The 67,529-nt window shown below is 61.0% G+C and overlaps 3 protein-coding genes across 6 annotated transcripts; 1 reads left to right on the top strand and 2 right to left on the bottom strand.

The window, feature by feature from the left end:
• The first annotated feature begins 14,883 nt into the window (after positions 1-14,883).
• On the top strand, positions 14,884-22,556 carry SLC2A6 (solute carrier family 2 member 6). Of its 3 annotated transcripts, none has more exons than XM_040225591.1 (10): positions 14,916-15,074; positions 15,612-15,774; positions 16,808-17,014; positions 17,633-17,732; positions 18,658-18,869; positions 19,282-19,434; positions 20,017-20,125; positions 20,423-20,608; positions 20,783-20,928; positions 21,808-22,556. In XM_040225591.1, the coding sequence occupies exons 1-10, from the start codon at positions 14,983-14,985 to the stop codon at positions 21,961-21,963; spliced, it is 1,524 nt and encodes a 507-aa protein (XP_040081525.1). In that variant the 5' UTR covers positions 14,916-14,982; the 3' UTR covers positions 21,964-22,556. The 3 variants fall into 3 exon arrangements, with proteins under 3 accessions (XP_040081528.1, XP_040081525.1, XP_040081527.1); XM_040225593.1 differs by having other exon boundaries at positions 14,923-15,074; positions 19,405-19,434; XM_040225594.1 differs by lacking the exon at positions 19,282-19,434 and having other exon boundaries at positions 14,884-15,074.
• A 292-nt stretch (positions 22,557-22,848) lies between these two features.
• On the bottom strand, positions 22,849-31,878 carry CACFD1 (calcium channel flower domain containing 1). Of its 2 annotated transcripts, XM_040225623.1 has the most exons (5): positions 31,694-31,878; positions 28,521-28,593; positions 27,857-27,982; positions 24,997-25,104; positions 22,849-24,443 (listed from the first exon to the last, which is right to left on the bottom strand). In XM_040225623.1, the coding sequence occupies exons 1-5, from the start codon at positions 31,812-31,814 to the stop codon at positions 24,353-24,355; spliced, it is 519 nt and encodes a 172-aa protein (XP_040081557.1). In that variant the 5' UTR covers positions 31,815-31,878; the 3' UTR covers positions 22,849-24,352. The 2 variants fall into 2 exon arrangements, with proteins under 2 accessions (XP_040081557.1, XP_040081558.1); XM_040225624.1 differs by lacking the exon at positions 27,857-27,982 and having other exon boundaries at positions 31,694-31,872.
• A 752-nt stretch (positions 31,879-32,630) lies between these two features.
• On the bottom strand, positions 32,631-63,706 carry ADAMTS13 (ADAM metallopeptidase with thrombospondin type 1 motif 13). Its single transcript, XM_040225742.1, has 31 exons — positions 63,323-63,706; positions 62,936-63,051; positions 62,230-62,357; positions 61,750-61,863; positions 60,098-60,273; positions 57,752-57,835; positions 57,119-57,243; positions 56,863-57,009; positions 54,631-54,777; positions 54,180-54,342; positions 53,289-53,393; positions 52,307-52,458; positions 52,158-52,221; positions 49,718-49,847; positions 49,112-49,260; positions 48,662-48,782; positions 48,142-48,222; positions 47,142-47,323; positions 45,068-45,203; positions 44,855-44,984; positions 44,135-44,317; positions 43,046-43,235; positions 42,325-42,445; positions 40,887-41,016; positions 39,657-39,839; positions 37,431-37,635; positions 36,389-36,695; positions 35,758-35,904; positions 35,249-35,425; positions 33,655-33,839; positions 32,631-33,048 (listed from the first exon to the last, which is right to left on the bottom strand). Exons 1-31 carry the CDS (start codon positions 63,704-63,706, stop codon positions 32,884-32,886), a joined length of 4,827 nt encoding a protein of 1,608 aa, XP_040081676.1. The 3' UTR covers positions 32,631-32,883.
• Between the last annotated feature and the right edge of the window lie 3,823 nt (positions 63,707-67,529).

Genomic DNA, 67,529 nt, shown 5'->3' with positions numbered 1-67,529 from the left:
TGGCCTCAGTGGCTCCCTGGGGCCCACCCTCACCCCCAGAGCACTTTGTGCCTCCATCGGGAAGTGGGGGGAGGGGAGTAGATGTTCGTGTGTAGTTGTGATGTGTGTTGGGGGAAGGGGTGAGGGATGGGCAGCAAGGTAAGTGGGTGGGGGGGTGAATGGGGGGCGGGGGTGAGTGGGGGTGAGTGGGGTGAGTGGGGGTGAGTGGGGTGAGGGGTGGGGTGAGAGGGTGAGTGGGTAAGGGTGAGTAGGGGTGAGTGGGGTGAGTAGGGGGTGGGGGTGAGTGGGGGCTGAGAGGGTGAGTAGGTGGGGGTGAGTGGGGGAGTGAGGGGGTTGGACGTCATCTTCCCAGCACCTGGCCACCCCCTGTGCTCCTCTGCACGCCCCCCACCTGCTCTCATCCTGCCTGCCTCTCCGCTGAAGGCCTCCCAAACCGCGCCTTCTCCCTCTCTCGGCCCTGCCCCCGCCGCTCGCCCCTCCGTTGCTAAAGCAGCTACAGGTGTGCATCACCCCCTGAGACCCCTACACCCCCACTGACCTGGCCTGCCCTCAGCTCCCAGCCCTGCAAGCAGCTGCCGCCCATCAGCCTGCGATAGAGGAGAGCTTCCTGGTGTTTTCATTCATTTTCACTTCACTTTTTTTTTTTTTTTTTTAAATCACAAGCAATACATAGGTAGGCACAGGTTTAGTCAAAGCAGCCATTTAACTCTCTTACAAAATGGGAATTCCCTGGCGGTCCAGTGGTTAGGACTCTGCACTTTCACCCAGGCCCAGGATCACTTCCTGGTCGGAGAGCTAAGATTTCGCAAGACCTGAGGCCAAAAAAATATAAATAAAGAATAACTCCAGTCATTGTAGAAAAATTCAAACGTGGTGAACAAAAAGACAGTCCAAAGCACCTGAGGTCGAGGGCACGTCTCTCTGCAAATGGGCGGCTAGCGAGGTGCCGAGGCGCCAGCCGGAGAGCTCACTCCATCCCCAGACGACCCTGAGAGAGGGGCCGCTCTCCTCACCACTTACAGTGAGGGGACAGAAGCGCGATGTCAAAGGTCAAGGGCGCCGATGGCTGGGAACCCCTGGGAACACCACCAGCTGTCTCTCCTGTGACCACGCCCCCATCTCTCCGACCACGCCCCATCCCTCTGACCACGCCCCGTCCCTCTCACCGCGCTGCGTCCCTCTGTCCTCATCCCCATCCTTCTAGGTCGGCTGCTGAGTCCTTTCTCAAGTCTGTCACCTCACGGGGTGGACAGACGCTCTGGGTGGGGGCGCTCTGTGGGGACGGCCCGGCCCCGGGACCCCTTCTCCGAGGCCAGGCCGGCTACTACCACCCCTGGCTGAGGCTAGAAGTCCAGCTCCTGACAGAGGAGAGGCCAAGTCCACTCAGTGCAGTCTCCCAGAGGCAAGGGGCTGGTTCCAGGTCTCTGAGGCTGCAGTCCAGGTCCGCCAGCATCGGGGGAGCAATGGAGGGGTCTGCCCGGCAAGGACGCTGCCCCGACCTCAGGCTGAGACGTAGGGCGTAGGTGAGCTGGACTTCCCACTCGGCAAGTCCCGTCCAGTGGACAGTGTAAGCATCACGAGACTGTTGCCCCAGCAGAGTCCAGGGGACCGGTGCGCTCAGCACACACAGAGAAAGCCAGGGCCATGTCCTGCCACCAAGCCACGTCTGGACCCTGAAGAGCACCACGTCTGCAGGCAGAGAGGGGGCCACGGGGCGACAGGCGGAGGACGCACCTGGACCATGTCAGTCTCCAGCCTCGGTGGGCGAGCTGCTCCGGGGCCATCCTGCTGTTAACACACTCATGCGGGGAGCACATTGCTTCTGCTGATGGCGTGCTCACACGGACCTCATTCCCAGGAGACGATCACCACGGCCCCTGGCGAGCTGAACTGGAGGAAGGCCAGTCAGCCACGCACGTAGGCCGCCCACCTGGTGGATGCTGGGGAGCCCCGGGCCTGGCCAGGATCCCGGGCCATCCAGCCCACTCTCAGCCCCTCCCACAGCCAGGCCTGCTCCTGGGGAATGTTCCAGAGAGAGTGGGAATCCAACCCCAACAACCAGCGGCCCCCTCCTCCTCTGCCACCACCTGACTCCAGACCTTCCACTGCAAGCAAGCCCGTGGCGCAGTCCCTTTAAGGACGACAGGGACCCAGGCTCTATCCTTCAGGCCTTAGAAAGCAAACCCAGCTCCTCACCTGTGAGCCAGAGCCGGGCTTCTCCAAGACCCCTCTCCTGGGGCGGCTACTCTGTCAGCCCCGAGACCTCAGTCTTGCCACGCCGGACAACCCCTGGGACCCTGGCCTCCGCCAGGCTCCCGGCTCACAGACCCGCCAGGGGCTGCATCTCCCCAGACGGAGCCTCCAAAGGCCGGGGGCGGCGGAGGGCAGGCCCCCCGGCTGCTTCTTTCCCTGAGATCGCAGCCACGATTCCAAACACACGAGGCCGTCCAGGCCGACAGAGCAGCTGGGAGCCAGGCCTCAGCTGGGGAGACAGGAGACATAAAACACACATGCGGCCCCACGAGGCCACCCCACTCCTGGCTCAGCCCCGATGTCCAAGGCTGCCCCTCAACAGCCCACTCGGCCTCAGGCTCCAGACGCCCGGATCCCACCCTGGGGCCTCACGAGCACCGGGCCTGTCCCCGCAAGCCAGAACCCAGCCCCCTACACGGGCGTTTACAGAGCTCAGGCACCCTCAGTCGAAGGCAGGTGCGGGTGGTCCCTATCCAGGCCAGCTCCCGGGCGCCTTCCCGCGTGCCCTCTTGCCGAGCTTCTGTCTCCCCCAGCAGAGCCCGAGCCCCCGCATGGCAGGGCCGGTCCAACCCACTGCTCGGCTGGGAGCCGGGCACGAGCAGCCCCAGAGGAGGGTTGGCCGGTGTCCCAAAGCCCAGGGCCCCCAGCCAGCCTGTCCCACAGAAGGTGGGAGCACACGCGTGTCCAGCCACCCGTGCGTGTGCAGTGGGCCTGGCCTCCTGGCTCCCTCACCCGGGGGGCAGCAAGCATTCTGGGCCCCCTGAGAAGAAGAGCCAGTGGGAAAACAGGGTCAGCCACCAGCTCGAGCAGGGAGGACCCCTGCCCCAGGGGTGCCACCCATGGCGGGCACGTGGCCCCCGGTCCCTGGACGTTGGGGTGCTCAGCCTCCAGAGCCTGCTCAGCTCCCACCCCAGCTCCTCCCCCCGGAGACTCCCAGCCCTCCTGGAAACTCGCTGGGGTGGTGCTGAGGCTGGTAGACAGGTCGGGGTCAGAAGCTCGCCCGAGCCCAGGCGGTGCGCCCGCCCACCGGGTCAGGGCCGCCGGGCTCCCAGCTCCAGGGCTGCAGCCTTCCTCCATCTCTCTGCCCATGACCGGTGGATGTTCCTGAGGGCTGGTCAGGGGGCAGAGGGCAGCCTGGGCCCGGGATGAAGCCCACCAGGTGGAATCCAGCCTCCCACAACCCCGAGGTCCTCCCTGGGACAGCGTGGTGTTCCTGGTGGAGACACTGGCTCGCGGGGCTGGGCTGCAGACCCACAGCCACACAATGGAGCCCCTCAGAGAAGATGGCCCGGCCTGGCCTGCTCTTGCGGCCTCTGGTCCGTGGCACCGAGCGCAGCCTGGGGGAAGGGGGAGACCCCTGGGGGCAGATCCCACCTGTTATTTGGAGCCCCCAAGCCCTGCTACTGCAGATCGGGGTAAGCCCACCTCCCACAAACGGGGAGCAGAGCCCAGGCACAGAGCCCTGCAGCCACCTCCCAGCACGGGGACGTCAGCTGGTCGCAGGGCAGCTCAGCCTCGGAAGACAGACTGCCCCCACCCTCGCGTTACCAGGAGCAGGTTCTCAGTGTCTGCACACAGACTAGCGCTCCAGGGCGCCGATGGACAGCAGCTGGGAGGGACAGCCCTCGCTGACCCCTCCTCCTCCTCTGCCTCGCCAGAGACCCCAGCAGTCCAGTCCTGGGGCCCCCCATGGGGCGCCCAAGCCCCCTCCCCTCCCCCAATCTCGAGGTGCCCTCGGGTCTCCCGGGTGGAACATTGTTGACATACTCTAAGCCATCAGAAAAACAAGATGAGAATTCAGTAATTGCTTTTGGCAGGGAGTCCCTGGGCCAGCACAGGGGCCAAAAATAACCAAGGAGAGGGTTCCCGGGCCACCTGCGGCCTCAGTGCGGGCTCCATCTGAGCACTGGAAAGGGGCCCTGCCGTGGGGAAGGGTGGGCGCAGGGTGGGCTGGAGGGACACGGGAGCGGCGGGGACAGAGCAAGGCTGTCGCTTCCAACATTGCAAAGCAGGGAGGGTCCGGCCGTCCAAAAATACGTAATGTCATATTCGAGCAGGAGGAGCAGCTGCTGGGCGACTCGGCGGCCCACACATAGTTGGCCGCGTCCCGGGAGAGGGTGTTGGCTGAGGCCGTGAAAAGGCGGAAAAAAACGCCAGGCTGGCCGGCCACGCTCGGCCCCAGCCCCGCCCTCCCCAGGCCCAGCCAGTGCTGGCCACAGGGGAGGGGCGTGAACCCCAGGATGGTGGGAACTGGGGTCACGGTGCACCTGGCCAGGGTGGAGGGCGGGGTGGGGGGGCCCTGGGTCTGACCCTTCTCAGCGCAAAGTCCAGAGTAGGAAGGAACACGCTTCACCGGTCAGGCCTGACCCAAGTCCACGTCACAGGACCAAGCAGGGGCAGGCAGCCAGCACGGAGACCGGCCAGCCTTGCCCCGGCCTTTGCTGTTGCCCCTTCGTGCCCCAAGCAAGACACACCTGCCCATGAGGCGTGCCTGGCCAGAACCCCGAGAACGTCCCCGGGGCTGTCTGGCCGGCTCTGTGGTGAGACCAGAGGGGTCCAGCCATGGTCGGACTCTGGGGACTGGCCACCCCGCACCATGGAGAAAGCTGGTTGTCCCCTCTGCCCACCCACCCACCTGCCTCTGGTGCCAGCCCCTCAGCCCCCGCCCCTTGAGGGGAGGGGGTTTCCAGCATCACCTCCCTCCTGCCTCCTTAACTCTCACCTTGCCAAGGACGCAGGGCAGGAGCAGGTCTCAGACACGGGCCCTGGAGGCCCCCGCTCCCTGTGGCAGACCAGGCCAGCTGTCTGGGTCCCCCCATCCTTCTCCCCTCAAGAGATGCCTGAAGGCCTCTGAGGACCATTCCCCAGTGCCCCGGTGCCCGGGGCCTCAGCACAGAGGGAAGAGGGGGCCCGGGTCTGGAGCACACCCACAAGCCCACCCCTTCAGTCTCCAGGCCACTTCCACAGGGAAGGAGTTGATGGTCCGTAGCAGTCAGCAGTGCTTGAGGCTGCGACACCTAGAAACCCAGCTCACACAAGGTGCCCAGCCTCCACATCCCCAAAGAACCAGCTCCTGCTTCATCCCTGCTCATCATCCTAGCCTGGGCTCCCACCTCCTGCTTGCAAGAGGGCTGCAGCACCGCCAGGCAACACGACTGAATTCCAGGCAGGAAGAAGGGGATAGGACCCGAAGTCTTGCTAATCAGGAAGGCGGCCCTCCCTGGACACTCCAGACTAACCACACCCCTGGCCAGAAGGGACTCACATGGCCACCCAGCTGCAGGGCGGCTGGAGGACCTGTGAGTTGAGTAGGCACGCTGCCACCCCAGACACCATCAGGGCCCTCTTGGGAAGGAGGCAGAATGGAGTAGAGGGGCAGTGTGGTCCCACTGACCTGCGGACTGATGAGGAAAGGAGACTCAGTCTGGGGCTCGCCCACAGCCACAGAGCTGGAGAGAGCCTGGCGGAGAGGAAGCCATGGAAAAGTCTCTCCCCCAGGGCGGGGCCTCCAGGCCCTGGGGGCCGTTTGAACCCTGTCTGGCAAACACCCACAAGCTCACACCCAGGCTACAAGGAAAGAGGCCAGCTCCATGCCATCCCCAGGCTCCTGTAGCAGGGGCAGACAGAGCAAACACACACACACGTGTGCGTGCACACACGCCTGCTTGTATACACACAAGTACGTGCGTGCATGCATACTAAGTTGCTTCAGTCGTGTCTGATTCTTTGCAACCCTAGGGACTGTCACCCACCAGGCTCCTCCATCCATGGGGATTCTCCAGGCAAGAACACTAGAGTGGGTTGCCAGGCCCTTCTCCAGGGGATCTTCCCGACCTGGGGATCAAACCTGGATCTTCCGCATCGCAGGCAGTTTTTTTTTTTTACCGCTGAGCCACCAGGAAAGCCCACACAAGTACATGCATGCATGCAAACACAGACATTCATGGTGCATATCTATTCGCATACATACATGGGTGTACATTCACGCACGCATGCAGGCACGCACACATGAGCATGTGTGCGGAGACAGGAGTCCATAGGTTCACGTGTGTGATGTGCGTGTAGATGTGCGGTGCACACGTCTGCAGCCCGTGGGCACAGATGTATACACGCAGACACACATGTACACACACATAGTCACACACAAGCTGCCAGCTCCCAGATCCTTCTCTGCCAAAGGGTTCGTTCCAGGAGCAGGCCTCCAGCCCCAGCCCGGCCCTTCCTGTCACCCTTGGCAACGTCCAGCCCGCCAAAAGCCCAGACTTCCCCAATTTCAGGCATCTGGCTGCCCCAGCACCATTGGAGAGAGGGAGACGGGGCAGCAAAAACCCCAAAGGGAACCAGTGTTTATGAAATGGGTCACTGAATCACACAGAGCAATGCTTCCCTCACAGGTGCAGTTCCTTTCTGGACCAGCTTCGGACAGACTCCATGCCAGCCTCGGGTTGGGGGCTGGGAGTGCAGAGGGGGCTCCGTGGCCTGCAAAAACCACAGGGGCGGGCCGGAGGCCATGCTGCAGCCGCTGACACCCCAGTAAAGCCACGTGGCGTTTTCTGGGGCCTTTTCTGGGTCGCTGGACAGAAATGCAAACAGGAGGCTGCTCACAATCTGCCCTCACCCTGCATGGTGCAGCGGGCAAAGCTGAGGCCTCGGGCAAGGTCCGGAGAGGCCACTTCTCCCTGGAGAATGGAGGATTCTGCCTCAGGAGGGGTCCTGACAAGTGCTTGCTCAGTGAGAGTCGGGAGGGTCCCAGGGCCTCCAGCCCCGACCTGAAGGTCTCCACGGCCCACCCATCCCCAGAAATGCATATCTTCCCCACCAAGGCCCAAGGAGGACCTCTGTGGGGCAGAAAGGCCCCGCGACCCTGGGCAGACGCCCCCTTCCCGCCCCTCCCACCCGCCGCCACCAGACCTTACACTCAGTTCTTCCCCACCCCCTCTGCCTCCTTCCCGATGCTGTTTCAGATCATAGATACGGAAACAGGAAAATAATGCAAATAGAAAATCGCAAAAGAGGTTCCCTCTGGGTAACGAGATGTATGTATGCTTGTCCACAGTCTCAAATTTTTTAAAATAAAACACCTTCACTTCCCCGGGCCCTGATGGAAACCCCGGAGGGCTCTCAAAGCAAATGGCGTGATTCTCAACTTCAGCCACCAGGTGGCGGCCAAGACCAGCGCACCCCGCCTTGGACCGGCTTCAGCGCCGGGGAGGGCGTGGGGCTTCCTCCTGGGGTTCTCTGGGTCCCAGGAGGTAGAAGAGGGCGACACCCGGAGGGAGACTGTCAGCTGCGGAGGGCCACAGAATACACAGAATACCTCCCTCCCGGCGGGCTCTCCCGACAGTGCCCAGGGGCAGGGACTGCCACCCTCACTGGATGACTGGGGAGCTGAGGTTTGGGCTGGGGCAGCGCGTTGTCCACCCTCAAACGGGCCAGCGTGGACAGAGCCTGAGCTGCAACTCTCATCTCCCAGCTCGATCTAACCCACTCCACAGACACCCAAGGGTCGCCTGGCTTCACTTGCTGCACTCAGGATGCAGGGCCAGGGTGCGCATCCAGCCGTGGCCTGCAACAAGCCAGGACGAGCCGGTTTTGAGCCCATTCTGCCTGAGCACGCGCAGCCGCCCCGGACCTTGTAGTCCATCTTCCGCAGCCATCCCCAAGGGTGAGGCTCCAGCAGTGGCTTTCTGCAGCCGAGTCCAGGACTCATCGGAGTTCCTGCGCTCCGGTGTTCCAGTAGCGGGGGAGCCCTTGGGGGTCTCCTGGGGTCCCACAGGGGTTGCCACAGGCCAGGGCTGAGCCACTGGGTGCAGGGTTTGGCCCAAGGCACAGCTGGGAGGCTGTGCCATGCCCGGCCCAGGGATACCCTGACCCTGGCTCAGGAACCCATGTCAGCGGGAGTCTCAGGGGGGCTGGTCCCATACCAGCCAGACGGAGAGCAGGAGGAACAAGAGGACCAGGGCTGCAGCCAGGGTCAGAGAGGGCACCAGGTCCGAGTCCTCGGGGCCGGGAATGACGTCAGCCAGGGCATGGTGGGGGGCAGCCAGGGCACCAGACAGCTGGGTGTCAGAGACCTTCTCCCCGGGGGGCCCGGGCTGGCCCATCTGTGAGGAGGAGATGAGAGACAGGACTTCCTCTGGGAGGGGCCCACTTCACCCCCACCGCCCCTCCCATCCGTCCCCCATCACAGCAGGAGCCAGGGGCCAAGAGGTGCCACCGGGCAGTGACTCCTTGAGCCTCGCTGTTTTCCTCTGTAAAATGGGGATGCAGAGGACCATGGAGGGAGGGCAAGGACCAGATGCGACAGCCCCGGGGCCACCGTTGGCCCCGCCAAGCTTCCCACCTTCCCCCTCGTGATGACGGGGCCAGAGGTCAGGTTCAGCCCCACTGCTCCCTTCCTCGAAGACCTTTCCCCCTGTGCCAGGGAGTCTGGAATGCAGCTCGGTTAGTTTCCTGGGCAACTGGAAGCCAGCAGACTCGTCTGGAAGGCCCTCCTCACACTGCAGAAGGATTCGCAACAAGACTACCAGCTGCTCTCCGCCCGCACGGCAGTGAAGGACGGGAGCACCAGCCTATGTCCATCTGACAGATGAGAAAAATGAGGCTCGCTCAAGGAAGTGCCCCCTGGAGCAGGATTCCCAAGAAGCCCGAGTCTGGCAGAGGGTCGTGGTGGCCTGAGACGCTACCCTCAGTCTCCCGCATGGGGAGGACTCGGTTTGGACTAGGTTGGTCGCTTGTTAAGCTCCAGGCCTGCGATCAGCCAGCAAGGTCCAGGAGACACGGAGTGTCTCTGCCCAGCGTCTCTGCCAAGCCCCTCCCAGACCCCCAGCCCTACTGTTCTGCAGGACAGTTACCTTCCAGCCGTTGGGGCTCTCGCGTCCTGGGAGAAGCCCACCCCAGAGCTCCCGTGTTCCCCAGGGACAGGGGCCAGTGTGTGGCGGCCTGAATGATCACCTCAGCGGCCTCCTCTCCTCTGAGGAAACCACCCCCTCTGGGGCTTCCCCCAGGGCGTGGCTAGAGCTGGAGGCGGGTGTGAGCCCCCCCACCGCCAGGTGGGTGTGTCCAGGGCCCTCCCAGGCCCTGTGGAGCCAGGCGCCTCTGTCCCCAGACAGCACTTTCTGCTTCCGCTCAGCTGAGGCTTCCCTGTGGGGGCTGAGGGAAGAGGAGATCCTTCCGACTCTGCGACCCGGTGGACTGTAGCCCGCCAGGCTCCTCCATCCATGGGATGCTCCAGGCAGGAGTACTGGAGTGGGTAACCACTACCTCCTCCAAGGAGAAGGGGCAGACTCAATTCCAGTCGGCAAGGGGCTTCTAGGCACTGGCTGTGTGCCCATGCTGTGCCAGGCAGGCGGGGAGGGGGGGTGCGTAGAAGAGGGGAGATAGGCCCACCCCAGCACCAGGGCCAGATTCTGGAGCAGCCCATCTGGGGCAGACCCAAGTGGGAGGGTTCAGAGGCCGGAGGACCACAGAAGTGATCTTTGCTGAAGGAAGTTATCCCTTATCGGCAAAGGTGTTCATCCCGTTGCTCATTTTAAAAGCAGAAAAAGGTAAGGACTTGCCTGGTGGTCCAGTAGCTAAGACTCCATTTTCCCAGGGCAGGGGGCCTGGGTTTGAACCCGGGTCAGGGACCTAGCTCCCACCTGCCAGAACTAAGATCCAGTGCATTCAAATAAATATTTTTATAAACATATTAGTTTAGGGGGAAAAAGAAAGCAAAAAGGTGTGAAATAACCTTCAGTTCAGTTCAGTTCAGTTCAGTCGCTCAGTCGTGTCTGACTCTTTGCGACCCCAAGAATCGCAGCACGCCAGGCCTCCCTGTCCATCACCAACTCCCAGAGTTCACTCAGACTCATGTCCATCGAGTCCGTGATGCCATCCAGCCATCTCATCCTCTGTCGTCTCCTTCTCCTCCTGCCCCCAATCCCTCCCAGCATCAGAGTCTTTTCCAATGAGTCAACTCTTCGTGTGAGGTGGCCAAAGTACTGGAGCTTCAGCTTTAGCATCATTCCTTCCAAAGAAATCCCAGGGCTGATCTCCTTTAGAATGGACTGGTTGGATCTCCTTGCAGTCCAAGGGACTCTCAAGAGTCTTCTCCAACACCACAGTTCAAAAGCATCAATTCTTCGGCTCTCAGCCTTCTTCACAGTCCAACTCTCACAGCCATACATGACCACAGGAAAAACCATAGCCTTGACTAGACGGACCTTAGTCAGCAAAGTAATGTCTCTGCTTTTTAATATGCTATCTAGGTTGGCCATAACTTTTCTTCCAAGGAGTAAGCGTCTTTTAATTTCATGGCTGCAGTCACCATCTGCAGTGATTTTGGAGCCCAAAAAAATAAAGTCTGACACTGTTTCCACTGTTTTCCCATCTATTTCCCATGAAGTGATGGGACCGGATGCCATGATCTTCGTTTTCTGAATGTTAAGCTTTAGGCCAACTTTTTCACTCTCCACTTTCACTTTCATCAAGAGGCTTTTTAGTTCCTCTTCACTTTCTGCCATAAGGGTGGTGTCATCTGCATATCTGAGGTTATTGATATTTCTCCTGGCAATCTTGATTCCAGCTTGTGTTTCTTCCAGTCCAGCGTTTCTCATGATGTACTCTGCATAGAAGTTAAATAAGCAGGGTGACAATATACAGCCTTGACGTACTCCTTTTCCTATTTGGAACCAGTCTGTTGTTCCATGTCCAGTTCTAACTGCTGCTTCCTGACCTGCATACAGATTTCTGAATGCCCACGAAAAAAGATTCATGAGCAATTCCAGCTTCATCCACTTAATAACCTTAAAAACCCCATAAGAAGGGTCTGTGAACAAGGAGAGTCATGCAAGATTTATCCTTTAGCCCCAAACTGAAAATGGCCTGTCCAGGAGGGGAACCTCTCCCCCTGCCCTTCTTCGTTATTTCAGCTGGTCTGATACTTAAATGGACAAAAGACAGATCAGGAGGAAAACCAAACGAGTTGAATTTCATACATTCAGTGCTCTCATAGATATAGAACCCAAAGAAATGAGCGAAGGCAGGAAGCCTTTATGTTATTTAGACAAAAAACAACAAATCTGTCGAGAACTGGCAAGACAAAGACACTTAGGCTTGGGTACTAGTTAGTGAAGAAACTGGGCGGATCTGTTACCAGTCTTATTGCCCTGATTTCCCCATCTCTGGGGATGAGCCTGACTCTCTGCCTCCTGGTGCAGGAAGGCTAGCTTCCACACAGGAAATTCATTCCCTTCTTTCACGGGGACAGACAGTAGGGGCAGGGCCTCCTTCGGCATCCACTGCTTTCCTCAAGTAGCTTAAATTCAGACTAATCAGCCGGCCACTTTGCATATTTTAGGGTGACTTGCCCTGAGCCCCATGAAACCCAACCACCCATAAAAGAATGGCACACACACACAGCAACAAAAAGAGAGTCAGCCTCTAGAGAACACAGCACAGATGAGTCTCACAGACGCACCGCATAAAGGAAGCCAGAAAGGAAGCACTTACTCTCCAGGTCTCTATGAAACTCTAGGAAAGATGAATGTAATCGACAGTCAGAGATGGACGATCAGTTGCTTAGGGGTGGGGGAGGCATACTGACGGGGAAGGGGGATTCTGGAGGGTGGTTCTCTGTCTTGATTGGGGGGCCAGGGGGTGATACATTTGTCAACACTCGTCGACCTGCACACTTAAAGTGAGTTCATTTTCCTGTGTGTGTAGATTGTCCCTCAATAAAGCTGACTTTAAAAGAAAAAAAAAAACCTGGAGACTTCCTGGTGGTCCACTGGTTAAGAATCCACCTGCCAATGCAGGAAACATGGGTTCAATCGCTGATCTGGGAAAATCCCACATAGAAAAAAAATTTTTAATGGGAAAATACTGGGGGGGTGGGGAAGAGCCAAAAACAAGAGGAGGAGTCCATTCAAGAGGTTCAAGAGTAAGGAAATCTAATCCACGAGGAAGGTAGTCAGTGATGGGACCTCAGGAGGGCCCACATGCCTGGAAAGAGGTGCTTGGGGCTCTCTGGAGGTGATCAGAAGCTTCTTTTTTAATATGTATTTATTCGGCTGGGCCGGGTCTTAGTTGCCGCATGCAGGATCTTCAGTCTTTGTTGAAGCATGTGGGATCTAGTCCCCCAACCAGGGATCGAACCCGGGGCTCCTGCATTAGGAGCTCAGAGTCTCAGCCACTGAACCACCAAGGAGGTCCCAAAAGCCTCTTTCGTGATCTGAGCTGCAATTCCTGGGGGGCACACAGAAGTTTATTCATTGTGCCGTACGTCTGACATGTTGCTACTGGGCTTAGATTTGGCTGCTTGAAGCTTGCAATCCAATACTCAAGGAACAAGTATTGGTAGGAAAGGAAAGCTTGCTTTGTATAGGAGGGCAGCAACCTGGGGGAGAAGGCCAACTCGGGTCCAAAAGCCAACTCTGCTCGCCACTCGGGGGATTTCGGGAGTTTGAACAGATGACGGAGGGCTTCCCAAGGGCTGGGCCGTGTTGTGGTTAGTCACTCAGTCCTATCCGATTCTTTGTGGCCCAAAGGACCGCAGCCCACCAGGCTCCTCTGTCCATGGGGCTCCTCCAGGCAAGAATACTGGAGTGCGTTGCCATGCCCTCCTCCAGGGGATCTTCCCAACCAGGGATCAAACTCAGGTCTCCTGAACTGCAAGTGGATTCTGTACCATCTGAGCTACCGGGGAAGCCCAGGTGGTAAAGAACTGGCCTGCCGATGAAGGAGGCATACGAGACACAGGTCTGATGCACATGTCACCACTCCAGTGTTCTTGCCTGGAGAATCCAATGGACAGAGAAGCCTGGCAGGTGACAGTCCATAAGGTCACAAAGATTCGGACACAACTGAGGTGACTTAGGTGGAGGGAGGGGGCCACATCCCGAAACAGCACAGTCAGGTCCAACAATCATCTTGGAATCGGTCACACAGTGGTCTCATCAGCGTCATCTTAAGTACAGTTAATTTTCAGTTCTGTGGTTGGCTTGGGTCCATTTCTTTGAGGCCTGCAGCGCCTCATGTCATGGCTATGGTCTGGTCATCAAGGAGTTAACTCCTTCCACCTGATGGGGGTTTCAGAATCAGCCAACAGCTCACAAGAGATGACTCAGAGTATTATCTATAGCCTTTGAGGAGGAACTAAGAGGTCCTTGACTTTGTTTAACGACTAAACTTTATTATTTTTCCTGTTTGCTTTTCTTTGCTTCTGCATTTTTTTTCCCCTTTCTCTGAATAAGTTCATTCTATGGCTAACGTTTTTCTATAGACAAAAGGCAGGTGGAGGACATCAGGGTGGTGTTCTGTCCTGGGAAAGCCCCATCGGGTCTCGCTCAGGGTCAATGTCTTCTATCTCAATTTTCAAACTACAGTCATGAGGACCATGCAGCATTGTAGCGGGAGTCACCACTTATTGGATGTGCTGAGTCAAAAGACTATGTCCCTGATAGCAAGAAGAAAGTGCTTAAAAGACAGCGTGAAATGCCACACGATCTGATGCACACCCAGTGTGCAAATATGCAAACAGGTACGTGGAGAAAAGAGGGGAAGGTGAGGCTGTGGGCAGAGCGCGTGCTTTTCCCACATCTCTGTTCTGTCTATTCTAATATATATGGTTATACTTCGATGAGTATAAAAGAGAATTGTAACAACTTTTTAAAACTCTTTGCTATTTTGACAGATAAAATCTGGAAATAATCCAAATGCTCAACAACGAAGGATCGGTTTTAAAATATACGTGGACGTGCATTCAGTACGATAGGGTCTGATTCATCTTCCTCTCTCCTCTCTGAAAAAGTCCAAAGGGAGAGTTGACACTAGTAACTCAAGATTTTCTCTCATTGTTGTGTGGTGTGTGTGTTGGTGTGTGGGTTGGGTTGGGTTTTTTATTTGGTTGGTTGGGGAGTTTTTTCAGGTTGGACTTCCAGGGAATTTTCAGTTTCTGCTTTTCCTATTTGTAAATTGTATCTTAGTACCTGGATGATTTGCTACAAGCCCAGGTTACTCCCCCAGTCAGAAATGGGAAAATATACAAGTCTCGCCCACGGGAACCGCCACCCCCTCCTCCTTCTGTCTTCACGCCACACACCCTGGCTGAGGGGGCCCTGGATCTGGCGAGCCCAGCGTTAGGGGACTGCGGTGACTCCAGACGCATTGTGGCAGGGAGAGGGAGTGAAGCGCAAGGCGGAGCCCACCTCCTTCGAAGGGGCACAAATATCCCCTGGGTGACCCTGACGCCTTGCGGCCCCTCTCTGGGTTTCAGCTTCCCCCCGCTTATACCAGCTGGGCCCCGGGTGGGAAGGAGGGATGCGGTCTACGCCCCCAGGGCTGGTACCCAGCCTGCACCAGGCCCCGCACGACTTCCAAGCGTCTCCCCCACCGTGAAGGGCTCCTATCCGCCTAGCGAGCCCTGCTGCCTCCGGAGGCGCACGAGGGGCCTGCGGCGTCCAGGGAAAACCCTGCCTCCCGGTTCCGGTTATTCCGGCCGGGAAGCGAGTCGGCTCCCGGGGAAAGCCCGGCCGCCCCACCCAGCTCCGCGCCGGCATCCTCAGCATCCCCACCACTCGCGGCCGCCCCATTGGCCGACGTCCGCTCTGCAGGGCCGCCCCGCAGCCAATCGCGGCCGGGGGGCGGAGCTCCGGGCTCCGCTGATGCTTCCATCCGCTGCGGCCCGACGCGCCTCTGGACAGAGCCGCCCCGGCCACTCGCGGCGCGCCCGGGCGGGAGGAGCCGGTCATGCAGGAGCCGCTGCTGGGAGCCGAAGGCCGGGACTATGACACCTTCCCCGAGAAGCCGCCCCCGTCACCAGGGGAGAGGACGCGGGTCGGGTGAGAGTCGTTGGGCCTAGGGTCTGCGGGTGGAGGATGCGGATGGCCTGGTAACCTCCAGTGGGCACCTGGCTCCCCGACCTTGGGCCTCCACTGACTGTCTGGGAGTGGCCACCAAGGGACCGCCTCGTTCAGACACACTAGTCCGGGTCCCCGCCCCCGCCCCGAGTACTAGGCCCAGCCCCCAGCTGGCAGAGACAGGGCCATGGATGCCCAGAGAAGGTGAGGGGTTTGCCTAAAGTCAAGCAGCAAGCCTTCTTGCGTGGCAAAGCTGGGGGCAGACGCCAGGGCTCCTATTCTGGGAACGGCGCCCTGCACCCGTGTCCCAGCCCCAGCGATGGGCTGTCCTCATGCCCCGGGGGCTTCCCCAGGAAGCTGGTGCTCAGGCCCGGGAGGTGCCAGTCTGACCAGCTCTTGCCCCAGCTGTCCCCAGCACTGCCCTCTGAGCGGGCAGCCATTGTGCTCAGGCCAGGCAGCAGTTAGAGGTGGGGGGGCTCAAAGATCCTGACAGCTCTGCACCGCCCCCACACACACCAGGGTCCTGCAGAACAAGAGAGTGTTCCTGGCTGCCTTCGCTGCTGTGCTGGGCAATTTCAGCTTCGGGTACGCCCTGGTCTACACGTCCCCCGTCATCCCCGCCCTGGAGCAGTCCTTGGATCCAAACCTGAATCTGACCAAAGCCCAGGCATCCTGGTTCGGGGTAAGAGCCATGCTCTGAGCTAAGGGACAGGGCAGAGGGACCGGGGACCCATGAGCTCTGTCCCCAGCTAGGAGACCAGCCCCCTTCCCCAAGCAAAGCCACAGGACCTGCTCCAGGGCCCTGATCTGCCCCTCCCCCATCCACCCCAGGTCGGCAGAAGGGGTGGGGGGTAGTGAGGCCAGACAGTGGCTCCGAAATGAAAGCGGGAAGTGAAAGCTGATGGAGAAGGCGTGGGAAGGAGCAGGTGGGGAGATGTCCCTTAAGATCTCTACCCAGCGGGGCTGAGGGTTCCCCAGACTGCCCCCCACAACAGAGCAGGCACCTCCCTGGGCAAGGGGAGGCAGGACACTCTGGTACTGATGGAAAGAGCACTGCTGGGCCACCAGGGCACCAGGAGAGATGGTGGGCGTGTGGGCAGGGAGAGCATGGGTCCTCGGAGTCCCAAGTGTCTAGAACTGCTCTTAGTAGCCTTGGATTTGCAACCTCAGCATATTAGCTAAGATAGTAACACCCAGCACGCGCTCTGCACCTAGCTGTGCTGGGCCCCTGCTTGGCACTTCCCATGAGAGCTTGTTCACTCCGGGGCCAACCCTATGAGGTGGGCGCCACTGCTCTCCCCATGATGTAGCTGCAGAAACTGAGGCTCAGGCTCAGCAGGATGCCCAGTTGCTAACTGGGTCCAACTCCCTGTGTGCTCAGCAGGGAGTCTGAGAACCCCAAACCTTAGAATCCCAAGGGCTTCAAGTCACAGAACCCTCCTCTCTGCTATATGACAGTACTAGGCGTTTAAACATCCGGCTGGATAGAACCACAGCAGACACCTGTTGTGGCTTCCCTCACAAACAGCTGTCTGTGTGCTGCTTGTACCCCTCTGGGGACAGGAGGCTCACTACCATCCAGAGCCCCAGTCCTGCAGCCCAGGCTCCCAGGTCAGCCTGGGAGAGCAGCTGTCTCTAGGCTCTGATGGGGTCGGGGTGGGGGTGCTGGGTGCCCAGAGCGCCCAGACATGCCTGCTCCGCACCCTCCTCTGCAGTCCGTGTTCACCCTCGGTGCGGCCGCCGGGGGACTCAGTGCCATGGTCCTCAATGACCTCCTGGGCCGGAAGCTCAGCATCATGTTCTCAGCTGTGCCCTCGGCAGCCGGCTATGCGCTGATGGCGGGCGCCCACGGCCTCTGGATGCTGCTTCTGGGAAGGATGCTGACGGGCTTCGCAGGGGGGCTCACAGCTGCCTGCATCCCGGTAAGGCCAGGACTGCCCAGCCTGGTCCCTTCACTGCCTCAGTATTTGCACTGACCACCATGAGCTGAGGGCTCCTGGCTTCGGGCCCCCCCCCCCACAATCCATGGGGATATGCTTGCCAGGGAGCCTCAGCTCAGCACCCCCAGGGCAGCTAACTTGGGGGAAATGTGACGCCATGCCCCAAGTTGCCCCCAGTCTGGACTCCCCAAACTTCCTGTCTTGAGGCCTGGCAGACTCGTTGCTCAACCAGAGAAAATCCACATTGAGCAACATAACAAGGAGGAAAAGGAAGTCCCTGCCCTGCACCCCTCCTGGGACCCAGCATGTTACCCATCGATCCCACGTCGGGGCTGGGCAGGCCCAGCTGGGCACGAAGCCCTAGGTCAGGGGAGCGGAGGCCAGAGTCTGGGTGCCCTCGGGCCTCCACCCCGTCAGGGCTGAGTGGTTCTGCCCACTTGACTGTTCAGGCAGCTGAGGTCCTGCTGAGATCACGACCAGGGCGAGAACCCACGGAAGTCCCCACTCCCTTGCTTCCCAGGGCTCACTGGGCCACCCTGCTCATCCCAGCCGGGCCCGGCACGTGTGCTCAGCAGAGGCCGGATGGGCTGTGTCTTGCAGGTGTACGTGTCTGAGATTGCTCCCCCCAGCGTTCGAGGGGCCCTGGGCGCCACGCCCCAGCTCATGGCGGTGTTCGGGTCACTGTCCCTCTACGCCCTTGGCAAGTATCACCCAGAGGCACACAAAACACCTCCTGCGTGCAGGCTGGGGGGTGGGGGGACGGGGCCGCTGAGCAGCAGGGGCCGGAAGGCACAAGCCAAAGCGTGAGTCACTCAACCGGGTCCCACTCTTTGGGACCTCGTGGACTGTAGCCCACTGGGCTCCTCTGTCCATGGGATTCTCCAGGCAAGAATATTGGGGTGGGTTGCCATTCCCTTCTCCAGGGAATCTTCCAGACCCAGGGATCAAACCCAGGTCTCCTGCATTGTAGGTAGACTTTTTTACTGTCTGAGCCACCCGGGGAAGCCCGACCCGAGAGAGGAAGGGACAAACCTGCCCACGAATGAACCCGCTGCTGGGAGGCCAGGGGTGGTGGCTGCCATTGTGCTGCACGCCTCCAGGCAGTTCCCTGCCCCTCTGGTCACGAGGCCCCACCCCTAACTGGGCCGTGAGGGTTCTCTCAGTCTTGTAAACTGTCTTAATAGCAGAATGATTTCTGGCAAATAGTCCTAGGTGGGAAGTCCATAGATAAAAGGGATCAGGTCTATGGCCATACCACCCAGAATGCGCCCGATCTTGTCAGATTTCAGAAGCTAAGCAGGGTCGGGCCTGGTCTGTATTTGGATGGGTGAAAAGTGATCGGAGTGCAGCTGGTTTGCGGGGGGTGGTCAGTGTTTGCTGGTAGAGGCCCCCAGGGCCTTGCTGCTCAGGCTACTCCTCCATCACCCTGCTGTGACCCTTGGGGCCCTCCAAGGACCTGGGCCCTGTGATCAGAGTGCAGCCCAGCTTGGAGCAACCAGGGTAGGCTTCCTGTAGGAGGCAGCCCTGGGTCTAACCCTTGAAGCCGAGTGAGGCTGCTCAGAGGCCCCCCGATGGGAGGGGTTGTGTCCAGCCCCGCCCCAGCCCCTCACAGCTCCTGTCCGCAGGCCTGCTGCTGCCCTGGCGCTGGCTGGCCGTGGCCGGGGAGGGGCCAGTGCTCGTCATGGTCCTGCTGCTCAGCTGTATGCCCAACTCCCCTCGCTTCCTGCTCTCCAAGGGCAGGGACACAGAGGCGCTACAGGCGCTGGCCTGGCTGCGAGGGGCCGATGCCGACACCCGCTGGGAGTTCGAGCAGATCCAGGACACTGTCCGGAGACAGGTGTGTGCAGGGTGGGTGTCCTGCAGCGCGTGGGACACGGGCCTTTCATGCCGGTGGCATGAGCCTCGGTTGCTTTTCCTGGGAAGCGGGGATGAGAGCAGTTCCCACCTCTAGGAGCAGGGGGTGGGGGCAGGACGTCTCGCGGTCTGGCCCAGGGTGTGTATGCGCCGCAACATGGATGCCCGGGTACCCGGCCATGTTCTCAAGCAGGGGGTCTGCCTCAGCCCACCCACTGACCCGGGAGCCTGGGTCCCTTGGGGGTCCCCACAGCTAGGGCTGCCCCAGTGACAGGGACCTTTCCTGGAAGAGGGAAGAAGGGAGCCTCCTACCTAGCCCCGGGCAGCCCAAGCCAGGGTGGCTCCAGCCGGAGGGGCCGGCACAGCCCCCCGCAGCGGCAGCCTCGTGTCTGCAGAGCAGCCACCTGTCGTGGGCCGAGGCCCGGGACCCCCACATGTACCGTCCCATCGTCATCGCCTTGCTGATGCGCTTCCTGCAGCAGCTGACGGGCATCACGCCCATCCTTGTCTACCTGCAGTCCATCTTCGACAGCACCGCAGTCCTGCTGGTGAGAGTGCGCCCCCGCCCCTCTGCCCCCGGGCCCAAGGAGGCCGTGCCCGCCAAGCGCCTGCCCTGCCCGGGGCCTCGGGCGCACCCACGTCTCGTAACTATTTCTGTGCGCCTGCCTGTCCTCAGTAATGTTTGTAAGGCTTCCACGTTGTAAGCAAGATACTCGGAATTACGAGGGAGACCAAACTTCTAGAAGAACTGACCCCCTGAGAGCCACAGATCCCAGGTCCCGGCATCTGTCACTTGCTCAGGAAGTCAGTCTCCCCTGGCCCCCTGCCAAAACCTCAGCTTCCTCCTCTGCCAACTGGAGATAATAGCCAGCAGGCCTTCACCCGCCTGTCCTGGGCTCAGAGATGAGATGAGATGTGAAGATTAGCGGCAGTGGTGCCAGGATCCAGTGCCAGCCCTGGGCTTATTGGTGGGCATGACGGTTGTGCCCCCTGCCAGCGAGGCCCCGTGGGCTGGGCTGGGTGACTGGCAGAAAGCCGCTGAGCCCGGGGCCTGACCCTGCGGAGCCTCGCGGGTGGGGGAGAGGCCCAGCAGGCTAGGGTCGCTCGGCGTCAGGGCCCCCTCCTCGCAGCCCCCCCAGGATGACGCCGCCATCGTGGGCGCCGTGAGGCTCCTGTCCGTGCTGATCGCCGCCCTCACCATGGACTTGGCCGGCCGCAAGGCCCTGCTCTTTGTCTCGGGTGAGTGCGGGCGGCCGCCCGCGCGTCCTCCCCTCGCTCCTTCACCTGCGGCACTCGCAGGCCTGGGTCACAGCTGCCCTGCCGGTGGACTCGGTCTGCCCGGCACCTGGCGCAGGGCTGGACATCCAGAAAGGCTGGCTGGGGCTCGCGGGAGTGAACACGCAAGCTGGGTGTGGCAGCCCAGACGCCGGCGGGGTGGGAGCGGCCTGGTGGGAGCGGGCGGCATGGGGCGCAGGGTGCAGAGGGGCTCGGGCTCACGGGGTCCCGGCCCCCCGAGGGCCGCCGATCTGCCCACAGCCGCCGGCATGTTCGCTGCCAACCTGACCCTGGGGCTGTACGTGCATTTCGGTCCGAAGTCTCTGGCCCCCAACAGCACCGTGGGCCTGGAGCGCGCGGCCCTGGCAGGCACGGAGCAGCCCCTGGCCACGCCCACCAGCTACCTCACCCTGGTGCCCCTGCTGGCCACCATGCTCTTCATCATGGGTAGGGGTGCCTGTGGAAGGGTGGGGGGCGGGCCGGCGTCACGTTCGGATGGGCTGGGGCGCTGCTGTTTCGGTGGTTGGAGAGGGTCTCCCAGCAGCTCCAGGGAGACACCGAGGCCTCCCCCGACCCCCGGACGGGGTCTGAGCGCACCCTTTTGCCCCTCACCTCCGGCAGGCTATGCCATGGGCTGGGGCCCCATCACCTGGCTCCTCATGTCGGAGATCCTGCCCCTGCGGGCCCGTGGCGTGGCCTCAGGGCTCTGCGTGCTGGTCAGCTGGCTCACCGCCTTTGCCCTCACCAAGTCCTTCCTGCTGGTGACGGTGAGTGCTCGGCCCGCAGGGCCCTCGGGCCGGTGCCGGGGGCCCATGCGAAGAAATCTCCGTGTGTCCCCTCAGCCTCAGCACACGCTCCCTTCACACCAGGCCAGGGTCTGTCAAGTGACAGCGTGACGAAGGCTCTCAGTTCAGCAAACACTCGGCTCAGGGAACTGTTGGGAGGAGTCAGGCAACTGACCCCCAGACCGAGGTGAAACCACAAAGGCAGGCCTGCCCGCCCTGCCGCACCCTCCCGGGCAGTGAGCGCGGTCCTCTCTCTGGTGGGCAGCTTGGGTCCCTCAGCCGAGCACTTCCCCATCCTAACTTGACTCTTGGTTCCGATTCCCAGCAGGCCTCGAAGCCAACCAGAGTCCCCAGTCCCTGGGCGGGAGGATCTGACGTGGACAGCTTGGGCAGGGCCTGTCCTGGTGCAGTCAGTGCATCAGGGCAGGGTGGGGGCACCCACAGCTGGTGCCAGGAGGAGGCAGGGCGATGGTGGAGAGTGGGGTGTTATGGGCAGAGTAAGAGCGTGTCCCAGGCCACGCTGTGGTGGTGAGCCTGCTGCATGCAGGCGCGTGGGAAGGCTGAGAGTTAAGGTGGACGTTGGAACCAGGGAGAGAGAGGCTGGTGTCTGGGGCCAGGGTGGGCTCCAGCTCAGCAGAGGTGGTCAGTCCCAGGGCCCAGCACCAGAGGAGGGCTGCCTGCAGCCCTGGGGGGCCTCGAACGCCCTGCTAAAGTGGCTGGATTTCCTGCCGATGGTGGGGAGCCCCGGGGTATCTGACAGGGTGATGCGATGGAGCTCTGCCCCCGCCCCTGGCTGGCTGGCACGAGCCGGGCCAGAAGCTAGCGCTGGGCTCCCCGTGACCCGTGCACTCTTCCCCCTAGAACGCCTTCGGCCTGCAGGCCCCCTTCTTCTTCTTCGCCGCCGTGTGTTTGGTGAACCTGGCCTTCACTGGCTGCTGTGTGCCCGAGACCAAGGGCCGGTCGCTGGAGCAGATCGAGTCCTTCTTCCGCACCGGGAGGAGGTCCTTCCTGCGCTAGGGAGCGGCCCCGCCGGAGAGGGCGGTGGAGCTGGGATCTGGCCCCGAAGCTGCACCCTGCATCCAGGAGGCAGCAGCAACCCACCACCGACAGCCCAGGCACAGGAGGGCAGCCCAGAGGCCTGACAGCCCCCGGAACACGTGCCAGCCCTGGGCAGGCAGCACCGCCGTCGAGCGGTGTCACACACTCATCTGCCGGACCTGCCAGCAGAGGCGGCCGTCACATGGCCTTGGGCCAGGGACAAGGCCTCGCTGGTAGACCTCGTGCTGAGGATAAACGGGGCCAGTGCTGGTAGACTGGCTCTGCACAGGGACGCCGCCGCCCCCGTCCGGCTGCTCCCATCACCTGGTGGCCGCGTGGGGACCGGGACAGGAAGCTGCACCTGTGAGGCCTGTGGACACCACGGGACGTGCTGGACGCCCACCGGCCAGGGCACAGGACCCAGCATGGACCCTGCCTCCTACACCCGCCCCGCTTCTGGGAACAGGAAGCGCTTGAGGGCGAGCTGTGTTCACCCTATTTATACCAATAAATGAGAGGAGAGAGTGGAGAGTACTCCTGGTGGGGTTCCCCCCCCCAGCAGCCAAGCCAGACCCAAGACTCAGCCGAGGTCACCAGAGCCTGCTGCCCCAGGCCACCCCAGTCTGCCCGCAGTGAGGCAGAAGGAAGGGGCGAGCGCTGGGCCTCCCCAGCTGTGAGGTTCCAGCTCCTCCCAGCTGCGCGCTCAGAAGAGCCACCTGCGCCATCTGAGATGCTGGGAGCAGGCTGCACGGCACCCCGATGACACGGTGGGCTCCCCTGGGGCCGGGGGCCCCTGTTCGGCTGCTCTGGGGTCGGGGTGTCCCTTCTGGACCAGAGGGAAAAGGTAACGAGCAGAGCACGGGAGCAAGAGTACAGACCGCCACCAGGCTTTATTGCTCAAAACACAAGCCAGACACGGAGAGTCGACAAGGAGCACGGGAGGAGAGCCCAGACCCCCAGGGTGGGCAAGTCCTGGCTACCTCGGTGGGTGACCTGCCCACTCTAGCCTGTGACCCAGGGGCTGGAGGGCCTGCCTAACACCCGCCCAGCTTCCTCACAGGCCAGAGCCACAACCCTGCTCCACACACAGCCAGCTCTTCCCTCCTGCAGCAAGGAGATCCCCATCAGCAGGAAAAACCCCATCAGCAGGGAGACCCCCATCAGCAGGGAGACCCAGCAGAAGCAGGAAGGACCCCAGAGCCCCACTTCCTGGGGAAGGATGAGCCAGGAGGCGGGCAGGGCCCTCGCTACTCCAGGGAGGTAGACAGTCTGATCCACGGCACACACAGGAGACACACACACACGCACACACACACCCTGCCGGCCTGGAGAGGCCTACAGCCCACAGCCCTTTGGCCCCGGCGCTGGCCTAAGAAGATGGTCCCAGAGGACCCCTGAAGGCACGTGTCACGCCGGGCTGGCCGCACGGTAGACCCTGCCGCCCCGGAGCTCAGCCCAGCTGAGGGCTGGGGGCATGCTGCTATCCCCGGGACAGGGCCTGCCTCCCAGCCGCCAACCCTAGTAACCCCCAGAGATGAAGGTCCATCTGGAAGCAAAGACTGGGTGCAGCCCTGGGGCTGGCTCCAGAAGGCGGGAGCAGCCCCCCAGGCTCCTGGGAGGAGCAGGGGCAGAGCCCCAGAGCCGTGCACGGCTGGCCCAGGCCGGCCAGGCCCAGGGGAGAGGCCTGCTTCTGCGCTCGTCCACGGTGCCGGGACCAGAGGCCGGAGCACGCCCCAGCCAGCAGTCAGGCTGCCAGGGCTGCCGGTGGGGGCACTGGAGGGGCATCTGGGGGCTCCCATGGAGGAGACTGGCGGGGCCTGGGCGGTGGTGGGAGGCCAGACAGAAGCGGCCCAGGCAGCTCAGCTCACGGGGTACGCTCCTGCCTGGGAGGCCGGGAGGCCCGAGCGGATGTGCCCCCCCACGGAGATGGGACCCACATCCCCAGGAGCAGCTCCTCCCAGGCCTCCAGCTGGTCGCAGTGGTCACAGTCCCGCCAGCCACTCGAAGTCTCGAAATCCACCCCGTGGCCTGTGGCCGGCCAAGCCAGGCCAGCTGGGAACAGTGGGGCCAGGAGGGCGTCTGTGGAGCCCTGCAGCTGGCCACCCCGAGGTGCCCTCTGCTTGCCCCGCTGCTGCTGGTGAGGCCCTCCGAGCCCTCACCCTGCCCCTTGGCACTTGGCTCAGGGTGATGCCAAGGGCGGGGCGTGGGGTGGGGGGCAGAGAGAGGAGGACTCCGGGCGTGGGGACAGGTGAGCGGGACTGAGAGAACCAGACGTGGGCTCCTCCCCAGACCCCTCGGGGTCCACGCTCCTCGGCACAAGCTCACTCAGACCAGGAGGCGAGCGGGGGCAGCAGGGCCCCCAACTCCCTCACAGCTCCCCCTCCAGGGCGTCCGTGAGCTTCTCCTCGTCCACCTGCTGCCTCTGCTGCTGGATCCTGGCGTAGGAGATTGCGTCGCCCCTGGGGAGACAGGGCAGTCAGAGCCACATGGGGGACAGACCCCAGGCACGCAGCCGCCCGGCCTCTGCCCCGTTCCTGGCTCGGGGCCCTAGGGGGGGGGGCCCTGCCTAGCGCCTGCCACGCCCCCTGGCTTCCCCAGATGAGACCCTGTCACTGAGGATGGCAAAGACCCATCCTGTCGCCTCTGAGACTGGCCTGGACTGCTGGGGATGTGAGTTGAGGAGGACTGGGGCCCTCGGGCTGTGCTCTGCGGGACTGGGGGGGCCATCGGAACACCAGGCCGGGAGCCGGCATCGGAACACCGAGCCGGGAGCGGGCCCGATGGGCAGAGGCTCGCCAGGAGCTGTGCCCCTGCACCCCTGCCAACTCTGCGCCCCAGGGGTCCCGTGAGTTCTCCCGCCTCCACCCCTTAGAGCTCAGACGCCCAGGAGGCGCTGATGAGGGTCACTGACGCTGATAAACGGCCGCTCCCAGACCTGCGTCCCCAAGAGGCTCCAAAAGGGAGAGACCACCCCCACTCCCCTCGCAGCCGGGCCGGGACCAGCAGACGCACTTTTTGCCCAGCGCAGACAGCCCATACAGCACCCCGGTGGCGAAGGCGATGGCGTTGCCCAGCAGTGTGGTCAGGGTCAGGCTGATGACGACAGGAACGACCGCCATCCTGCGGGAGGAGCAGAGGTCACGGGGGAGGCCCGCCCACCCATGGCCACGACACCACTTCCTGCTGCCCAGGCTCACCCAGCCGCTGCCCAGCCAGCGGGCACAGGAAGGGACCCCCGGCATCAGCTGGGACACAGGCTCCGAATCCAGCTGCACAGAGTCCTCAAACACCCGTGAGCCTGTCAGCAGAATTCTGTGCACTGGGGAGAGAACCCGAGGCTTTCATCGGATTTTGGGGAGACCTCCCTGGTGGCTCAGTGGTAAAGATCCCCCCTGCCAATTCTGCAGACACGGGTTTGATCCCTAATCCAAGAAGGTCCCCTATGCCACTGAGCAATGAAACCCATGGGCCACAGCTACTGAGGTCTCGCTCCATAGAGCCCGTGCTCTGCAGCAAGAGAAGCCTGCACACCGTGACTGAAGCGCAGCCCCCCCTGGCTGCAGCTAGAGAAGGCCTAGACAAAGCAACAAGGGGCTGGCACAACCGAAACACAAGTAAAATTATTTAAAAAAAAATTTTTTTTGAAAGGGTCCATGATCCAAAAAGGTGGAAACAGCGCTGAGATGGTCCAAGCCCTCAGTGTGCACAGAGACAGAGAGAGGAGACAATTCCGGTGTCCGTTCAGGCCCCTGCTGGCCTTGTGACTCAGGGCAAGTTATTCAACTGAGGCTCAATCTCACTACGGTGGGGTGGGATCAAATCTCAGAGGTTTTGAGATGGATCAGGTAAGGCGTGTTGACTGCCTAGCACGATGCCCGGAACAGCATAAACAGTAAATAAACTAAGGCTCCGACTGGCGCAATGAAACCAGCCACATCTCAACAAGGAAGATTCCAAAGGTTAAGCTGCCCGGGGCTTTCCTGTGGCAAGGCGCACGCGGAGCACATCTCTGGTGAGGCAGCCCCCGCTCTGTCTGATCCCACTGGCACCACCTGGAGGAAGGCGGCCGCTCTGGCTTACGTGTCCACAGGGTCAGTGGCTGGTCCTGGTTGGGATGTCCAGACCAGTGGCAGCGATCTGGGCTAACACACACACACACCCGGTACTCAATGAAGACAAGACTGTATACCCTCTTCTTGGGCGCGACCAACTGAATTCTACCTGCGTGTCCATTCCGGCAGGATGTGTGATCGTGAGGTTTTACTGGAGTTATAAAATTTCCCAGTAATAAAATAATAATAGGAACTGTGAAGGGAAAAAGAGACCGTGGGAAAAAAATCTTCTGTCAAAACAAAATTAAAGGCAAACAGCAGGCTGGAAATATATTTACAGGGAACACAATAAAAGATGATGGAATCTTTAATACAGAAAACACCTGCAGCTTACTAAGTAAGACATTATGATGTCAACAGGTAAAAAGAAAACTAGACCATTGATTACCAAAAGAAGAAAATGCAATTAGTAAAAGCATAGAGAAAAAGGCTTCACCTCTTAGCTAACAGATACAAATAAAATGGCACACGGCCCAGGGCCAGGGACAAGGAGGGAGAAACCCAGGGAACCTCTTCACATTGTGGAAAACAATTTAGCCACACACTGGAACCATTTAAATGACCATAGTCTTTGACCTAGTAACCCCACATCTGGAAACAGAGCCTAAGGAAATCATCAGAAACACAGAAAGTTTAGCACCAAGATGCTCATCGCAGCCTGACCTGTACTCCAGTTGGCAAACCGAGAAAAGCGTGGCACAGCCAGTGGGGTCAGCATTTCTGTCATTAACAGTCATCCTATGAAGCCTTTGTGGTAAAACTGAAAACCTCTGTACCGTGATGTTTTAAGGGGGAAAAACCAGGACACAAATTTACTTGCAATGGTTAAAACTGGGTGAGAAACGGGTTTTTTAAAATGCCTGCAGACAGACTGAAAGAACACTTATCAAAATGTAACAGGTAGTGGGGCTTTGAGTAACAACTTTCTCTTCTCCAGCTTATCTTTAACAAACATACGTTACTGTTAGCATTTTAAAACACATTTAAAAAATAAAGGTCAAGGCAAAGGACATGCCGACAGGCATTTCATTCCTCTGTGATCAGACATGGGGGAGGTGGTCTAGAACTGCACACACATCTTGTGCTCAGACTGTCACACCACTGGCCTCCAGGAAGGGAGGAAACCTTTGAAATAAAAACCTCCGCGTTGACGCCTAAGGATAATCCAGATAACCACTCCTCCTGCGGTTGCCTGGAGCTCTTAACAGCCTCCCAGACACCAGGCGCTATTCCAGAAGCTGCATTAGACACATCCTGAAGTTAGTTCAACCTGGGGGGTCAGACGCAAGGACTCAGATGCAGAACTCGTTGCTCAAGTGGGAAAATCCGAGAAAAACATATTTGGAGGCCCTATTTCCTGTGCTTCCCCCTTCCGTGTCAGGACACCTTGGTCGGCCACTGTCCTGGAAGGCTTTCCAGAGGGACACAAGAATCTACCAGAATCCGCCCAACAACTCCCAACGGATGGGCCAACAGCCCAGGCGAGCCTCCCTTCCCTTATCCCCCTCGGTGCTGCAAGGCACACGGGCCTCGCAGCCGGAGCTGCGGGCGGCGGCAGAGCCCTGGACGCAGAGCCACTGGGTCACGTCGTACAGCTGGTCCACCGCGCGACTCGGCACAAAGGCCGTCCCCGTTTAAACCTCCCCGGGGAGTACGCTGGGGTGGGCCGCCGACCCCTCCCCACTCCCGGCCAACGCCGCCGCGTGGGGCAGAGGCAGGGTCTTGGGGAGCCGAGTCGCGCCCCGCCCGCGGCCCCTCACCCGCAGTAGAAGACGGCCTTCTGCCAGGAGCGCAGCCGGTCTGCCTTGGCTGCCACAACATTCGCAAACTCCATGAACTGGCAGCAGAAGGGCGCCTCGCACAGCAGCAGGACAGAGGCGTTCATGCTGGAGGGCCGGGGAGAGGAGCAGGCTGACACCGGGCCGGGCTGGTGGGTCCCGGCGCCTGTGTCCCCGGGACGCCACCCCTCCCGCTGCTGCCTCGGGCAATACCCCCTCCATGCTGCTCACCCCACCAGGCTCCGAGACGAGCCAGAACAGGGTGGCTGGAGCAGGGCTCCCAGGGCAGAGCTGAGGCTGGGGGCTGCCACGGCCGCCCTCGAGGGGCTCCCACAGAGGAGCCCAGATCCCAGTCACAGTGACCAGACCCTGGGCCCTTCCAGCGGGCCGGGCCCTTCCATCCCCCCAAGCCTGGAGGGAAAGAACCCCTGTTTGCCCCAAGAACCCCCCAAGCCCCAGAACAGGAACTGTTCTGCACAACTCACACCCCCCAGGTCCCCGAGTCCCCCGCACACCACCAGCATCCAGCAGGTCTCATGGACCAGTGCTCCCAACTCCACCCCCGTGGGCTCCCCCAGCCCTCCTGGGAGGTGAGGCTCTACACACACCCCCAACCCCCAGGCAGGACCATTGCCCGCTTACTCACACCATCCACACGCCGGCCGCGATGTTCAGAGGGTGGATGGTGATGCAGTTGAAGAGGCCCGAGATCGCACAAGCTGGAGAGAGAGACACACGAGCAGGAGTTAGCCGGGCGAGGCCACCCAGGGAGACGGCTCAAGACAGCGCGAGAAGCCCTTTCAACTCAGCCCCAGGCTCTCCTCAAAGCACCCAGACACCTGCCCTCGGACAGCTGGCCCCAGCGAGGCCAGCACACGGCTCCACGGACCGTGAGGACAGCTCAGGCAGGTGGAGCACTTGCGCAGACCCCACGGCCAGAGCGCAGCGGGATCCCGGAGCTGGCTTGCTCGAGGGTTCAGCGAGGGCATCCTGCCCTCTCTCCGTTCCGGGCCTGGGGGAGCCTGCCCTCCCAGCCCCAGCTGTCCTGACACCCACCTCGCAAGGTGGGCAGCATCAAAGAGAGACCATCTCTCAAGGGCTCGGGGCAGGGCAGGCGGCACCACGCACGGCGTGGGCCACAAGAGAAGCCCTCTGGGTGTAGGTGCACACAGGAATGGCCCTCTTGGAACAGAAATCGGGATCAGGTCAGCCTGGGTCACAGTCCCCGCTCTGACCACAACCCAGCCCAGTGACTCTGGGTACGGTCTTTTCACCTTTCCAGGCCCATTTCCTCTCCTGCAGCCCAGCCCACCCACCTGGAAACACCCAGGGCCTGTGGCAGGGAGGGGGCATCCTCTGCTACCCAGGAAAGCGGCTTCCCTGGGGCCCCAAACGCGGAGCCGGCTCACGCCTCCCAAGGCAGGGTCTATGCACTTGCCTCCCTCCGTCCCCAGGGCCCCAGCCCGCTTCGCCAAGAATTCCGGGAGCCTGCCAGGCAGGGCCAGGAAGCCAGTTGCTGGGCAGGAAGCTGCCCCCCCGCCCTGAGGCAGCAATGAGCAACCAGTTCATTAAATTTGCAGCAGCTCCCTCCGTACCTGATCCCTGAGAAGGCCTGGAGCCCTCCTGGTGTGTTCCCGTGTAACCCTACGCAGAGAACAAGCGGTGGAAGACGAAACCACGTGAAGCGAAGGAGACTGCCCCGTGTGACCCCCAAGGACTCCTGCAGCGACAGACGTGCTCCAGCCTACTAAAGGCGGCACTGTCCTGGACCGACCATCACACTCATTCGGGCAGCGGGCTCCCCAGGGCCACAGGTACGAGTGCCCCAGACATGACGCTGCCTCTGCCCGACGGTCCGCTGGGCCCGGTCTTGCCTGACAGAGGCCCGTAGGTCCTGCCTTCCACCTCCACCCGTGTCTACTGCCACCAGCCAACCTTCCGGGAGGACCAGGTTTCAACCCAGACAAAGAGGCTCCAGCCAGGAGCCCTTTAACCATCAAGTGCTGGAAGATGTCCCCTCGGGGGCCTCTGATGCTCGTCCCAAGTGAGGGAGGTGTCCAGGGCCAGCCTGTCTCCTCCAGATGACAGTCAAGACCCCGAGGAAATGCCTCTCCAAGGCCCCCTACCTGAGGAAGGTGGTGCTCCCACACAGCGACCAGAGAGAAGCAGGAGCTCTACCTGAACTCTAGTCTCATCTCTAAAACTCCTGTGTGCTTTGCAATTGACCCTGTGTTATATGCTATTGGGAATCCACATGACAATCACGTTCCCAAATCTGCAGGTGAAAGTGACATTTCAGGGTGAAGCCACAGGTCTCTCTTCATCTTCACGGGTCAGTACCCCAACACCATGAACCCCTGGTGCGGCCCAGGTATCCTGCTTCAAAAGCACAAGCTGGATGGGATGCCAGAGTCAACAAGGGACTCAGCCTCATGGCTCAGCTGGTAAAGCATCTGCCTGCGATGCAGGAGACCCAGGTTCGATTCCTGGGTCGGAAAGATCCCCTGGAGAAGGAAATGGCAACCCACTCCAGTATTCTTGCCTGGAGAATCCCATGGACAGAGGAGCCTGGCGGGTTACAGTCCACAGTCCATAGGGTCGCAAGAGTCGGACAAGACTTAGTGGCTAAACCACCACCACCGGCAGAGCTGAGGACCCCAAGACAGAGGGAGGAGGGTGATGGCCCACAGGACACAGTCAGGCCCTCCACTGCCCACCCCATGCCTCATCAATGTCAGTCCCACAGCACCTCACTTTCATCTGCCAGGGAAACAGCTACCCAGACTCTGAAGGATCATACCGAGTCTCTCCTACAAAGTCAAAAGCATGCTTCCTCTGAATAGCAGTGACAGGGACTCAGAGGCCCTTTGGTGACTGGCAGAGGGCCCGCCCCACTCTGGCCTCTGGACAGGGGCACACCCTGCCTCCACCCGCCTGGGAGGGCCATGAGACTGGAAGGGGACCCTAAAGAGGTGCTCCTTCTGGCATATCTGATCAGGGTCCGCCTGGCCCCGGCCCTCTGTGCCAATCCTGAGAATGCCTGGACAAACAGACACTCCCTTTCTAAGGCCCCGGGCTGTGCCCGCCCCGGTCCAGTAATTCACAAGGTTGTGGGTAGCAGCCATTCAGCTAGACTGGCGCTCGCCTCAGAAGACCCGCCACGAGATCCTTCTTTCACTGAGTAACAGGTCCACCTTCCTACATCTGCTCTTTTGAGGGTGGTTGTACTAAAAGAGCCTGGCTTCCCGGAAAACTTGAGGTTGGGGGTGTGTCCAGGACAAGCCTGCATCCCGGGAACATGAGGATGCGTGGCACTGCTGCAGCTGAGTTGACAGCCGGAGGCAGAGCTGACATCAGAGGAAGCGCACCGTCTCCAAGTGGACAGCGAGGACCCAGAGGAGGGGTCACCTCCCTTCCTCGGGGATCACCTGCTCCCTGACACCACCCGCCCCTTGGGAAACCTGGCCAGACCTGCACCCGCCCCACGTGTAAACAACCTTTGCCGGAAGGATAAGGCGGCCGCTGTCCGCACGCGCAGCAGAGTCAGCAGGCGGGGCTGCCCTCCGGCCAGGCGCGTCGTGGGAAGGGGGGTGGTGCGGCGGTGAGGCCACGTCGGGCCCGCGGCTCCCCGGGCGGTCACGCTCCACCTCCCCCCTGCCGGAACGCGCGCCCTGAGTCCGGGCCGCCAGCCGGTAACCATGGCAACCACAGAAGCGCCAGCTTCCCGCGAGCCCCGCGCAACCAGCAGACTGCATCTCGAGCGGGTCCCTTCCAGGAGGCACGCAGGGTGGGGGGCGCGGGGCTGGGCCGAGTACTCACAGACTGCCCCTAACACCCCCGACAGGCGACACAGCCAGCGGTACCACCACGTCATGCCCTCCTCCTGCGCGGGCTGCGCCGAGCTCGCGGGCGCCACCGCCGCTCCGCCCGCGCCGCTCATGGTGCCGCCGTCAGGCGCTGCCCGCCGCGCGCACAAAGAGCCGCGGAGCCGGCCGCGTAGTCCCGGCGCGCGGCCTTGTGGGAGAGGCGGCCGCTTATTAGCATAGGGGGCGGGGCTGGCGGGGCCGGGCGGAGGGAGGGCGCCCGAGAGGCCCGGGCTTATTAGCATAGGGGCGGGGCGTCGTGTCTTTAGCATGGGGGCGTGGCCCTCGGGAACCTGGACGGACAGCGCCCGGGGGCCTCGCGCTTATTAGCATAGAGGCGGGGCTTCGTGCTATTAGCATAGGGGGCGGGGTCCGCTGGCTCGCCCGGGTTGGGGGGCCTCGCGCTTATTAGCGTAGGGGGCGGGGCCGCGGCAAGGTGCGCCCGAGAGGCCCGGGCTTATTAACATAGAGACGGGGGCGTCGTGGCTGGGCTGGGGGGAACGCCCGAAGCTATTGTTCATTAGCATATGGGCGGGGCGTCTTATTCGCATAGGGGCGTGGCCCGCGGGGACAAGGACTGAGCGCGCCCCGCCCCCTTGCGCTTACTAGCACAGGTCCCGGCCCTGCCCCGCGGGACTCTCCGAGGGTCTGCCTCCCCACTCAGACTAGCAGAGGGGCGGGGCGTCGCAGGGAAGCGACAGGAGCGCGGGCATCAGGGCCTCGGGACTCCAGCCTCCCTCCCTGGATAGACGGACGACCGCTGGCGGTGGCCAGGGGCTTCCTGGAATCGGGTGTGGATGTGGAGCCCGACTGCGGCCAGGGAATCCCCGTTGTGCGGTGGGCTGGGTTTTCAAGCCGTGTTCGGGCACTTTGGGTAAATAAAACGCTACTCAGACGGAACGCTCAGTTTATTGGTACCCGAGGGGCTGGAAGAGTCCCGCCTCCCACACCCTAGTGTTCTGTCTGTTGGAGGAGGCCCTCAGACACCAGAGTCAGCTCACCAGGGCTGGACGGACACCTGCCAGGTGTTCATAAATGTCAGGCACCTTCCTTTCCCTACTGGTACTGGGAGGAGGCATTCCACTGTGTCCACTGAGCAACTTAGGGATGCGCTTGGAGAGGAAGCTGAGGCAGGGGATCGGCTGGCTAAGGAGCTCTCGTGTGGAGGGTCCAGTACTGGCCCCGAAGGCTGGCATGTGCTTCCAGGAAGCCCTGGCTAAACTCCATCTCTGCCTGGCTGCCCTCTGACACCCAGTAGAGCGTCTGCTGCCCACGAAATGCCGTTGTCCTCAGGCTGTGGATGTCCCGGATCTGGGGGAAAAGAGGCAGCCCGAAGGACCGACCGCAAATAATAATTAGCATGAGCACTTGATGTGTACAGTATCGTACACCCAGGTCACACAGCAGCCCATCACCAAGACGCTGTTGTTCTACCTGAGCAACTGTGAGGCTCAGAGAAGTTGTACTCCTTCCTCAGGGACACACAGCCAGAATGCCAGAGCTGGGATCTGAGCCCAGCTTTGTACAGAGGCCAGACAGCCTCCTGCAGGGAGCTGATACCTTACAGAGGCCAGTTCTCCCAGAACACACGAAAGCTCATCGAGGGAGGGCTTGGCCTACTCTTCTAGTAAAATTATCTGATGCACTAAAATTATGCTTCAGTCCTGGGTGAACCGGCTGTCTACATCAGCCAGTTCCTGTATTTCATTCTGTAGGGAGCTCAAGAAACATTTGCTGGGAAATAAGTGGAGGAAACTTATCTCCCATTCATTCATTGATTTTGAGGATTTTGGTCTGAAGTAGACTCAGTGGGCCCAGCAACCCTCCAGTCCAGTCTCTGCCCCCTGTCCCCAGGGACGGCTGTCGAGAATGATAGCAGAAGTCAGCCCCTTCCTGTCCCCATCCCAGCAGCCTCACCAAGATGTAACTGGCATCAGTTCCCTCAGCTCTGGTGCCGCTGTCCACGGTCAGGGCATGGATGACGATCCGGGCCCGCGGGGCCACGTCGATGAAGATGCGACAGCCCCCCACGTTCCTCCCACCCGGAATCATCGATGGGCTCAAGATTTCACCCCGGGGTCCGAAGAGCTGCGTGTCACATCCTGCAGGGCAGAGTAGGTGGACAAACTGGGTATGGGCCATCTCACACACAGAGGATGCCCCAGGAATGGCTGCTTCTGGCAGAGGCCAGGGCAGCTCACAGCCGGGCAGCAGTGGAGATCAGTGCGGCACCACGGTCAGGATCAGGGGCCCCGGCAGAAGTCCCCACTGAACCCCACCTCTACCACTTCCTGGCTGGGTGACCCTAATGAAGGCTTTAAATGCTCCGGGCTTCAGTTTCTTCCGCAAAGTGAAGGGAACAGGAGCACACACTGGGCAGGACAGACTTTAAGAGATCTCAGCGAAGTCACACGTGCAAGAGAGCTTTACACCGACCCGGCCCAGGGGCAGCCCTCCTGAGTCTCCCCCAAGGCAGGTGCCTGTACGTGGGGAGCCTGGGAAGTGAGGAGCGAGGACCAGGCCGGCAGCCAGGGCCTATGCTCCATGCTGAGGGGCCAAGGAAGAAGGGTCCCAGGGTCCCACTTCCCACCTGAGGTCTGGGGGGCCCAGAAGTGCCTGGAACCCCGAGGGAAGCCACCTTCCAGCACCTTGGGCTGCAGGAAGAGGGCAAGACCCCTAAAGCAAGCAGAGGGCTATCCATGGATGCGCTGGGGCCCCAGGCTTGCAGGACTCCCGGCCACTGTCTCGCATACGAGGTGTGCGTGCACACACACCCTGCTCTGCAGAGGATGAGCCAAGAGGACAGTGCACTCAGTGGGGCTGGGCAAGGCAGCTTGCAGAAGGCCCTTAAAGGATCCTGAAGGACCCGAGTGCCAGGCCAGGGTGTCGGGTGTCGGGGGTCCAGGAAGACACTGCATTTCATTCGCAGTCAGCTCATTACTTTACCGACAAAGGTCCGTCTGGTCAAAGCTACGGTTTTTCCAGTAATCATGTACGGATGTGAGAGTTGGACCATAAAGAAAGCTGAGTGCCGAAGAATTGATGCTTTTGAACTGTGGTGCTGGAGAAGACTCTTGAGAGTCCCTTGGACTGCAAGGAGATCAAACCAGTGAATCCTAAAGGAAATCAACCCTGAATATTCATTGGAAGGACTGATGCTGAAGCTGAAGCTCCAATACTCTGGCCTCCTGATGCAAAGAGCAGACTCATGAGAAAAGACCCTGATGCTGGGAAAGATTGAGGGCAGGAGGAGGAGGGGGCAACAGAGGATGAGATGGTTGGATGGCATCACTGACGCGATGGACAGGAGTTTTGAGCAAACTCAGGGAAATAGTGAAGGACAGGAAAGCCTGGCGTGCCGCAGTCCGTGGGGTCTCAGAGAGTGGGACACACGGAGAAACTGAACAACGACAGCAGCTCAATCCTCTGACTGCCTCGCCCACCAGCCCATCAGGACTGGCCCCGCCAGCAGGTTCTGGGCTGGTGGGGAGGCTCCGTTGCCTCGCCGTACCTCGGTGGAAGGCTCCTGGGGCAGGCTGGCTTGAATACCGCAGCAGCACTCCGCCTCCGGGCCGCACAAGACGCTGCCTCACCAGCAGCGTGTTGGCTTGGGAGCTGAAAGCCACGCCGGCCGGCTTCCCGCACATCTTCCTCCACACGAGCCTGCCCCAAAGCAGCAGCATCTCCCCTGGGGAAGGGGCAGTGCAGTGAGGACCCAGCACCCCAAGTCCAGCAGCAGCCCAGTGGCCTGGCGCAGACTCAGCTGAGTTCAGGTCCCGACACGTCCACTTACTGGCCAAGCAACACTAAGGAACTCCATGTGAAACTTAATCTCTTCTAACCTCGGTTTCCTCATCTGTGAAATGGGGACAACCACACCCCAGTCCTCAGCTGGCTGTAGCGATTACACATGGGGAGGCACTTGGAGCATGCTCCCAGGCATGGGGCACCCTCGAGTGACCCTCACGGGCACCCCCAGACCCGCCACTGGCAGCAGCTGCTCCTGTGGTCCAGACATACCAGCACTGCAGTTGAGAGAACCCTCCAGGACCCGGAGGGTCACCACTTCACCCAGGGGCCGCCCGATGGCCACCGCACAGTCTGGCCACGTCATGCCTCGCATGTCGATGATTCCTGTTGGCTCAAGATGCTGCCGGCCACAGACACCTAGCCAGCGAGCAGCAGGAGGGCAGGTGAGCAGCGCTCCCAGGCAGGGTGTCCGCCGCAGGGCAGGGCCAGGGGAGGAGCCTGGAAGCTGGGGTGGCTCGTGTCCTCCCAGGCCCCACCGGAAGCCTTCTCGGGTGGGAAGGGGGCTGCGTGGGCCAGCGCATCATCACCCCAGGCACAGAGCCATGCCTGCTGCGCCAGTGGGTCACACGGGCAGGGCTTCTGACTCTTCTCAACCTTCGGGTCCCTCTCCCCGATGATAGTAAAAGTGAGCTTGCGCTTTCCCAGTGAGGCAGAGGGCCCAGCCTCCCAAGCCCACCCCTCCAGTTCAGCCGCGCTCAGCCCAGCGTCCAGAGTCCTGCAGTCACAGGTCCACCCCCCTGAGAGGTCCCCATGAGGAGCGCAGTCTGACTCTCCCCGGTGAAGATGTCTTTGCCCCCCATTCCTGCAGCACCCCCACACAGAAAGAAGGAATGAAACTAACTGGTCTCCACTGGGCTTTCCTGGGGCCCGGGCAGGCGTCCTTGAGCTGGGGAGAGGAGGCGGGCGTGAGGCTGGGGCCACTCCGGGGACGCAGCTGTGGCAGCTGTGGTCTGGCCTGGAGCAGTGGCTTCCTCGTGGGGCGCCGGGCTGGCCGTCCCATGCCCCGCGCAGGGCCCAGCCTGGCAGCCCCGCACGGTCACCGGCTTGGGCAGGTGCTGGCAGAAGTCAGCGGGCACAGGCACCCGGGCCCGGGGCCCTAGGCAGGCGTCGTGCCGAAGCTGGATGCCCTCCCCACAGGAGACGGAGCACTGCCAGGGAAGAGGGACAGAGTGAGGCTGACCCTGCCGGGGCGAGACAGTGGTTGACCAGAGGCCAGGCAGGATCAGATATAATCTCTGCCCAACGCAGGAGGCGAGCATATGTGCCCATTCTCCAGATGAGAAGACAGGCTCAGAGAAGTCACCCTGCAAGGGTCGCAGAGAGAGGAGGAGCATGGATTCAAACCCGACTCTCTCCCTGTCGTCCTCCAGGCCTCACTGCCTCCAGGCCCCAGAGTGGGGACCCATGGGCTCCTCCTCCTGCCCTCCATCACTCACTGCAGCGCAGCGTCCGCCCTGCCTGCCCGCCCCGCGCCGCCTCTTCCAACTGATCATCTCTCCACCCTGGATGCCCAGGCTCCTCCCGACCCTGGCGGCCGTTGTGCTCCGCCTCTTCTCCCCTCTGCACTGTGAGCGAGCCCCTCCAGGGGGAGGGACCCAGCCCTGTCTACCTTCGTCTCTCCAGGGCTTTGCAAGGTGCTGGGCGCAGGATGGCAGCTGCTCTCCTTCCGGAGTTATCAGCCCTTCATCTTCCAACGTCTCCAGACCTCGGGGCCTCTGAAGGCCTACCTGTCCCCTGATACCTCTAGGTCTTCCATCCCTCGTTGCACTAACAGGCCTGGCTCTCCCCCTCCTTTCAGGGGATCCCGAGCCCCTGCCCAAGGTCCCCATGCGTGAGGACCCTCGGCTGACACGCTGGCCGGCCAGCCCAGCTGCAGCGCTCACCTGTGTCCAGGCGCTGACATGCCACCGGTAGGCGCAGGCGGCGACACTGCAAGGGATGCTGGCCTGTGGCCGCACGAGGCCCGTGCAGGCTGCCCTGTCCACCTCCGTGTCCTGGCCGCGGTCCAGCCGCACACAGGCCACCGAGCGAGTGGCCGTGCCGAGCCCACAGCTGGCCGAGCACGGGCTGAGGGACGTGACTTTCCACCTACAGCAAGAGAAGACCCCAGGGAGAGGTTCGGCACCCCCAGGGGTGGCACTGCCCGGGGTGGGCTTCTCAGACGGCCAGCCAGGACCAGTTCCGAGGCTCCTGGGGGGTCCAGCAGCGCAGTCCCTGGGCCCCTCCTGGCTGATCACCAGGCTGAGTGGCACGGGGGAAGCTCTGCAGGAAAGAGAGCTCTGTTTCCTTAAGAAGGTCACAGAACACCCGTGGCACCAGCTGCTGGCCGGGTCAAGAACAGGGACAGGGCAGCCGTGCCCTGGGATGATGGACAGCTGATCTCCGTCCCCATCATTCACTCCTGCACATGGTGATTTATCATCTTTCAGCAAATGATGACGACTGGTACATTCAGAGCCAGGGCTGAAGCCAGGCAGGCTGCCCTGGGGCCTGGAGTCCTAATCACTACACTAGGCTGCCCCAGCCCCGGGACCCGAGATGCCCCCTCCCAATCGCGTGCCTTCTGCGGGCTTGGCGCTGTTCTAGGTGCCGAGATACGGCGGGGAACCAGACCAAGTCCTCCCCACCCGCCTCGGAGCACACACAGGTCTCCACCTCGTGACGTCTGGGGCCGGATGGGTCTTTGTCGCGGGGCCATCTGAACAGTGAAGGGTGTGTTTAGGGGCACCCCTGGCCTCCACCCACTAGATGCCAGCAGCAGGTCGCCCCACCCCCACCCGCGTTGTGACAGTGTCTCGGGGGGACCCCCTGCCTCCCTGTGATGGCACTTCGAGCAGAGCCTGGGAAGAGATTTCTGAGGAGACACATACAAGAGCAGCGGGAAGGCAGGTGCACGAGCATCGCCTGGAATGTTCCAGAACATCAAGGAGGCCAGGGTGGCCACAGGGACATTCCAGGGGCGAGCGGAGCTCCTGTGTGCATGAAATTCCCATTTAAAAAATCCCAGATCATCTCAAATATGATGCGCAAAAATAAACGGAGTGCACGTTTTAGCGTGAGCAAGGAAATCAAGGGACACAGGTATGGACAGCAAACGGATCGTAAAGTTACAGTGACTAAAACAATTTGACTTGGGGGTGGCGGTAGGTGGGGTATAAACCAACAGAGTCTGGTAGGAAGCCTCACACAGATCCGACACACAGGAGAAGTCAGGTGCAATAAAGGAGGCATCTCGCAGGGGCAGGGGGGATGCAGCCAATGCTGCCGCTAGCTGGTGATTCGGAAAATCATTTTGCTCCCCTACTTTGCACGCGTGCTAAGTTGCTTCAGTCGTATCCGGCTCTTTGTGACCCTATAGACTGTGGCCCTCCAAGTTCCTCTGTCCATGGGATTCTCCAGGTAAGAATACTGGAATGGGTTGCCATGCCCTCCTCCAAGACATCTTCCCAGCCCCGGGATCGAGCCTGAGTCTCATGTCTTCTGCGTTGGCAGGCGGGCTCTTTACCACTAGCACCACCTGGGAAGCCCCCTACTTTGCAACAGACCCCAAATAAATCATAGATGAGTTTAAAGGTTTCAGTGTAAGTGAAATCGCCCTGTGGTGGCATACTTCTTTAAAACCATGGAGACAGACAGAGGAAACAGATACGGAAGCGTCTATGAAACCTGGTGGTAGGACGCGGGTGACTCACATTCTTTCTGGGTGTTTCTGAGTGACACAGAGGAGCACTGCATTATTTAACGTGCGAAATCACCAAGAAGAAGCCGCGGGGGCACCGGCAGCGTCCCCACCAGGCTCCCACCCGTCTCCGGACCCCTCGGCGGGACCTGCGCTGTCCCCGTGGCTTCGAGCGGTGCTGAGCCCCGGGTGGACAGCCCTCGGGCTCTGCTCAGATGCTGCCGCCTCTGCCGGGAAGCCCCCAGCCACCCCCATTAGAACCGACAGCGACTGAGTTTGCTGGAATGACGCCGGATGCAGCCTGCCAGGAGGGGGGTGGGGGTCCTATTTCCAGCACCCCTGAGACGCCCCGTAACCCCCACAGGCCCAGCCCCACGTCGGCACTCGCCAGGCGCTCAGGCTGCCTACTGCCCACGCTGGGGCTGCTGACCTGGGCGGACAGGGCTCCGGGCTGCAGGCCTCCTGCTGCTCTGGGCGGGGCAGCCCCTGGCACTGGGTGTCCGGCAGGATCTCCTCGTCCGTGTCCTCCCCGTGGGCCCGGGCACAGTACAGGATCCTCTGCGCCACTCCTCCCCCACAGCTCAGGCTGCAGGCCGCCAGCTTGTACCGCCACCTGGGGCAAACAGGAGTCAGGGGGCGCCCCGGGGGAGCCCGGCTTCCCCTCACGTCCACCCCAGACCGGAAAGGGCCTGGAAAAGGTTCTCTCTCAGGGGTGTCACTTTTACGTCTCCACCGGGAGGTGCAGTGCAGGGGACAGAGAACATTCAGAAGACCCCGCTTTGCAGAAGGGGAAGTTGAGGGTAGATGCTTCCAGAAAAGCAATGGGTAAGGGGCCGGCCACCCAAGGGGCCCTGCAGAGACATCGGTCTCCAACAGGAATCCCAGCCCCACCATCACCCGGACCCGTCCCCGCTGAGACTCCCAACCTTCTTCCCCACTGTGTTTCCACAGCACACCATGTCATCCGTCAAATTATACGTATACACACACACATATATATATATATATCTTCCCATCAATCTTCTTAGTCATCCGTCCCCCGCTCCCAGCCCCCAGCATCTGCTCCATGAACACGGGGCTGCCTGACTGTCTTGTTAGCGGTGGTGTCCCCTTGTGACAGCGCAGCAGCTGGGCATAGTAGGTGCCCAGTAAAGAGCAAGTGATGAAAACCGAGCCACCAACCACATGTGCCCACAGCATTCCAAACCCTGTGTGATAAACCCCCCATCCCCCAGTCTTCTGTGCACCAGTGTGACCCCCTCCTGCGGGTGAGGACGCCAAGGCTTAGGAGCTAATGGGAGGTGATGATGCCACCCTGCAAGGGTGCTCGCCTAGGACTACCTGCCTCCTTAAGGATGGGCCCACCTGGCAGGGCAGGGCTCCGGGCTGCAGTCCTCCAGGGGCCTAGGCCGGGGCATGGGCCAGCACTTGGAGTGAGGCAGGGAGACGAGGCGGCCTTGGTCCATCCTCACACAGCGAACAGCCAGTGGCACCTGCCCGCCTCCACAGGTCACTGGGCACGGTGCCAAGGCTCGGGTCTCCCACCTGCAGGGAGGGAAGGCCAGCGCTCCGTAGGGAGCCGCAGCCAGGGTGGAGCTCCTTCCTCCCGGGGGCACCCAGACTGCTGCCCCTCTGCACGGCCTCCCTCCCTCGGACTCACCTGGCCGGGCACGGGGCAGCCTGGCAGGCCTCCCGCCGGCTCCCAGGCTTGCTTGCCAGGTCACACAGCTCTTCCCGGACGGGTGTCCTGAGGACAGGGTCCAGGCACACGAAACGCAGCTCCGCCAGGCCTGTGGGGAGGAAGGAGGAACCCCGTGCCCCGAGAAGGGGGTCAGCGAGGACTGTGGGAGCCCCAGTCTCTGGACAGCTCTAGCAGATGAGGCCTCCCTGGATTTGAGTCCCGGCTTCCCTCAGAGCTCAGTTGGTAAAGAATCCGCCTGCGATGCGGGAAACCTGGGTTCGATTCCTGGGTTGGGAAGATCCTCTGGAGAAGGGAATAGCTGCCCACTCCAGTATTCTGCCCGGAGAATTCCATGGACTGTATAGTCCACGGGGTCGCAAAGAGTCGGACACGACTGAGCGACTTTCACTTTCTGCCACCTACCAGCTGTGTGACCTTGGACAAGTGACTTAACCTCTCTGAACCTCAGTTTTTTCATCTAATGGTGCCTGACTTGGAGGGATATTTATCAAGATTTTTCCAGGAGACTAGACAGTGCTTGATGGGCTTCCCAGGTGGCTCAGTGGTAAAGAATCTGCCTGCCAGTGCAGGAGTCACAAGAGACACAGGTTCGTTCCCTGGGTCAGGAAGGTCCCAGGGAGAAGGAGATGGCAACCCACTCCAGGATTCTTAACCTGGGAAATTCCATGGACAGCGGAGCCTGGTGGGCTACAGTCCATGGGGTCACAAAGGTTGGACATGACGGAGCGACTGAGCATGCACGCACACACAGAACGTGCCTGGCACATAGTAGGCACTCAAAAATGGTGGCTGCTCTTTTTTATTGAGGGGCATTATAAGAGTTGCTACATTAAAACCTCTTACCGTGTCTACCGCCAAGATGTTATTAGGGCCGTGTCCTTGAATCTCTCCTTTAGGAGTATCCACAAAAGAAATCTCTGGCCTCAATTCTAAACATGCTGGGGTTTAGCTGAGCAAGTGATTAGGGTTTTAGGTTAGTAGTTAGTTATTTATTTTCAGCCTTGCTTCGCAGCTTGCAGGATCTTAGTTCCCTGACCAGGGATTGAACTCGGGCCACGGCAGTGAGTCCTACCCACTGGCCCACCAGGGAATTTCCAGGGTTTTTAGTTTAAAACACTCTGTATCTTAACATTAATTTTTGCTTCTCTGGATTGGCTGCCAGAAAGCTCAGACCTAAGCTTGGGGCCCGCCTTAGACCTTAAGAATACGCTCTTGGGTCCCAGCATGGCTGGGTTTTATGATCACTTCCTACCTTCCAGCCAATCAACGGGCATGTTCACGTGGTTGCTGTGCTTGGCTGGCCCCAGTCTCCTTGCTTATAAGGTCATGTCCTTGTGTATGCCACCTCAAACGCTATTCTCGAGTTAGCCGACCCTCAGGAGTACCAGGGCCTCACCTTTACCGCAGGAGGCAGAGCAAGGCCCCGCCAGGGGTGTCCACACGTGTGCGGTGAGTGCCTCCAGCTTGGGGCCGCCCGTTGGGGACGCAGCCTCCCGCCCCGGGGACCGGACGTCCAGCTGCAGGGGCCAGGCACCAAGTGGGTGGGTCTGGGCCTCCCACCTCCAGACCCCCGGGCACCTGGCCCTCCACTCCCACCCAGCGCACCCCTTCAGGAGAGAACAGAAGTGGTCACCAGCACCCAAAGGCCACCCACCCCGGCTGCTTTCCCAAGAAGCTGGCTTCCTAGCCCCGGGGGTGACTTCATGCCCCACCCTGGCCTCTACACCAGCCTGAGCAGTCACTGTGGGGCAGGCAGAGCTGGGCCTTGGGAGCCAGATTAGCAGGCACACCTGGCCCTGAAGTCCCCTCCCCACCACCGCAACCCAAGGAAGTTGGGGGCATTGGCCGGCACGCTTGTCTGAAAGCAGCGCCTCCCAGCTTGAGCCCATGGATGCCGGCGGGAGTCTGGCAGCAAAGTGCCACCATCCTATCAGGCTCTGGATGCTTCAGGCTGCTCGCCAGTGAGGAGGGGGCGTCCCAGCACCCTGAGCTCTGCGTCGAAGTCTGCCCCCTGCCCAGGTGCCTCCCGGGGACAGCAGCCCTGCATGGGGGCAGTCTTCCAGCTCTGGCCAGGAAGCCAGCATAACCAGAGTTCCCCCTTCTCCCAGGACGCTCACTTGGTCCCAGCCAGGAGGACATGCCGCCTCGACACAGGGCTCCAGGGCCGGAGGCTTCTCGTCTGTAGAGCAGGGCCCAGTAGTTGCCAACAGCCCCGTGCCATCTGCCCCCGGCATACACGTCGTGTTCTGCACGGCTGGGTCTGCTCCACAGGCCAACGAGCACGCGTCTGTCTCCCTGAGGATGGGACTCGACAGCCGTCAGGCCCTGCCTCTGCCTTTGGGCGGTCATGCAAGCCAGTTCCTGGCGCAGAGAGGCAGTGAACCTGCTCCCCAGTCTCCAAGAGCCCAGAAAGGGGCCCTCACAAAGAGGCAAGGCCAGGGGCCTTTCCCTGAAGCCTGGCTGAACGGCTGTGGGCCTCTGCTTGGCACCCAGGGTGCAGAGACCAGCCCTGACCCTCCCACTTTCCAGAGGCAAAGGTGGGTCCCCAACCAGAAAAGAGCGTGGCTCTGCGCGACCTAGACCCAGCGGTGCTGGGAGGCACGTGCCAGATGCAGGCGGCTCGCCGGCTCAGGGACAGCAAACGCGTCTCCTGCGCCGGCCCTGAGAGCTGGAGGCGTTCTGGAGCGCCGTGTAGAGAGGATCCCAGGGCAGGCTCAGCCCTCAGCAGGAGAGAGCAGTGACTGCTGTGTCCACCACGGTCACACTGCGTGCGGGGGCGGGGGAGAGGGAGGGTGCCCAGAGCCACCTGCAGACCACCAGTGACCTAGGCCCCACCCCGGCTGCCCAGGTGATAAATCTGGGACCCAGAGACGGAGGGGACGGGCTCGGGTCCCCCAGACGGCTAGCGGCAAATCAGACTAAGTCTCCGTCAGCTGCAATGCTACGGGGTGGACAACGGCAATAACAAAGTGACGTCTGTGGCTGGACATCTGTGGGTTTGCTCGGTCCTCACGAGTTCGAAAAAGAGTTCAAAGAGAGGGGACTGGCCAGTCCAGGGCCTCCTGGGTGGGAGGGTGGAGGGGCCCGGCCAGAGGCCTTGGGAAGGGGGGACACCCCGAAAGGGAAGGGCTCAGTGCAGGGACAAGCCCCGCTGGGAGGTTCTGCCTGGATCTGGCCTTGGCGGGCCCTGCCCACCCCGTGCTCACCTCTGTGGGCAGGGCTGGGAATTGCAGGTGTCCACGGCCGCCGGCTGCGGGGCCAGCGCTCTGCACCGGGAGCGGGCAGCGGTCCTCAGCAGGCCGCCCTGAGCCTCCACGCAGCGCACCTCCCGCTCCCGCAGGCCACCCCCACACGAGGCGCTGCAGGGGCCGAAGTCTCCAGCCACCCAGCTGAGGAGAGGAGCAGGGCATCGGGCAGATCCATCTGTGACCCCTTAGATCACTTCCCTGGCTGGGGCGGGGCCCAGGGTCCCTTCAGGGACCTAGACACCGTGTGGGGGCCGCCGGCCCAGCCCTCCAGCTCTCCAGGTGTCCCCGAGCCGCACCTGAGACTGAGGACGTCTGTTTGAACGCGCCAGCGGCTGGCTGCCCCCGCCCCACACCCAACATGGACCGCCTGGTCCCTAGCATCGTGCTCCCACCGGGCTGTGGTCCCTCCCCAAGCCAACACCACAACCCTCGCAGGCAGGGCGGTCTTCTCCCTGTGTGGTGGACGCCTGAGCTCAGAGAGGGAGCGAGCTGCCCATAGACGGGGGCAGCAGGTCACACCAGGCTGACCAGCCACTCGGGTCTGCCCAAGTCTCGGTGTCCGCACCTGCCACCTGGGGACACTGCCAGGGCCAACCAAGGACTTGCCCAGACCCTGCCGGCTGTGCTAAGAGGGCCCCCGAGCCACCCCCACCCCAGGGGGCCATAGCCAGCACTCACTGCGGGGGGCAGGGCTCGGGGGTGCAGGCCTCTGACCACGCCGCTGGGGGCCGGCTCCCCGCACAGCGGGCAGCCTCCACCCACTCACTCCTGGACTGGTCCCAACAGCTGTAGGTCACCTGGCGCAGCCCTGGAGGGAACAGAGGGGCTGGGCCATCTCCACGGGGCGGGCGGCACGCTGGGCTTCCAGGCGAGCCCCACCCCGGGCCCCACCTGCCCCGCAGCTCACGGAGCAGGGCCCCCGCACTGGGGCCCACGCCCAGGCCTGCCACTGCTTGGGCTGGAAGTAGGTGAAGGTGATGTCGGGGCGGGCGGGGCTGCCGTACTCCTCACCGTAGCGCCTGTAAACCTGCTGGGAGAGCGGGGGCTGTCACGGCCGCCTCCTTCAGGAAGCCTTCCGCCCTGCCTTCCTCCCGCTATGTTCTTTCACTCAGCCGCCACTGATGCTGAGCCCACCCCGCATGTAGTGGCCAGGACACTGCCCCCGGCTCCGGGAGCTCATGGTGGCTGGGGGAGGGTGGGCTGCAGGCAGGTTCAGCGACGGGTGTGCACAGGGGGCCAGGGAGCACACAGAAGGGCCCCGAGGAGGCTGAGCAGGGTGGACAGCTGGAGGAGGCCACGGAAGGGGTGAGAAGCCCACAGCTCTAGCTTCTGCAGCACAAGTGAGGCCCCGGGAAGGGCAGGAACGGGCTGTATGTGGGGCTCTGGAGGAGGCCTGGCAGTCTGGGCTTGGCCCTGAGGACACAGTGGGGTTAAGGAAGAGGGTCCAGCAGGGAGGCTAGGCTTGTCTGTACTGCAGAAAGGTCCCTGGGTCTTGGGAGGGGCCAGCCTGGAGGGCAGAGGTCCCAGCCTCTGCCCCCACCCATCACAGCCCTCTGCTAACGGGCTCTCGGCACACACACCATCCCCCACCGTCACCGGCAGGCCCCGGGTCAGAGGCCCTGAACAGGGCCTGGGAATCTGTGTTTCTATCTGTGCTGCGAAGGACGCCAACAGAGCTGCTTGACAGCCAGCATTTGGAAGGAGGCTCCTGGGGGTGGGGGGGGGGCTGAGCTAGGTAGGCCACATGGGGAGCCAGGGAAGGGGTTAACCGCTCCCCAGGGGCTCGCTATGGCCTGGCCTTCTGGGGGAGCCCCGCTGTCTCCCCAGCTGTGGGAGCAGGAGTGGGCTGCTAGACCAAGTCAGGGGCCGTCAAGACTCGGACCACCCCCAGAGGTTCTCTGGGGCTATTTCAGCCTCCACTGCTTTCTGTCTAACCCTCTAAGCACCTTTCTCAGCAAAGCACACACGAGGCCGCTTGCAGGCCAGGTCCCAGCGGGAAGGACCCGTGCAGACACAGCCTGGGCTCCTTCTGCCCCAGAGAGACAGCAAGACCCACATCCACGCTGAGCTGCCCCGGGCGGGGCCTGCGGCCAACACTGCCTGGCACACGCGCACGTCCCCTCCCTGGGCTCACCCGTGACCCCAGGAGGTAGGATTGCGACCCGTGTGTACGCGTGGCGGGGGTGGGGCAGGGGGTGCCAACGCTCTGCCAAGCGCATATTGTGCCGTATTTTGGAAAAAATAAAAGATGAATCTTCACAATCACTTTATCTCTGCTTAGTTTCGTTTCGCAGATGGGGGAAACCGAGGCTCAGAGAAGTTAAGCGTTTGCCCCAAGTTTCTGTGGAGCCAGGACTGAACGCTGGGCTGAGCCCCTACCGGGCTCTTGACCCCTGTGTCACCCTGCTCCCCCTTCTTGGGCTGACTCTGCTCCTCCTGTTGGGATGACAGACCCCACGGGGGCCTCTAACCCCAGGCGTCGGCACGGCCTCCCCCTCTGTCTAGAGGCCCACGGCCTCCGTTGGCGGGTCTGACACAGCCCAATCCCCACTGCACCTGCCCCGGGGACCCCCAACAGCTCCCCAGGCCCCCAGGAGGAAGCCCAAGCCCCTCACGCGGCCAGCAAGGCCCCTCAAGGTCTGCCCAGGCCTCCGGCAGCCTCCTCACCAGAGGCCCCCTTCCTCCCCACCCCGAGCGCCCCTCCACTGCAGGCCCTGGTCCCCCAAGACTCTCCCCTCCCTGCTAGCCTGTGCAGCCTCAGCTCGCCCTCCCGGACCTCAGCTGCAAGGCCCCTTTCCGGGAAGCCCCCGGCCCCTCTGCAGGGCTCTCCCTCCGAGCCGCTCTCGGGACTCCAGGGGCTCCAGTGGGCTCTGAGTGGGACCCCAGCCCCTCAGCGGCTGCTGAAGGAGCGGGCGTGGCTCTGAGCCGATGGACAGGCCGACCCCGGCAGAGGCCCTGCGGTCACCTGGACCTCCATGTCGTCCCGGGTGGGGCCCCGGATGCGGACCTCCTCCCGGCGGGGCAGCTGGTCCTCGCTCAGGGTCACCCTGTACTCCACGCGGTTGTCCTCCAGGAGGGAGGGGTAGCTGGTGCTGGCAGAGATGCTCCCGTTTCCGGCCACGACGTAGCGGCCACGCACCCTCACTGCTGTGGGCGAGGGGCCGTCAGCACCGCAGGGCCCCCCACCCTGGGAGCCAGAACCGCCCCCTCTCACAGACAGCCCTGTTTAGGGAGGGGGACAACTGGGCCGACAGGACGCAGTGTCCAGGGCCTCACCTGCCACGCCCGCCCCGGGCCCCCCGCCCTCCCGGGAGCAGCCCTTCCTGGTGCCCCATGCACCATTACTCTGCGCCTCCTCCTGGAACCTGGGGAATGCTGTGGACCCGCCCCCTCACCAAGTGCAGGCACAAGGACCTCAGGGTGAGCACCCCAACCCACATCCAAAGCGCACCCCCTGCACAGAGAGACCCACGGTGTAAAGAGGGTGGCCTCACCCAGAGACAGGTCTGACCGGCGGCCTGTGCCTGACCTGATCCGTCTTTGTTTAGGGTGAAAGGTCAAATATGTGATTTAGGGTGGGGGCTTTGAGTCACCAAGCCTCAGCCAAGCTGGAGACTGAGATCGGAATGATCCGGGCAGTGATTAATCAGTCCCTCAACCTCACCGACATAGGACGTCCCCAGGACACCCGGGCACTGAGCTCAGGAGAGCTCCCAGGGTTGGCAGTACACCGCGTGTGTGGCTGCTCTCGAGGCTGGACCCAGAGCCCTCCCCGACGTATCTCTTCCTTTGGCTGTCCCTTGTAATAAGCCGTAACCGTGAGTGTAACAGCTCTGAGTTGTGGGGCTCCACCTGCTGACTCCCGCACCTGAGGGCATTGGAGGGACCCTCCCACTTGCAGGTGGCATCGGAAGGGAGGACACCTTGGGGCTGTGCCCTCACCCTCCACGGTCTGGCCAGCTCACCCAGGTGTGTGAAGAGAGGCCTGCGGTTGATGACAGAGATGCTGGTGAGGTTGGGGGTGACGGTCAGGAACGTGACGTACTCTAGGAGGAAGCAGAGGAAGGGGTGGTCTCAGGTCGCTGAGGTCACAGTCAGAGGGAGGAAACGTTAACGCCAGAGGGAGGTGCGACTTAGCTCCTCGACCGACTTTGCAAGAGACCTGACTTCTTGCATGAATAGACCAAAGTCAAGGATTTTCCAAGCACAGCGTCCCCCGTGCTCAGATGACTCCAGCAGGAGAGGAGAGAACAGCCCACGGCAGGCGCCCCGTGTCTGTGTTTTTCTGCGTCACAGGTGCCGAGAGCGACCGTGAGTGATGGGCCACCTCATTGCCGACCTGAGCCTCCTGGGGAGGCTGAGACCCGCTGGGAGGGCCCAGGACCGAGCGAGCACACAGCCCCACCACCTAGGCAGCGGGCACCCAGGCTCTGGGCTTCGCGTTTTCCTGGAGGCTGGGGGCCCTTCGCCCCAGGGAGGCCCTACCTCTGGCCCTTCCGCCCGTGAAGGAGCCGTTCTGCGGCCGGCACGTGCTGCTGTCCCCGCCACACACCTGGCATACGTCCCGCACCTGCCCGGAGTCCATCCTGCCATCACAGCCGAACACCTGTGCAGAGGAGGGTGGCGGGTGAGGCCCCGGCGGTGTCTTCAGACAGGGCTGGCCTTTGAGGTTCACACAACCTCAAAGGTCGTTTCTGCCATTTCTGGTGTAGGAAGTGAGCTTCGAAACTTGCCCCAGGTCACGGCAAGGCTCTTGACTCCTAGCTCGGCCTGTTCCCCAGCACCACCCAGCACAGACTCTGCTGCTGCGGCTTCGTGGGGGCCGCACCCCCAGACCTGACCCCCTTGAAGGCCCCTTCATGCCCTGGCTTCTCTGGGGAGAGCCCTCGGGGCCACAGAGGGTAGAAGGGCACTCTGCCGCGCACACACGCTTACCCTGCAGCTGCCTGACACGCACAGGCTCAGGGCCCCATCCTCCTGAGGGTCGCCCAGCACACAGCGCGTGCCGTCCAGGAAATGGTCCCCACGCCGCACCATGAAGCTCTCGCCGACAGCCCGGCACACGTGTCTGCACAGGGCATTCCCTGGGGACAAGCAGAAGGACAAGGAGCCCGGTGGGAGGGTACAGGGAGCTGGGGACGGAGACTCTGCGAAGCCGGATCCAAGTGGGCTCTCACTGACCCCCAAGCGCCATCTCACTGTGCTCTTTGCATCTGGGGTTGGCGTGGGTTTCACTTCCCACCTGCCCCGCCTCCCGAGGCAGTAATCGCATCGCCGTGTGATGAGTGTGCAGACTCACGAGCCGAGTGCTTTTCCAGCATCACGCTACGCCTCCTGTCTCCGTTTTACAGACAGGAGACAGAAACTCAGGGAGGAGAGGTCAGTGCTGACCTGCCGGCAAGGGCCGAGCCGGGGCAGGTGGGATGCTCGGTGTAATACAGAACCTGAGCCTGCTCGCAACAGCATCAGAGTGAAGCTGGGCCTCCCCTAGTGACGCTCCCCACCCAGGGTCTCGAGCCTGGCCCCCCAACCTGGGCCCACCTTTGCTGTACTGCTCCGCGGTCCCCCAACGGTAGAAGGAGGTGCTACCCCCCGGGGAGAGGTGCAGGGGCTCGCCATCTGTCTGCGCGCACTGCTCAGACATGAACTCCAGCTGGGTCTTCTCGCAGGCCTGGATGGAGGAGGCAGAGGACGGGCATAGGAGGGGCCAGGGCAGGGGGCTCGGTGAGGGAACCCTCGCCCCCGGGAGACAGCAAGAGCCCCTGCAGTGAGGATGAAGACATGGGTTTGAGCCTGGCTCCTGGCTGTACCTCAGTTCCCTGCCCTGGAGACTGCGGTGTCGAGAACCTTCCTCTGCTGACAGGAGGATTCTGCAAGAATCTGGGAGGACACAAGGCAGGGCCTGCCCCCGGCAACGAAGAGGAAAGAAAGCCAGACAGAGAGCTCGGCAGAAGGGAGGCCCCGCTTACGGGCATCCACTACATCTGTGCTATGTCTAGTCAGAACTGCGGTCTCCCAGTGGCCACGTGTGGATGTGAGAGCTGGACTATAAAGACAGCTGAGCGCCAAAGAATTGACGCTTGTGAACTGTGATGTTGGAGAAGACTCTTGAGAGTCCCTTGGACTGCAAGGAGATCCAACCAGTCCATTCTGAAGGAGATCAGCCCTGAGTGTTCATTGAAAGGACTCATGTCGAAGCTGAAACTCCAATACTTTGGCCACCTGATGTGAAGAGCTGACTCATTAGAAAAGACCCTGATGCTGGGAAAGATTGAAGGCGGGAGGAGAAGGGGATGACAGAGGATGAGATGGCTGGATGGCATCACCGCCTCAATGGAGATGAGTCTGAGTGAACTCTGGGAGTTGGTGATGGACAGGGAGGCCTGGCGTGCTGCAGTCTGTGGGGTCGCGAGAGTCGGACACGACTAAGCGACTGAACTGAACTATGTCTGTGCAGGCATCCGTGTTGGAAAAGTCACAGGAGTCAAGAGCAAAGGGCCTCTGCACAAGAAGCTAGGCACCAAGGCGGGCTGGCGTCCTGGCCTGCTCTGCACTGGAGTCTGAGGAAGAGGATTGGAGTGGGCCTGCTGAGTCCGCCTGGGGGAGGCGGGCAGGGAACGTCTGTACCACGTGCAGATCTTAAGTCGAGGCCAGGGGAGTGTCTCCACACCCTCTACGATGGCCTCGCGGGAAACACAAGTAAGTGCTGGAGGGGATGTGGAGACATCGGAACCCTCGCACATTCCTGGTGGGAAGGCCAAACGGTTCAGCTGCCGTGGGAAACGGCTTGGAGGTTCTCAAGGAGTTAAACGTAGAATTACCGTGGGATCCAGCAATTTGGCTGTTAGGTGTACACCCCAAAGAGTGAAAGACTGGTACTCAAAAAAGTCCATACACACAGATTCATAGCAGCGCTATTCCCAACAACCGAAGATGGAAACAGCCCAAAGGTATCAACAAATGGACAACGGATAAAGGGATGAGCAAAAAGCGGTCCAGTGGAACATTATCGGATAATATTCCATCCGGTGGAGTATTATTCAGCCATGAGAAGGAGTGGAGTTCTAATACAGGCTGCACATGAAAATACCACGTGCCGAGTGGAAGACGCGAGATGCAGGAAGCCACACGTGGTATAATTCCCCTTATATGAGATGATGTCCAGTGCAGGTAAACCCCCAGAGCTAGAAAGTGGACTGGTGACTGGCAGGGACTGGGGGGAGGCAGCAGGGGAGTGGCTGTTTAATGAGCTGGGGTTTGCTCTGGGGTGACGGGAACTGTTTGGGACTAGAGCAAGGTGGTGGTCGCATGGTGCTATGAAGCTACTGGATAACACAGAACTGCACAGTTTCACATGGTTGACGTTATGGGTGTGAGAGTCACGTGAGCTCATAACTAAAACCATCGCCCGTGCTCTCCCAGTGTCCGGCTTGGCTGTGGGAAGGAGGGGTGTTCTCAGTGCAGGGCAGTGCCATCCGGCTAAGGAGGGGGACACTTCGGAGGGGGCTGCTTTCAAGGGTCAGACAGGCCTGGGCTGTGTGCTGTGGTCTAGAAAGTGAAAGTCGCTCAGTCCTGTCCAACCCTTTACTGTCCATGGCATTCTTCAGGCCAGAATACTGGAGTGGGTTGCCTTGCCCTCCTCCAGGGGATCTTCCCAACCCAGGGATCAAACCCAGGTCTCCTGCATTGTACGCAGATTCTTTATCAGCTGAGCCACAAGGGAAGCCCAAGAACACTGGAGCGGGTAGCCTATCCCTTCTCCAGGGGATCTTCCTGACCCAGGAATCAAACCGGGCTCTCCTGCACTGCAGGCGGATTCTTTACCGACTGAGCTATAAGGGGAAGGTATCAATAAAACCACTTTTGCTCTCGAAAGTGCCCTGTGTGAACCACAGATCACAGCCATCCTGACCCCTGGGCTCCTCCAGGCCAGTGCCGCCTCTGACCACAGCCCCTCCCCCGCCCAGGGAAGCAGGCCTACCTGGGTGTTGCACATCTCGGCCTGGAGGTCAGAACCTACGCACGCGCGCCCCCCAAAGGCAGGTCTGAAAATGCCCACAAGACGACGGGGTGAGAGGTGACCCAGGGCCCCGAGCCATGGAGTACGGAGCGGCCGCCTCCACTCAGTACCTGGGGTTGTCGCACCGCCGCCTCCTGGTGACCACGCCGCCTCCGCAGGAGCGGGAACAAGGACTGGCGGGCCCCCAGCTAGACCAGTGCCCGTGCACCACCCCCACAGGGGCCAGCTCTGCCAGCGAGCGGCAGTGACCCTTGGAGCACCACTGCAAGAGAAGGATGGGACCGTGTTCAGCACCCAGGGCATCCCACACCCACAGGCACCCCACACCCAGGGCATCCCACACCCACAGGCACCCACACTCAACGTACCCCACACCCAGAGCATCCTACACCCACAGGTGCCCTACACCCAGGGCCCCCCACACCCACAGGCACCCCACACCCAGGGCAAGCCTGCACCCACAGGGTAACCCCCATACACACACACACACACACACACACACGCTTGCAACCTCCATGCTGCTCAGGAGCCAATGCTAAACAGAAGACAGCCAACACCCGCTCGCAGTGCAAGGACTGCAGGAAGGTTCTGGCCACACAAGGCGGAGGGGACACGCCGGGGAGCGGCAGGACAGGTGGCCAGGGCAGGGCCCCCGGATGCCCGTGGCCAAGCGGTCACGAGAAGCCCTGCCCCTCTGGGAGGCCGCTGACAACACACCCCCGTCCGCAGGCCACCACACCAGGCCCGGGAGCAGGCATCCCAAGTACACTGCGCTCTCGGGGCCAGTAAGGAGGGCAAGAGGGGGGGCCCTGGACCCCCGCCTGCTCCGGCAGAGTCGTGAGGGTCCCGTAAGCCTGGAATAAAGCCACCAGCAGAGGGGACGGGGCAAGCACCAGGGTGCCTACCTCTCCTGACCAGCGCACCCGGGACAGCGCCAGGGCCCTCTGCCCCCGTTTCCTGAGGTCCTGCTGTCTCCCACCCCAGGAGGAGGGCTTCAGGGTGCAGGTCTGGGTGAGCACGTGTGAGTACACACGTGTGTGCACACGCACACGCACACACACACCCGCACACGCTCCTCCACGCCCCGCTGACCTTCCCCACGCCACACTCTGTCCCGTCCAGGAGAGGAATAAGCAGGCGGCTACAGCTGTTTGGGTCCAGGGGGTCTGTGTGGCAGGACAGAGCCTGGCACATGTCCTAAGAGGGGGGACAGATGGCCAGGTGAGGGTCCCCCGGCCCGTGGGGTCAGTGTCCAGCTGCACCTGCCCCTCCCAGACCACAGGACAGGGGCACAGCCAGCGCCCCGGGGAGTGGAGGGCTGGGAGGGGGCCTGGCTGACCCTGTATCGGGAACAGGAGCAGCGGCCAGGGCCCACAGAAGTGTCTTCATCTCTTTTAAAATCGGAAGAAAAAAAAGATGGTCTTTTAGATCAAATAGAATGTCCTAATACATAGCATTAATACATTTGTGTTTATAAAAACACCTGTAATATCACATATTTTACGAAAACACTAAGATGTAATTCCAAGTATTTTGTAAGCAGGAAGGGGCTCACAGAGGCAAAAGTGGCTGCAAGCCCTGTGCAGCCCTGGGAGGAAGTCTGTCTTTAGGGCGCCTGCCCGCCCCCAGCTCCCCTCCCACCGCCAGCTCCCACCCCTGCTGTAAGGTTGGGCTTGGAGGTCACTTCCTCCAGGAAGCCCTCCAGCTCCCACAGGGTTGGAAGCTGTTGGTAACCACCTGCTGCAGGATCAAGGTCCACGGGCTCAGGGGCTCTATCAGAGGCAGGCGTACATAATTCGCGGGGCTTCCTCAGAAGGAAAACGTGAGGGCCCTTGTTCAGAAATTGAGAATTTCCAGAGGCATCTGAGGGTCCGGGCCAGTGGGCAGGAGGGCGGAGAAGGGCGGTGGGGGCATGAGCGGGCAGAGGGAGGCCCTGGTGCGGAGGGGCAGGTGTTGGGGCGCGTCCCCCACGGCCGGACTCACCAGGTGCTCCCCGCGGAAGGTGCAGGCGACCGCCGTGGGGCCGAAGGCGACGCGGCACTGCTCGTCCGCGCCGTAGTAGAGGCCGGGCTGCGCCTCGGGAGGCCGCCCCGCGGGCCCGGGCCGCGGCGCCGGAGGGTCCCACACGCAGCGCGCCCGTCCTGCGCTGCGACAAGGCCGCGGTTCAGGCCGGGGCTGGACCTCGGGCGGGGGACCCCAAGAGGGGGCGGGATGGAGGGGTGGGCACCGGAGGTGAGGGCGAGGAAGGCCGAGATGGAGGGGTGCCCCCCGAGACGGGCTGCGAGCCCGAGGAGAGGTGGACTGGGGTCGCGACGGGAGCGGACGCCGGACGCTGGGCGGAGGGCCGCTGGAGGGTTGGGCCGGGGCCGGGAGGAGCGGGGCGCGCAGAGCAGAGATGGGGGCGCAGGGAGGGGCGAGGCGGGGGCGCGGCTACCTGAGCAGACTCAGCAGCTGCCGGCGGCTGCAGGGGGACCACGCCGGGCCCCCCAGGGCGAGGGCGGGCGCCGCGCCATCCGAGGCCATCACGTGGCCGCTGGGCCCGCAGCCGCTGCCCGGCACGCCGTCGTGCTCCAGGCCGAAGCTGCGGAGGAGGCGGCTCTGAGGGCGGCATGGACCCGGGGTAACCCGTCCACCCTCGACTCCAGCGGGCTTGCCAGGTGCCCAGCCTCGGTTCCCCGACCCAGGGAGGGAGCGCTGGGCCGGCCAGGTGGCTCTGGCCTCTTTTAGCCGATACACATCTAAAGGCTTTAGAAACATGCAGGCCACACTCCACGGGGTTTGGAATCTGGGAGGACGGCGCTCCAGGGAGGGCCGTAGAGGCCCTGGTGCTGTTCGCCTTCTTGACCTGGGCTGGATCGGTGGGGTGAACACAGGAAAAACACTGCATTCTGGAGAAGTGGAAAGGTGGGCCTCTGGCCAGGGTTTCTGCTCCCAATGGAAGGCAACGGTTTTCGATTCCTGTTTGTTTCTCCAAACAAGACAGATGGAGGAGGTACTTCCCTGGCGATGGTTGAGAATTATTCATTTTTCAGTGCAGTGGAGGGTTGGTTCCCAGGGGAACTGAGGTTGCACATGGTGGGGGCTGGGGGGCACCTAAGACCCCATGCAACTAAATAAATGAATAAATAAATATCTTTTACAAAAAAGATAGATGGAGGAACTGTGATGGCTGGGTGGGGGGGAGAAGTCAGGCAGAGATGCAGAGAGCTAGGGTAAAAGTGGTGGCTGTGGGTAGGAGCCCAGCCTTGTTCTAGAAGGGGGGATGGGAACTCCTCCACGCTGGCAGGAGGCCAACAGGCAGGATGTGGGAGTGGGGGGCTGGTGGGCGAGGAAGTTAGGCACTTTTCACTTTAGGAGTCTCCGGTACTATTTGAATTTTCACAGGAAGCAGGTATTTGATTTCATAATGAAAAGACTAAAAATCAGAAAAGCAAGACACCCTCCACTCTTGGTAAACAACACAGAGGAGCCCCGCTGCTGTTGCTGCTGCTGCTAAGTCGCTTCAGTCGTGTCCGACTCTGTGCGGTCCCATAGACGGCAGCCCGCCAGGCTCCCTGCCCCTGGGACTCTCCGGGCAAGAACACTGGAGTGGGTTGCCATTTCCTTTTCCAATGCATGAAAGTGAAAAGTGAAAGTGAAGTCGCTCAGTCATGTCCAACTCTTAGCGACCCCATGGACTGCGGCCTACCAGGCTCCTCCGTCCATGGGAGTTTCCAGGCAAGAATACTGGAGTGGGTTGCCATTGCCTTCTCCGACAGAGGAGCACAGAGTTGCCCAAAGAGCGTGTAAGTCATACAAGGAAAAGTCTGAAAATAACCAAAGTATCTAACACTGGGGAATGGATTGAGTAAAATACGTGCATACCAAAAAAAATCAACACATATTGTAAAAGAGCATTTGAGAAAAATGCTTGGGATATATTCTTACATAAAAAGGCAGCTGACTTGGCTTCCCTGGTGGTCCAGTGACTAGGAATCCACCTGCCGGTGCAGGGGACATAGGTTCAGTCCCTGGTCCAGGAAGCTCCCACGCGTCTTGGAGCAGCTAAGCCCGTGCACCACACCTACTGAAGCCTGGGAGCCTGCGCTCCGCAGCGAGAAGCCGCCGCAGGGAGAAGCCGCCGCAGCAAGAAGCCGCCGCAGCGAGAAGGCTGCACACCACTGCTAGAGGGGAGCCCCCGCTCGTGGAAACCAGAGAAAGCCCGAGAGGAGCCAGGAAGACCCAGCGCAGCCGAAGATAATTAATTTTAAAAAGGGTTACGTGGAAAAATTCTTTTTAAAGGCAGTTAACCAGCGTACAGCATGATCCCAATTTTGTGGATGAAAATTATGTATGTGCGTGTAAAGAAAAGATGGATGTTTTCTCCACGTGGTGGGATTTGGGATGATTTTTACAGCCTTGTTTTCCTTTACGTGAATTTCCTACAATAAGCACTTTTTAACTCCTAAGTTTGCTTTGCTTATATTTTGGGGGAAAAATGTTTTAATTATTCGATAATGAAGTATCAGATTTCCCAGCCCTTGCCCCTCACCCTCCCGAGTCCACTGGGGTCAAGAGTAGAGGCTCCTCCCACCTGGCTCTTCCTGAAACCCCCAGCAGCCACAACCTCCCCTCCCCAGGTCACGTCCTTGCCTGGAGCTTGGGGCCAGGGCATGGGGCCCCTTACCTGTGCCCAATCTCATGGGCGATGGTGAGCCCCAGGTCAAAGCCGGTATCCTCAGTGATAAGGCAGCTCCAGGAGGAGGAGCAGGCGCCCCCCAGCTGGGTGACCCCCCGAACCTGCCGGTTACCATCAGGCAATTCCAGGTCAAACCTCAGGAAGAGAGAACAGACACCGGGGGGCGCTGAGGTGCCTGCCGGCCAGCGGGCCACCTTGGCAGAGCTCCTGGGCAGGCTGGCACGCCGGCGGGGGGCTCGGCTACCTGGTGATGTACAGGACCAGGTCGGCATGCCCAGGGTCTGTGTCGTCCTCGGGGTTGACTGTCTTGCTCCACTCACAGACGCTCAGCAGTGACGCAGTGATGTTGGCTGTGATCTTCGGGGCATCCTGGGAGGCCGGCAACAGAGCACACACTTAGGGGCTCCACCCCAAGCAGGGTGCTGACTGCTGCTGCAGCCTCAGTCCTCAAGACAACACTACTACCGTCCCAGGGCACAGAGGAGGGGTCTGGGGCTCGGCAGGGCAGAGCTGGAGCTCGGGGCCAGGGCCGGCAGGCAGGAAAACACCCACTGCTGCGCATCCTCTGGAGGAGTGAAGTGCAGGTCGCTCGGCCGTGTCCGACTCTGCGGCCCCGTGGACAATACAGTCCACGGACTTCTCCAGGCCAGAATACTGGAGTGGGTGGCCTTTCCCTTCTCCAGGGGAATCTTCCCAACCCAGGGATCAAACCCAGGTCTCCCACATTGCAGGCGGATTCTTTACCAGCTGAACCACCAGGAAAACCCAAGCACACTGGAGTGGGTAGCCCATCCCTTCCCCAGCGGACCTTATAGACAGAGGTTAAAGACTGCAGAAACAGGTTTCCCGGGGACTGGGCTCCTGGCTCAGCACCTACCTCAGTCTGGGTCAGGATGACCATCTTCACCAGGTGAACTCGGAACTGAGCCCCCAGGGATGGGTCCCTCAGCAGCTCTGACCCCTGTGGAAGGGCGGGCAGGAGAGGTGACACATGAGGGCAGCCGCGGCTGACTTCGGGGATCCAGGGGTGGGGTGGGGTTCCTGGAGAGGATGCTCCATCAGCCTGGGGGGAACCTGAGGTGCTACTCCTCCAGCTGGAAGCCAGCCACAGAGACAGTCGGTCCTCCGGCCCTCCCTTTGCTCACGGCTCAGGAAGGCCAGTCAACACAGAGAACCCTCGAAACAACAGGATGCAAATAACTGCCATCCATCTAGAACGTTCCTTTCAAACACGGGCTTCCCTGGTGGCTGAGATGGTTAAGAGTCTGCCTGCAATAAGAGACCCAGGTTGCTCCTGAGGTCAAGAAGATCTCCTGAAGAAGGAAATGGCTACCCACTCCAGTATTCTTGCCTGGAAAATCTCACGGCCGGAGGAGCCTGGCAGGCTACAGTCCATGGGGTTGCAAAGAGTCGGAACGACTGAGCGACTTCACTTTCACTCCTCTCGGCTTGGAGTCACCCTGTCCTTTCTCATCTCCATCCAACACCTCTCTCATCTCTGCTCATCTCCACGAGGCAGCTGAGGACCTCCTCCCCCTGTCCTGTGTCTCCTCCCTGGGCACCCCAATGAGAAGGCTCCCCTCCAGGTTCCTGGGCTTCCCGTGTGTGCTAGTGGTAAAGAATCCACTTGCCAATGCAGGAGACACATGAGATGCAGGTTTGATCCCCGGGTGGAGAAGATCCCCTGGAGGAGGAAATGGCAACCCACTCCAGTATGCTTGCCTGGAAGATTCCATGGGCAGAGGAACCGAGTGGGCTACAGTCCATGGAGTCGCAAAGACATGGGCAGACCTGAGCAACTGAGCACTCTTACAGCCGGCTCCGCGCTCTTCCCGGGCATCTGCCGAGATGCCGGCTGCGGTTGCCTCGCACGGCGCTTGTTCACACGAGCTGGTTCTCTAGAGACATGGCGACCGGCAGAGAGGATGTGGCTGCCACCGGCCTCAGCTGGCCTGAGTCTGAGCCAGGCTCTCCCCCTACCTACCTGTGTCCTCAGGATCCTGTTAACTAACCTCAGAGCCCCAGTTCCCTCCTCTGCAAGAGGGAGAGAAACACTTCCATAGCTGTTGGCAGACTTAGCAACAATGCAGCCAGCACACGGTGGGTGCCTGGTCATGACGCTGGCCGTTACCACGACCGGCACCACCTGGGAAGGAGCCAGTCTGCAGTCTCCTATCTGACCATCGCTGGGCCTCATAAAACACGTTGATTGGCCAGAGGGAGCAGGGTTTGATGATCAAATTTCAGTATATTCGAGGTAGAGGGGCCCCCAAAGCTTGAAAACAAGAGCTTTCAAGTGACTTAGAGGGAATATTTTCCTCCTCAGGGGCTGGGAATTGGAAACCCAAGCTGGCTTGTCCTGGACTTGAGCCAGCTTCTCTGGGGGTTGGGACCTTCCTTTTGTCCAAGATAGCTGGGCACACCTGATGCTGGGAACGAGGTGATGCCAAGCACCCTGCCTTCTGACGCTGCCCGCCCTCCAGGGTCCACTCACCAGGGGAGCAGCTCGGGCCCTGGAGCTGCCAGCAGGGCCATTGCTCTCCTAAGGTTTGTGGAAACTTATCTGGCCGCCTAGGACGCGTGTGTTTCTGTGTATTTACAAGCGAATGCGCTCTGGCGTGGCCCGGCTCCAGCGGGAGTGCGATCACCAGCTTTGGGGCAGCCTGTTTCTATGCTGCGTCTTTGTCTCCAAGATAATAATCAGGGGGAGCTGTGCGTCCTGCCCCCACTGTTACCCCAGAAGTCAAGTGAGGGGGAGCCCCTCCCACACGGGGGTGCCGGCAGGAAGGGCGCTGAGAGAGCCCAGCGTGGGGGAGCCCCACTACCAGCCAGTGTGAGCTGAGAGGCCCCCAGGTCAAAGGGACGTTGGGGGAGAGGCCAGGCTTAACGGTCCCGGAGCATAGGGACCCAGGAGCAAGAAGCTGGGGGTTGCTTCTTCTTCAAACTCCCCAGTTGAGTGGGGGATAAGAACAGATGGCATCTCTCCCCACCCTAGGACCCTGAGCCTCAAATGCGACCCCAGCCTCAGGCTTACACCGAGTTCGACCCACCAGATAAGCCAGCCCACTGATGCTGTGCGCAAGCCCCGGGTGCAGGGCGCTGGGTCCACAGGCTCCCGAGGACGGGCCAGCGGTGGCCTCCGGGGACCGCCGCCGCCCCCCGCCCCTGAGCCCGCCCCCGGTCCGCACTGCCCACAGAGCCCGCTGCCCCAGCCCGCTCTCACCATGTTGAGGTTGGTGAGCACATAGCGCTCTGTCTCCTCCCCGTGGGTCCGCTGGACGTCGGGACCCACGGCCACCAGCAGCTCCAGGTGAAGGACGTGTCTGGCCGCCCGTCTCCGGAGGCGAGGGGCAGGGGGCCGGCCTGGTGAGGGAGCGGGCAGGGCTGAGAGCCGGGGTCCTGGAAAGCGGGTGAAACGGGGCTCTGGCCAGTGGGCCGGCTGACCTCAGGGCCCCGCGTGGCCAGGCCTCACCAGCCCCTGTGCTCGTGGGCTTGGAGACGCTGTGGTGGGAAGCCGCCCCATGCCATCCACTGTGGGGAGGGGGAGTTGGCGGGCCCCAGCCTCAGATCTCTCGTGGGCAGCTGCCTCTGGCACAAGAAGACTGGGCGAACCGTCTGCTGTTTCTTTTCTAGTAATTAATTTGCTAAGCATTTAGTTAGCTAGTTAATTAACCAATGTAGAGTAACTTACAATGTGTTAGTTCCAGGTGTACAGCACGGTGACGCAGTTTGTGTGTGTGTGTGTGCGTGTGTGTGTGTGTTCAGTTGTTAAGTCATGTCTGACTCTGCAGCCCCAGGGACTGTAGCCCACCAGGCTCCTCTGTCCATGGGATTCTCCAGGCAAGAACACAGGAGTGGGTTGCCATTCCCTCTCCAGGGGATCTTCCCGACCCAGCGATCGAACTGGAGTGTCCTGCTTGGCAGGAGGATTTTCTACCACTGCGCCACCTGGGAAGCCCATATATAAACCCACACACATGTATATGCGTTCTTTTTCAGATTCTTTTCCCTTTTAGGTTATTACAAAAAAATTTAGCAGTTGAGTAGAGTTCCCTGTGCTATAAGTAGGACCTTGTTTATCTATTGTGTGTGTATTCAGTCGTGTCTGACTCTTTGCAGCCCCACAGACTGTAGCCTGCCTGGCTTCTCTGTCTATGAGATTTTCCAGGCAAGAACACTGGAGTAAGTTGCCATTTCCTCCTCCAGGAGATCTTCCCGACCAATGCATGAACCCAAGTCTCTTGTATCTCCTGGTGGGCTGCAAGTCCATGGGGTCGCTAAGAGTCGGACACGACTGAGCAACTTCACTTTCACTTTTCACTTTCATGCATTGGAGAAGGAAATGGCAACCCACTCCAGTGTTCTTGCCTGGAGAATCCCAGGGATGGCGGAGCCTGGTGGGCTGCCGTCTATGGGACCGCACAGAGTCGGACACGACTGAAGCGACTTAGCAGCAGCAGCAGCAGTAGCAGTGTGTACATGTTAACCCCAAACTCCTAATCTCCTCGTCCCCTCTTCTCCTTTTAACTAGAAGCTTGTTTTCGGTGTTGAGTGAGCAGTTTCATGCTGGCCCTCCCCGACCTGGCTTCTCAGCGCCTGTGGTTTTGTGCCCTCAGACAGCCACCAACTGAGTGAGGACATCTCTGCCCTCCTCAGGCAGGGAGTGGGAGGTGCCAAGCTCTCGCACGTCACTCACGCCGTGACTGTTAGAGCAGACGGCTCGCCCGGCTCACAGGAGAGAGTTGGCCAGGTCTTGGGAGGATGGCTGTCTCAGGTGGAGAGACCTCATTCCACCCCCCCTGCGCTGGCTGGGCATGCAGGGCAGTGCAAGGCCCAGGAGTCAGCTACTGTGTGGATTTTACGTCCTCTGGTCACCCCAAAGCCCCACTGTGGGCACACTGGAGAACGACGTCGCCCCAGGATGGTAAGAAAAGCCCAGCACCCCGCCGTGCTTGCAGCAGATGCAGCCTGGGGAAGGCACGAGCAGGCCTGCGGGTAACAGGGCCGACTCCCACTGGGAGTCGCAGGCTTGGACCAGGAGGCTGGGTTTACTCGCAGGCAATTCCTCCCAGGGCAGGCGCTGGGGGACTGGGCGGCCTGCTGGCTCCTCCTGGCCTTGTGCAGGCTTGCAGCAGCCACTTCTCATCTTTGGGCCTCTGGGTTCCCATCTGCAGCATGGGAACTCTCAGTGACCTCTGACCTAGGGCTCAAGGCTCCAAGGCCCATGTCAGATAACGTGCTTTGTAGATGGTGAACGGCTGTTCAGGGGCGGGAGGTCTGCGCGTCCGCCAAACAGACAGTCTGAGGGCACAGCTGGTGGCCATGCGCCCCCCGGCCTGCCCTGTGGGCTGGCACATCCTGCATGCTTGCGAAGGAGGCTCGAGGAGCTCGGCTGTTCTGCACGGCCCCAGGCATCAGGAGAGCTGGGCCCTCCCCCAAAGCCGTCCCTGCCCACAGCCCCCTCCTCCACCCAGGAGCTGTACCTGGAATGGTGGGGGCCCCAGGGGTGGGCCTGTGGATCAGGTGGGGCTGTGAGCCCCACCCCCAGAGATGCACCAGCGCCCGGTGCTGCCTCCTCAGTGGCTGGATGTAGAACCTGTCTGCACCCACCAGGATGTCACCCTCCTGGAGGACAGAGAGCCATCTGGTCTACCAGCCCTTCTCCCCGTGCAGTGAAGAGCCTTGCTGGGCCGTCACAGCACCAGGCACAGACTGGCCCTGGGTCTCTCCCAGGGCTCCTCCCCAAGTCCAAGGCCCAAGAGCCCATCTGTGGGGGACAGAGAGGGACCCATGCCCTCTGGGGCTGCACCCACTGACTGCCACCTGCCACCAGCCCACCAGCCGGGTTCCCGTTCCCCGTTGCACGCTCAGGCTTCAGGCCCCAGACTGCAGGGCCTGGTGAAGACCACGGGAAGGATGGAGGGGGTCTCAAGGGCCGCGCTGGGCCTGCACTAATGGACAGCGCTGCCTGTCACCGGGTGGACCCCGAGGGCCCTGTCTCGGCCGGGGCTGGACCGCCCAACCAGGCAACCTGGCGGCGGGGGACGGGGGCTCTGCTCACTGAGTGACACAGTGGCGATGCATGACGCCAGTCACCACAGCCCCCAAGAGGCCGGGGCCGCCTTCACCGTGCCTCAGGGACAGCACAGGCCAGCGGAGGGGCCGGCCCCGGGTCAGCTGGACGAAGGGGCGCAGCTGAGCCCGAACTCAGCTCTGACTGCAAAGCCCACCCTCTTTCCGTCCCCCAAGCCCCGGGCCTGCACTCAGCTCTGTCCCCTGCTAGCTGGGTGGCCCTAGGGAACTCAGCGGCTTCTCTGAGCCTCCGAGGAGCAGGCCCTCACTGGGTCAGAGTCTGGCTAAGATCCAAGCGGTCTTGCTCTCGCATTTGGGGGCTGGGGGACACGTCCGCCCCATGGTGTCCCCCCAGCGAGCCTGGGCGCCCACTCACCTCGAGGCCCAAGCAGTAGGTGAGCCTGGCTGCTGCCTCCGGGGGCAGCAGGGCCCGGCCTCCTGTGAGGCAGGGGTGGGGAGGCCCCCTCAGCAGCCACAGGGAGGCATTGACCGCGTGCTCGCTGGCGAAGGAGGCAGCCAGCAGGCCCAGCTCAGGCTGGAAGCGAAAGGAGAAGAGCTGGCCCAGGGCTGCCAGGGAGCAGCGTGGGGCCCTGCAGGGCGGCCCCACTGGCCTGCCCTCGTCCTTGTGCTTGCAGGCGCAGGCCAGGAGGCCACGTCGAATGGGGGCACTGCGGGAAACAGGAGGCTCCGCGCTCACCCCTGCTCGGCCCTCCGGGTCCTCTTGGGGGTCCCCACTGGCCCACCGGCCCGGCCCCGGCATCTGACCCCAACCCCAGAGCAGTCACGAGCGGGACACCCCCCACTCTCTGCTCGCCCTGCCCCTGGTCCCCACCGGCCTCTGGATCAAAGTCCCCAGTGGTCCTCGTCGGAAAGGGGGCTGGCACCATGGAGAGGCCCACAGAGATGGCCCAGGAACAGGGGGAAAAGGCTCTGGCAGGAGTGCGACCCAGTTTCCATCTTGCTTCTCACAGAAAACGTAAATGTTTACATCCTGGCCAGAAACCCGCAGGACTTCCTGAGCCGGTCGGCCCAGGCGAGGCGCCGGGCTGGGAGAGACCAGCTGATGAGTGACCGTTGCCTCGAGATACTGAGTAGACTCCCAGGGTCAGAGCCCCAGCTCGCCCAGAACACCCGGACCAGTCTTTATCAACTTGGCAGACAGGGCCAGAGTTAATTAAGAGCGACGGCGGCGCCTCTGACTTCCTCCCAGGAGAGCCTCCAAAAAGTCAGGCCCCCTGACTCAATGGTGAGACGCCCCTGGCCTCTCCCAACCCCCGTGGGCTCTGAGAAACCCCCCTTGCAAGGGGGCCCGCCAGGACGGGTACCTTCAAAGGCAGCATCAGGGCCAAAGTAAGAGGTCACGTCCCCTGGCTCCAGGGCCTGCAGAAACTGCTGTGAGACAAAGAGACAGCACTGAGGAGTAAGGGGACACAGGGAGGGGAGGTGGGGGGAGCAGGCTGAGGGGCAAGAGAGGGGCCCTGGACGGAGCGGGGTGGCGGGGACAGCATCCACCCTCAACATCGGGCGCACAGCACTGAGGCCGACCCCATCTCCGGGGAGCCCAACTGTCCCCCGAACCCCGAGTTCAGACTTCCTCCCCCTCTGCCCAAGCGCTGTTGGGCGCCCCTTCACCCCCCGAGGGAACCCAGCCCTGAGCCCCAGAAGAGTCTGGATTCCCAGCTCCCGGGCTCCCCCAGCACCACGGCCGCGCGGGCCCACCCACCTGCCGAGGATCAGGGAGCGCCCAGCAGCTCAGGAGGAAGAGCACAGAAGTGAGGGTCCCCCGCATGCACCTCCCCAGCGCGGAGGGAGCCATGCTGCCTGCGATAATCTGCAGGAATCCTGGAGTGCTGGCCAGGCAGGCCCTCGGGGCTGGACCAGGAGGCTGGGTTTACTCGCAGGCGCTTCCTCCCAGGGCAGGCGCGGGGGGACTGGGCGGCCTGCTGGCTCCTCCTGGCCGTGCGTGGGGCTGGCTCTGATTCAGAGGGCTGCCACCCAGCCTGCCCCTAGGAGCACGGGGCTGGGGTCGGGGATTGGGGAGGGGTGGGATTCATCTCCCAGCGGTGTGACTGCCGCTCCCCCAGGGACGCCCTGCTTTCCAGGGACATCCTGCGCGCCCATGGTCACCTCATTCCCTCCCTCTCGGCCACTGCCTGGCCTGTGTCTGCACCCAGCGGGCACTCACAGCACTGGGCTGGGGGCACTGGGCAGACTTGGCGTCACAGGCTCCCTGATCCCCTCCGTTTGCTGGGAGGAACTTGTGCCCCACTCCCTCCCGCCTCCAGAAGGCCTTCCCCAGCAGGAAGCTAATGAGGGAGGGGTCCCCCCCGCCCGTGCCCACCTCAGCCCCCTTTGAGTCCCATTACACTAGAGGTAGCTGCCCGTCCATCTGGGCGGGTCCGCTTCCCCTCACAGGTGTCAGTAGTGATCTGAGCCTCCGCCCTTTATCTGCCACGGGCATCCCACCCCAGTGGGTGGTGCTCATGCCCGACTCCATCTCTGGCAGTGCTTCCCGAGACCCAGACTGACACACCGTGCTCATCCAGCCATCTCATCACCCTGGGCTGGGATCTGGACTGGGCGCCCCACCTGGCCCCTTGGCTCTCCCTCCCCCCTCCCATCCGACGACCTCACGCCCCAGCTCTGCCCTTAGGATGACACGTCCACTGAGGCTCCAGGCCTTGTGATTTGCCGTCTGGCCCCTGTCAGCCCTCTGCCTGCCTCCCCAGCCCGCCCCTGTGCTCACAGACCTTCAGCTACCCACCCCCAGCTTGCTGTCCATCCCTTTAACAGCTCCAGTGTTCCGTGCCCCCCTTCACCTCTGGTCTTCACAGTCCAGTTTCAGCCCAAACATCACCTTCTTCATGGCGCCATCCAAATACCCCTCTCCCCACGAGGGGTGCCACATTTAGAAAACAAGTCAGGACAGCGGTGGAATTTGAATTTCAGATAAACAACAGAAGTTTTTTTCTTTTTCTGGTGTACGGGTGAAAGTAAATGCAAGCAGGCAAAGTGGTTATCTCGGGAGGTCTTACAAATAGCTGAGAAAAGAGAAGCAAACCACGAAGGAGAAAGGGAAAGATCTGTCCCAGTGAAGGCAGCATTCCAGACAAGAGCAAGGAGGGGTGAGGAAGCCTTCCTAAGGGAACAGTGCAAAGCCATAAAAGAAAACGGCACAATGGGAAAAACTAGAGATCTCCTCAATAAAATGAAAGATACCAAGGGGACGTTTCATGCAAAGATGGGCTCAACAAAGGACAGAAATGGTATGGACCTAACAGAAGCAGAAGATATTAAGAAGAGGTGGCAAGAATACACAGAAGAACTGTACAAAAAAGATCTTCATGACCCAGACAATCACAATGGTGTGATCACTCATCTAGAGCCAGACATCCTGGAATGTGAAGTCAAGTGGGCCTTAGGAAGCATCACTACGAACAAAGCTAGTGGAGGTGATGAAATTCCAGTTGAGCTCTTTCAAATCCTGAAAGATGATGCTGTGAAAGTACTGCACTCAGTATGCCAGCAAATTTGGAAAACTCAGCAGTGGCCACAGGACTGGAAAAGGTCAGTTTTCATTCCAATCCCAAAGAAAGACAATGCCAAAGAATGCTCAAACTACCGCACAATTGCACTCATCTCACACGCTAGCAAGGTAGCACTCAAAATCCCTCAAGCCAGGCTTCAGTAGTATGTGAACTGAGAACTTCCAGATGTTCAAGTTGGGTTTTGAAGAGGCAGAGGAACCAGAGATCAAATTGCCAACATCTGTTGGATCACAGAAAAAGCAAGAGAGTTCTGCTTTATCAACTACACTAAAGTCTTTGACTGTGTGGGTCACAACAAGCTGTGGAAAATGTAAAGAGTTGAGAATACCAGAACACCTGACCTGCCTCCTAAAACTGGTATGCAAGACAAGAAGCAACAGTTAGAACAAGACATGGAACAACAGACTGGTTCAAAATTGGGAAAGGAGTACAAGGCTGTATATTGTCACCCTGCTAATTTAACTTAGATGCAGAGTACATCATGGAAAATGCTGGGTTGGATGAGTCACAACCTGGAATCAAGGTTGCCAAGAGAAATATCAAGAACCTCAGATATGCAGATGACACCACTATAACAGCAGAAAATTAACAGGAACTAAAGGACCCTGTTGAGGGTGAATGAGGAGAGTGAAAAAGCTGACTTGAAATTCAACATTCAAAAAACTAAGATTAAAAATGTACGTGTATCCCATTGCTCATTGCGGCACTATTCCCTATAGCTAGAACATGGAAGCAACCTCGATGCCCATCGACGGATGGACAAGAAAGCTTTGGATATACACACAGTGGAATATTACTCAGCCACAAAAAGGAACGCATTTGAGTCAGTTTTGATGAGCTGGATGAACCTAGAACCTGTTAAACGGGTGAATGAGTCAGAGAGAGAAAGATAAATATTGTATTCTAACTGAACTGAACTGAACTGAACGCACATAAACGGAATCTAGAAAAATGGTTCTGAATAATGTATTTGCAGGGCAGCAACGGAGAAACAGTCATAGAGAACAGACCTATGGGCATGGGAGGAGGGGGGAG

This window comes from Oryx dammah, unplaced genomic scaffold (assembly GCF_014754425.2).
Source record: "Oryx dammah isolate SB20612 unplaced genomic scaffold, SCBI_Odam_1.1 HiC_scaffold_25, whole genome shotgun sequence".
Taxonomy (NCBI): domain Eukaryota; kingdom Metazoa; phylum Chordata; class Mammalia; order Artiodactyla; family Bovidae; genus Oryx; species Oryx dammah.
This window is presented reverse-complemented; position numbering and strand designations above follow the sequence as displayed.

Coding starts and splice junctions, on each gene's coding strand:
- SLC2A6 (XM_040225591.1), top strand. CDS start 14,983: ATGCAGGAGCCGCTGCTGGGAGCCGAAGGCCGGGACTATGACACCTTC. Junction 17,015..17,632: donor TCACAGCTGCCTGCATCCCG/GTAAGGCCAGGA, acceptor TGTGTCTTGCAG/GTGTACGTGTCTGAGATTGC. Junction 18,870..19,281: donor AGGACACTGTCCGGAGACAG/GTGTGTGCAGGG, acceptor TCGTGTCTGCAG/AGCAGCCACCTGTCGTGGGC.
- CACFD1 (XM_040225623.1), bottom strand. CDS start 31,814: ATGAGCGGCGCGGGCGGAGCGGCGGTGGCGCCCGCGAGCTCGGCGCAG. Junction 27,983..28,520: donor GCGGCCGGCGTGTGGATGGT/GTGAGTAAGCGG, acceptor CCGGCCCTCCAG/CATGAACGCCTCTGTCCTGC. Junction 25,105..27,856: donor AAGGCCGTCTTCTACTGCGG/GTGAGGGGCCGC, acceptor CTCCTCCCGCAG/GATGGCGGTCGTTCCTGTCG.
- ADAMTS13 (XM_040225742.1), bottom strand. CDS start 63,706: ATGCCGGGGCCGGGCCGGTGGGCCAGTGGGGACCCCCAAGAGGACCCG. Junction 44,318..44,854: donor CCCGAGCCCTGCCCCCCGCA/GTGAGTGCTGGC, acceptor TCCTCTCCTCAG/CTGGGTGGCTGGAGACTTCG. Junction 42,446..43,045: donor GTCCTCCTGGCTGGGACCAA/GTGAGCGTCCTG, acceptor TGGCCCCTGCAG/CTGGACGTCCGGTCCCCGGG.